At 47.2% G+C, this 72,089-nt stretch overlaps 3 protein-coding genes across 3 annotated transcripts in view; all 3 read right to left on the reverse strand.

Moving 5' to 3' along the window:
- SERPINA10 (serpin family A member 10) overlaps positions 1–4,729 on the reverse strand; it is a 6,403-nt gene extending 1,674 nt beyond the window's left edge. Inside the window, exons 1-5 of the mRNA XM_073638314.1 lie at positions 4,475–4,729; positions 3,018–4,172; positions 2,002–2,275; positions 1,410–1,557; positions 1–981 (exon numbers count right to left, since the gene is read on the reverse strand). The exon at positions 1–981 is cut by the window's left edge and continues 1,674 nt beyond it. Of these exons, the coding sequence (XP_073494415.1) occupies positions 790–981; positions 1,410–1,557; positions 2,002–2,275; positions 3,018–4,172; positions 4,475–4,691 (1,986 nt within the window). The 5' untranslated portion in view covers positions 4,692–4,729 and the 3' untranslated portion in view covers positions 1–789. The remainder of the gene's footprint in view (positions 982–1,409; positions 1,558–2,001; positions 2,276–3,017; positions 4,173–4,474) is intronic.
- Positions 4,730–23,524: 18,795 nt separating this feature from the next.
- Positions 23,525–41,663, reverse strand: LOC141153484 (alpha-1-antiproteinase F-like). The gene is made up of 5 exons (XM_073638315.1): positions 41,558–41,663; positions 38,443–39,032; positions 29,106–29,376; positions 28,861–29,008; positions 23,525–23,733 (listed from the first exon to the last, which is right to left on the reverse strand). The coding sequence occupies exons 2-5, from the start codon at positions 39,023–39,025 to the stop codon at positions 23,530–23,532; spliced, it is 1,206 nt and encodes a 401-aa protein (XP_073494416.1). The 5' UTR covers positions 39,026–39,032; positions 41,558–41,663; the 3' UTR covers positions 23,525–23,529.
- Positions 41,664–58,051: 16,388 nt separating this feature from the next.
- On the reverse strand, positions 58,052–71,118 carry LOC141152837 (serine protease inhibitor A3L-like). The gene is made up of 5 exons (XM_073637490.1): positions 70,966–71,118; positions 59,481–60,144; positions 59,114–59,384; positions 58,885–59,032; positions 58,052–58,307 (listed from the first exon to the last, which is right to left on the reverse strand). Exons 2-5 carry the CDS (start codon positions 60,121–60,123, stop codon positions 58,104–58,106), a joined length of 1,266 nt encoding a protein of 421 aa, XP_073493591.1. The 5' UTR covers positions 60,124–60,144; positions 70,966–71,118; the 3' UTR covers positions 58,052–58,103.
- Between the last annotated feature and the right edge of the window lie 971 nt (positions 71,119–72,089).

Consider the following 72,089-nt stretch of genomic DNA (forward strand, 5'->3'; position numbering starts at 1 on the left):
ATTGGCCCAGCACATACAAAATAAAGCAACTTTGCTAAAAAAAAAAAAAACAACTAACAAACCCCCGATTAAAGATCTATACAAATTTAAAAAGTCTTTCATTGTTTCCTCTTAAAGAGTGTGTGCAGTTTTGCAGCCAACTTTTCTTTTTTGCTCCAAAAATACTAAAGTGCAACAACTTTGCAAACCGTTATAATTGCAAACGTTCCTCCATTTTGAGTACACAGATCCTATGCGCCCCAATGGTTACAGACTACAAACCCGCCCCGTGTAGTCTGATCCTGAAGTCATGTGTTAGGGAAGAGTCAGATGCCGCATGACTTGGATGGGGGATCGTAGCGCAATGCTCGGGGACTGGCCGTCGGGCCCTCCTGACCCGAGCGTGACGGCTGCATAGAAATACATGCTCGGGTCGAGAGACGCCGGTCGGTGCATTGCGTTGCGATCCCCGTCCGAGTTATACGGCCGTGTGACTCTTCCCTTACACTCCTTCACTGTTTATAGGTTATTATGTGGAGTCGCCCCCTCTGCCTCCTCTACTTAGCTGCAGGATCAGACTACACAAGGCTTGTTTGTTGTCTGTTACCATGGATACACATAATTTTGCATAGGAGCCATAGAGAAAAAAAAAAAAAAAGAGATTTTTAATTTAACCTATTTGCTAAGTTGTTAACGTCTGTATATTAGATGCGGAAAAAAAAGTTGGATGCAAAAGTATTCATACCCTTTAAAAGGAAGCGTTAAGAAGAGGTAAGGCTTCTCTTTCTTTGGGCGGAGTCCTTCCATATGTTAGGATTCGGAGGGGTTGTTCACTCTTCCGATGAACAGCAGGGATTTGTAGTTTTCGTTGAAGATCATGAACATGAAGGGATGGTTGACGCGGATTGTGTAGGGAAAGCAGTAGGCCACCATTTCCGTCTCGGTGACGGCCACAGATTCAGTCCCAATCTCGTCTACGTCCATCACTGCTCTCTGGGTGATCTAGAAATCACGTGAATGGAAATCAGTCACACTGCTGTTCGTGTTTGGCGGATGACTATGGGCGAGGCCAACTGTTCCCACAGCCTGAAGCTGTCCACGTCACTGGACAGCTGTGGTGATCTCTGTCGCGTCTCGGTTCATAGGGCTCTTAGTGGGAACCTTTATGGACCCTGCCTGAGACCTTACCAAGGGAGCATAAGCGTCCACATGGCACCTTGTTTATGGGTCAGTGGAAAGGGCATGGGGGGGCTATAAAAATATTAAAAAGCAGGTCCAGCAATGTTGGGGGCTTCTACCAAAGAGGGTGGAACATGGATGACATCACAATATGAGTAGTGGGGTCCAATACTATCCCTACAGACAGGTAAGTGGTACCCAGTGAGGTCTGTGGCAGTTTTAGGTAGATTCGGATGATGCATGGTACGTACCTTGGAAAGCATCAGGTTCCTCTCGTCGGTCATGCCGGTGAAATTCGCCTTCCCAGTAAAGACGTCCCTGATGCCCATCTCCTCCAGGGTGGACTTCAGCTTGTACTTCTGGTCCAGTCGGAATTTTGGAAAGAAAACATCGGTTTTCCTGGTGGCGAATAAGAAATATTATAATCTGGCGGATGATCAGCTACGATGCGCTGTATGGCACATCACTAAAAGTGGAAGACTGCAGGAAGTCGTGGTGGAGGCAGCAGAGATATAGGCTGCTGTAGGCAGAGTCTTCACGCTGAACAGCAAGGGTTGCACCATCGGTGATCGGCGAGATTAAAGGAGAAGGATGTGCACCTTTTGGGGCCCCCTTATAACCAGAAAATAGGGACCCCAAAGTCATCAATACCAGCTGGAGAGATAGCAATGGTCTCAAAAGTATATGACTGGGTCTTGGAGACCACCAAAAGCCCACATCAATGGCTTAGGGACCCTACCTCCTAGTAATGGTGGTTGCACCAGATGACTTGGGAAAATCCCTTTAATCATACAGCATCCTAGATCTCTGCTTCCTGGACACAATTGAGGGTGCACTCTATACCTGGTCTTCATTTTCTTCAGCCAGGTCGTAACAATCTCCATTGATAACTTGTCTTCTAATACGTCAAAGTCTCCTCCCTTTACCGGCATGACGACCAGCATGTGAGCGCCCCCTCTGTACGGGAGGTTTAGCACCATACAGGACAGCGAATTGTCCGTCATGGAGGCCACTTCATCCGTCTTGTACATCATCGGCACCTTCACCGAATTGTACTTGTTCACAAAGAAGGAATCGGTCGTGGTCAAGTCTGGATTAAAGGGAACCTGCCATTTACCTGGGGAAAAAAAGAAAAGCCGATGTTAAGAGCAGGAATGAAAAAAAAACAGTTAAATAAATAAAAATAGAAGGGGTTGTCGAAAATTAAAAAAATATCTGCCTTCCTATAAATAAGACACAACAAAGGATCAGGGCTGGCGATGTTTTTTTTTTTAAATTGTGGACTATCTCTTTAAGAAAAGTGAACAACTAATATGTGACTGTAATCAGGACAGATCTATTGGGGACTTAAGGGGCCATCTCAGAACTACCCTACTCCATATTTTTTGGGGGGTCTCAATAATATAGTGGAGGGAGTACAGAGAGGAAAACCTCTAGGCGAGTGGTAACGGGCCCCGTGATCGGCTGGTCACTAGTCACACTAGTGTGAAACTCTGTGATCAGTTTATTTTTAAAGGTTCCTTAAGGCTGAAGAGACTTTAATATGCCCCATCCGTCACTGTTAAGTCATAATGACATGTATATAAGATTCTCTACATGAGATCCTATGACCACACGTCTGGCCCCGAAGTCCCTAGCTTATTGTTATCATAGGAACCCGATCTCATCTTGGCTTGAACGAGCGTCCTCCAAATTACACCGCCTCCAAGGAACATGGAGAAGATGCTCTACTCGGAGGCTGCCATTATTATTGGGGATAGGAACAAAAAAGTTTGAAAGAGTTTCAGACTGGGTATTATAGGGGTCCGGCGGACTACCTGTGAGACAGCAGACCCCGGTCTTAAATAATCGGTCAATACCTTTAAATGAGATGAAGTCGAGAAGTATCATCTTGGTCTGCGGGTCGATCTCGTCCATGAGTTCGGTCACTTTCCCCTTTGACTTTTTGATTATGAAGTCTTTGATGATGTTTTTGGCCTCCCGGTTGTGGAAGTCGAGGCTCCTGTACTCCATGTCGAAATAATCCCTGGTCTCATTGACGAACTCATCGTGGAGGGGGAAGAGATGATGGACGAAGGAGAGACTTCCCAGCTCCAGGTCGTAGCCATCACTTCTCCTGATTCCATCTCTGAGCTCCTTCAGTAGGTTCGGTAACTGGTCGAGGCGTTTACTGCTCTTCAGGGCTTCCAAGTTCAGACCAGTCAGGAGCTCGTTGTAGCTATCTCCTCGGCTCCCAACCATTAATGACGCGAGATTGAAGGAGACACTGAGCGGTGAGAAGATGATGTTGTGGTCGTGCTTGTTGGCCATTCTTCTGTATAGGTTGAATCCAAAGTTACTGTTCATTTGTGAGATCTGTATTGCGGAAAAATCACTTGTGCCATTGGAGGAGTCCAGAAGATGAGCTCTATCTAGATAATCCGGAGGAGATCTATCCAGATGATCCGTGCGTCTCTGAGATCTGTCCAGATGATCTAAGCGTCTGTGAGATCCTTCGAAATGATCCGTGCGTCTTTGAGATCCAACAAGATGATCTGTGCGTCTCTGAGATCCTTCGAGATGATCTGTGCGTCTCTGAGATCCATCAAGATGATCCGTGCGTCTCTGAGATCCTTCGAGATGATCTGTGCGTCTCTGAGATCTGTCCAGATGATCCGTGCGGCTCTGAGAGCCATGGAGATGATCCAAGAGTCTCTGAGATCTGTCCAGATGATCCGTGTGGCTCTGAGAGCCATTGAGATGATCCAAGCGTCTCTGAGATCTATCCAGATGATACATGCGTCTCTGAGATCCCTTGAGACGATCCGTGTGGCCCTGAGATCTATCTAGATCATCTGAGTGATTTTGAGATCTATCTAGATGATCCGAGTGCTGAGGAAATCGGTCTTGAAGATGATCTGCAACCCGGAGTGATCTGTCATCATCCTCTATGTCCTTCTGGGACTTGTGATCCCGATGAGCCAGACAAACCCCAACAAGAACGAAGACCAGTGCCCGTCTCATGGCGGAGTGTCCTAAATCCAGATACAAGAAATGCATTTTATTTTCATCATGTTCAGTGATCAGTCATGCTGGGAGTTGTAGTGCTCTACATATAATACGATTGGGTCACGCTGGGAGTTGTAGTGCTCATGATGGCTGCAGATGATGATTTACATAGAATACATGGAGTTCTATTCACATCAGTTACATCTCATTATAAGCAGCAGATACAAGTTGTGGATGTAGCTGGATATAAAATAACTAATGTCAATGATATTTTTAGATATTCAGTCCCAAGAAAGAGAAGTTTATACTGTATAAATGTAAATCTCACCTGTCGTCTGAATCGTCGGATCCCAAATCCCCCAGAATCTGAGACTAATGAGACCAACGTCCTGTGTCCGAGTCAATATTTGACAATCCAAAGTGTAGGCCGTCCTGGCTCCGCTCCTGTACTTATTAACTGATGCCCACACATCCATGTCATCGGCCTCCCGTAATGGTGGATCCAGCCCCCGGTTGTGGGAAGGATAACGCAATATCACTCCCATGTTATAGAACCGCTACAATGTGTCCACATCCAGGAAGTGACATCAGAACATGCTGACAACGTACTGATAACAGGGAGACTCTGAAAAGGGGCATATAAAAAAGTGCATGATTTGTTGTCATGTGCCCGTCCCTTTAATTTAGGTCACAGCCGCAACTTACAGAATAATGAAATAATACTGAAGCAACAGAGCAGACCCTAAATATATACTGAACCGAGCCCAAACCCCCTATCCATAAAGACCCCAAACCAGACTTCAGTCTATGCATAATCTCATTTATGCAAACTGCAGATCCCCATCTATACAGACCCCTTACCGTGTACAGATATTTGCTTCTCCTCATTCCTGCACTCCTCCTTACACTAAGTGCTGCCTGTAACAAGATCCAGATGCTGGGGTCCAAGAGTAAATTAGAGACCCCCTAACGATAAAGACCCCAAACCAGACTTCAGTCTATGCATAATCTCATTTATGCAAACTGCAGATCCCCATCTATACAGACCCCTTACCGTGTACAGATATTTGCTTCTCCTCATTCCTGCACTCCTCCTTACACTAAGTGCTGCCTGTAACAAGATCCAGATGCTGGGGTCCAAGAGTAAATTAGAGACCCCCCTAACGATAAAGACCCCAAACCAGACTTCAGTCTATGCATAATCTCATTTATGCAAACTGCAGATCCCCATCTATACAGACCCCTTACCGTGTACAGATATTTGCTTCTCCTCATTCCTGCACTCCTCCTTACACTAAGTGCTGCCTGTAACAAGATCCGGATGCTGGGGCCCAAGAGTAAATTAGAGTACAGGAACAAGATCTGGTCCCTGGCAGAGAGATCCCTTTTTTTCCTGGCAACTTTTGGACTTTCTGGGGAGGTTTTCTCATATGATAGAACACCAACAATCACTTAACAATGGAGAATGTCTCCAAAATAATAATTCCCCCTGTTCTCACTTATCAGAAGATATTAAGAGTAACCCCCGGCAGTTTAAACTAGGTAGCCCTCCCCTCAACTGACAAGTCACATGAAAAGTGTGGAGAGTCTCGCGTTACATCACATCAGGGGGGGTCAGGTGATGAAAACACAGCCGCTCTGGTGGGAATTTAGTAATAAATGACAGGGAATAGAGAAAACGAGGCTCAAAAATCTTTCAATAAGGGGGGACACTATAAAGGGAAAGCGCTATGTAATGGGAGGATAGAACTATGCACAATACAAGAGGAAGGTGGCATACGGAATAAGGGATGACACAATGGCACTATACACAATAAGGGAGGACACTATAATGTGGATTGGATTACAGGAGACACTATGTAAAGAAGGATGGTGCTATACACAATAAAGGGGATACTATAATGTAGAATGGCACAATACAGGAGGACATTGTAATGAAGAATTCACTATAGATGATAACGGAGATCTCTATAATGTGGCTATACATAATAATGAAGGAGACATTATGTAATGAAGTATGGCGCTATACACAATAGGGGGATGTCACTATACAAAATAAAGGAGGACACTGTAATAAATCATGATGTTATATACAATAATGTGGATGGTGCAATATACCTGAAGGGCTCGCTCACACTGACGAGTAGCATTCGATGATTCTATCATGCGAGAGCATCGGCTGCTATATGCAAATGACCCTCGCCTTAAACTTTGCTGCGATCGTGATCTGAGTGTCATTTTACTCTGATCCAATTCTCTCACATGCGAAAATCGGATCACAGGTGCGGAGAAGATGGAGAACTTCATTTCCACATCTCCATTATGTGAATCGGCATATATTGAACTGCACTCAGATGACATCCGAGTGCAGTCTGATGTTTTACATGCATCCATACACTTGTATGGGTGCGCGGCGTCTGATATACGCTGCCTCTCGACTCAGCATGAGAAAATAGATGCTAGTCGGCACTGCTCCATTATATAACATTGGAGCGAGTGCGATCCCATGAAACATTGGACAGCACTTGTCTGACTTGTACGGTGAGGAGGACACTACAATTAAGGACGCCACTATATACAATAAGGAAGGATACTGTGTAATGGTGGACTGTGCTATGCACAATAAGGGAGGATGATGCTGTAAACAATAAGGGGGACACTATTTTATAAGAGGTGGTGCTCTACACAATAATAAATAATAATAATAGTCTTTATTTATATAGCGCCAACATATTCCGCAGCGCTTAACAATTCACAAGTTCATATACAGCAGTCATAAGTAACATAGCTAAAGATAATACAATAATTACAGCAAAAATAATGACAACCCTGCTCGTAAGAGCTTACAATCTACAATGAGGTGGGGGTGACACAAAGTACAATGGCTTATTTACAAGGATGGTCTGGCCATCTTGAGGGGATGAGGGATAGATAAAGGCTGCATGAGCTCATCACCAGCCAGTATCTGTAGTGCTTTTGGGTTCGGTGGAAACTTATGTTTGGAGAAATAAGGGATGGGCTATAAGATAAGGTGGGACTGCACTATACACAATAAGGGAGGACACTATAAAAGTGGATACTATACAAAAGGACACTATGTAATAATGTGTGGCGCAATATACAAGAGAGAACACTGTACAATAAGGGATGGCTTTGCACATGAGAGGACACTGTATAAATGGACAGTGCTCCACATATTGTAATAAGAGTAGACACTACATACTAATGGACGGTGCTATATATACATCATCTCTCATCAAGTCATACAGTCTTCCATCCATGACTTGGTCACTGCAGAGTTTGTAGCACTGATCACAGAGCCCCTGAAAATAACGAAACCACACATATTTGTGACGCTCCCCCTGGGCCGTGGGGATACCCGGAGCCGGGCCTGTAGATGTTGGGGGTTGCAGTCACCGTGGCGGTGACCCGGTCCGTGACCCAGGGCGGTCAAACCAGGGTAGTTTATGTGAATCTGTTTGTATAGTCCGACTACGCCACCTGTGGAATGCGGTTATTGGTAACCGCCGCTGCGGAGCAGTCTGCTGAAGCTGATGGTGTGTGCAGCAAGGTGATGTGACTCCCCACAGGAAGAGTGGAGCTTCAGGGCAGCGTGTATGGATGATGGTGGTGATAGTGTCGGGATTCAGTAATGATAACACGGAGCCTTTGTAGTGCAGTCCTAGGGTCTTTACTGGTGGCAATTACATAGGCCTCAACGGGAGTACTTGCTAGGGATGAGGGCCTGGTCAGTCTGGGAGCAATCCTAGCATCCCCCTGGCCAGGTGGAGTTGTAGGCCTGCCGTTCTGACTGTACTCTTTGGCTATCCCACTTATAGTCGTGTTGTAGCCCATGTCCCTGAGTGTGACATGCTGCTCACCCGTATGGCTGGCGACTCGGATCCCGTGTATTCCTCGCTCATCTGTGGCGGTACTGGTCCTTTCGTGTGGCTGAGCCTCCGGGCTTCCGTTGGGCCAGGAGACCTGCAATCCCCTGCCCTGTGGTATCTGCTGCTGGGCCTGAAGGGTCCCACAGCCTCGGACTCCGGTGTCCGGTCCTCTGTGTACACTGGCCAGGACGAGCTAACTCCAGCTCCAGTCCCTGGCTCCTTGCTCCTTGCTCCTTCGTGTCCTATCAGACTCCTGACACTCACTGAACTCTACACTAAACTAAACTGACTAACCCCGCCTCCAGATCCAGTTATATAGGGCAGGAGGTGTCGCATGTTATGTGTTCCTGACCAGGAAACTCCTGTTTTGCTCCCAGACATGGTATTGCTACCACTGTGGTAACCAGATCCTCTGGGGTGCCACATTCCCCCCTAGTGAATTTCAGTACTCCGGGACTGAGCATATTTTGCAAAAATAACAGGTAACAATAAACAAGGTACATTAGAATATTACAAACCACGTCTTCAGCCACCTCCACGGGTTTTTGTTCTGTGGTCTGGCACAAAAGGGGCACTTTACAGGTGCAACTATTTACAGGGTAAGTTTTTGGTTATTCATCGTCCATAACCTGAAAGTCTTTTTGGACCCTGTCGGGTAACTGGAAGAACATAATACACACATATACAACATTTGCAATAATACAGTTATACATTACACTTTAAATTCTCCAACGAGCAGGGATCTGACCTCTGGTGATTCTGGTAGACCTACGTAACACACTGTCTGTCTGTGTTCTACCTTGGTCCCCTGTATTTACCCCTGGTGTGGTGGGCTCAATGTTCACCTCACTACATGAGTTTGGAGGTGTCTCTGGTAGGTTGGGCAGCTTCCTACGGATCCTTTGGATTACCGTAGGTATGACAGGCTCGCTACTAGCAGAGGGTAGATTCTCCTGGTCTGCTGATGAGGAATCTTCTGTCTCCGGGGCAAATGGTTCTTCCAACTCTACTGAGACTTCCGTAGCTTCTTGAGGGGCTGGTTGGAGAAATGTAAGGACTGGCACAACTATTGCATTATTTACTTGTGTCCACGACCGTGGAAATTCTCCGAGTACCGTGCTGACCATTTCTTCCACTTCCTTGGCGGGTTGAGGGATATCTTGGTCTTCTTTAGCGTGTTGCAGCTGCTCGGGACATTTCTTCACGTGGTCTCTGGAAACTGTTGCTGTTGTCTCACCTCCGTCCTTACTTATGAGGCACACCTTGGTGTTTTCATGGTTTGAGGGTAGAACGGTGTACGGCTCTTCCTCCCACTGGTCATCCAACTTGTGGAGTCGCCTCTTCCTCTTTAGGACCTGCTCTCCAGGTGACAGGGGAACAGCAGGTGCATGTTGATTGTAAGTCTTCTCCTGCCTTTCTCTTGCTTGGGACAGACTTCTTTCAACACTTTCCTGTACCTTACGGTATTGCTGTTGCCGCTCAGTGTCCCAATCCGCATCCAGTGAGGCGTCCTCTGGTGTCAGAACTCCCATATCCAGATCGATGGGCAGCTTACCAGGTCTTGTTCTCATCAGGTAAGCTGGTGTGCAGTTGGTGGAATTCACTGGGATATGATTGTAGAGGTCCACCAGGTCTGGCAACTTTTCTGGCCACAGACTGCGTTCCTCCAGGGGCAATGTCTTCAGTAGGTCTATCACCACCTGGTTCATCTTTTCACACATCCCGTTGGTCTGGGGGTGATAAGGCGTTGTCCTGATCTTCTTGCAGCCGTACAGGTTGCAGAACTCCTGGAATACCTCCGCTTCGAAGGCCGGACCTTGGTCAGTTAGCACACGTTCTGGGTAACCATGCGGGTGGCAGAAGTGCTGTTGGAAAGCTCTGGCTGCTGTCTGAGCCATTTGGTCCTTGACTGGCACTACTACCAGGAACCGGGAGTAGTGGTCTACGATGGTGAGAGCGTAGACATAGCCTGACCTGCTCGGGGTTAGCTTCACATGGTCCAGGGCTACCAGTTCGAGTGGCTGCTTGGTGATGATGGGCTGCAGGGGAGCCCTCTGGCTGTCACGGTCTTTTCTTCTCAGGTTACATGGTCCGCATTCTCGACACCACCTCTCGACTGCTTTCTTCATGCCAACCCAATAGAACCGTTCATGTAGCAGGACTTCCAGATTCTTCCATCCAAAATGTCCCGCTCCATCGTGGTACGCTTCCAGGACCATAGACGCATCTCACCTCGGGACCACCACCTGCCAGACCAGCTCATGTGTCCGGGAGTTGATAGTTCTCCGACACAGCTTCCCTTCATAGATGAACAGCTTGCTCTTTTCCTTCCACAGCTGTTTGGTCTCTTCTGGAGCATCTGAATCAGGGTATGAGTCAGCTTGTGTCAGCAACTCTTTGACTAGGCGAACAGCCGGGTCACTGTCTTGTGTTTCTGCCCATCCATGGTGTGGCAATGGATTGAACGTGGCTTCTCTGTTGGCAGAGCACCTGTTCTTCACACAATGGGAGCACTGCTTTATCCCATGGCGGTGGAACGCGGGGATTTCTATCTCTTCCAGCTCCTCTGGGTCTTCTCCCCCGTCCGGCAAGTTAGGCATTCTGGACAGCGCATCTGCGTTTGCATTCTTATGCCCAGCCCGGTACTTGATGGTGAATTCGTAATTAGACAGTCGGGCCATCCATCTTTGTTCCAGGGCACCAAGTTTTGCAGTGTCCAGGTGTGTCAGCGGGTTATTAGCCGTGAAGACGGTGAATTTGGAGGAGGCAAGATAATGCTTGAAGTGTTCTGTCACGGCCCAGACGATGGCAAGGAACTCCAACTTGAAGGAGCTGTAGTTTTCTGGGTTTCTTTCTGTGGGCCGGAGCTTCCTGCTGGCGTAGGCTATTACCCTTTCTCTGCCTTGTTGGATCTGGGACAGCACCGCTCCCAGTCCCACGTTGCTCGCGTCCGTGTGAAGGATGAAGGGCTGTCCATAATCAGGGTAGGCCAGGACCTCGTCTCCTGTGAGAGCCATCTTCAGCCTAGTGAAGGACTCATCTTCCAGCTTGTCCCATTTGAATGGTGGTTTCTGGTTCTTGGCCTTTCTGGACTGGCCTATCAGGAGGTCCTGCATAGGTGCCGCCATCTTGGTGAAGCCTGGTATAAACCTTCGGTAGTAGCCTACCAACGCGAGGAACTGCCGCACTTCTTTGATGGTTGAAGGTCTCGGCCAGTCCTTGATTACGGTGATCTTGTCGGGGTCTGGTGCTACACCGTCAGCGCTTACCACATGTCCTAAGTACTGTACTTTGGGCTTCAGCAGGTGGCACTTTGATGGCTTCACCTTCAGGCCAAAGCCAGCCAGGGCTTCAAACACCTCTGCCAGGTGCTTCAGGTGATCTTTATAGGACTTGGAGTATACTATGACGTCATCCAGGTACAGCAGGACTGTCTCGAAGTTCTTATGTCCTAGACAGCACTCCATCAACCGCTGGAAGGTTCCTGGGGCGTTGTAGAGCCCGAATGGCATGCAGTTGAACTCGCTGAGGCCCATCGGGGTGGTGAATGCGGTCTTTTCTTTATCCGCCTCTGCTACAGGAACCTGCCAATACCCACTGGTGAGATCCAAAGTAGAGAAATAATTAGCAGATCGTAATGCAGCTAGTGACTCCTCTATCCTGGGTAGCGGGTACGCATCTTTATGTGTAATGCGGTTAATTTGCCTGTAGTCTACACACATTCTCATCGTGCCATCTTTTTTCCTTACGAGAACTAATGGAGCTGCCCAGGGGCTACAACTGTCTCTTATTACCCCAGCCTCCTTCATCTCCTGTAACATCCCTTTGGCATTTTGGTAGTGTGCAGGGGGTACAGGCCGGTACCGCTCTTTAATGGGTGGATGGTCTCCCGTGGGGATATGGTGTTGAACCCCTTTTACCTGCCCGAAGTCGAGCGGGTGTTTGCTGAGGACCCTTTCATACTCCTGGACCACCCGGTATACTCCATGTTTTTGGTGCTGAGGGGTGGAGTCAGTGCCCATGTGTAGCTTCTGACACCAGTCCTCCATCTGTCCCTTGGAGCCATTATCCTCCGTTTTTATAGAATTGTTGCTGACGGTGAATAATTTGGCAAGGGTAGCATACCGGGGCAAATGGACTTCTTTCTCCCCAATATTTAGGATGCGGACTGGCACTCTCCCATGGCGGACATTAACCACCCCCCTGGCTGTCAAGATGGTGGGCCTACTGTCAGAGTATACGGGCTCTACCAGGGCCTGGTAATCTCGACTGATTGCTGCCCGGCACCATATCAACATTTCACTTCTTGGGGGCATGGCAATAGGGAATGGGTCACTCATCCTGATACTGCCAATTTCTCCACCAGACAGCTCTACCTGTTGTCTTCTCATCAGGGCTCTGATCTCTCTCTGCAGAACCCGCTGCTGACTGGCACTGGCGGTCTCCGCAACCTGCTGTAACAAGACAATAATTTCTGAAAGACAATTTTCAATGACATTAGTGCCTAAGGTTATCATGGGATGACTTTCTCGGCGGTCAATGTCAACAATTATCATCCCTTGTGCCGGCAACTCTACTCTGCCGATTTTTATGGTCACTTCTTTATACCCCACGTGAGGTACAGGCTGACCATTGCTGGCATAAATGCTTAAATGTTCATCTGGACGGCGGGTAATGTCTGAGTCAGTCCAGTATCGTTTATAAAGAACATATGGCATAGTGGTCACATGGAATCCAGTGCCCAGCAACGCACTCATTGGGATGCCATCAAGCACGACAGGTAGGACCGGCCGTCCTCCCACGTACTTGCCTCGCCAGCTTTGTGGGCCTGGTGGTCTTACTCCTGGGGGTTGGCCCTCTGCCCCAGGTTTTGCTCGTTTAAATTACAGTACCTTGCATAGTGTCCTGCCTTGTGGCAGCGGCGGCAGATGGGTTGTCTGTCCTGGTCGTAGCGGTCGCTGTTCCTCCCTCTGATTGGTGGAATCCTCTGTCGTCGCCACGGGACATCCTCCGGACTGGAAGCCAGCTGGATCTTCTCCTTGGGGGACACTTGCATGGATTGCACCATTTTGGCTAGTGCAGCTGCACTTTTAGTCAGCTCCTGGACCTGAAGGTGCAGGTCTGTAGACGAATCATTGTCCAGAGTCTGTGCATCAGCTCCTACAGGCTCTGGGGAAAAGGGTGCCACCTCCTGGTGGTAGGTAATAGCTGGGCGCCGGTGGGATGTGGCGCCACCTGGTGTTGGTTCTCCTAGCACCCGGATGGCTCTGTCTTTAAATTGTGCAAAGTCCAGATCGGGATTTTGCAGAGCCATTATGCGCAGCTGTGTCCTGTGAGCGCTGGACAGTAAACCCTCAATAAACTGCTCAGTTAACAGTCTGTTCTCATCATGCACACTGTCGGGGTCTACCTGTTTGATGGCCCGCAGCGCCTCCTGCAGGTTTAAAGCATAGTCCCGTACTCTGTCCTGCACCCGTTGTTTGCACCCATAAAACTTAATTTTTATCTCAGCCGTAGTGTGGGTGTCAAAAGTGTCCTTTAGTCGGGCCAGTATCTCTTTCACAGTCCCTTTGTCTCTGGCTGACCAGTCTTTCACAGTCCCTTTGTCTCTGGCTGACCAGGACTTCACTTCTCTCTGGGCTGCTCCAATTAACTGGCCTATAAGGATGCTCACTTTCTGCTCCTCTTACAGGGAATACACTTTAAACAAGCTGCTCAGTCTTTCTTTAAAGTCACTCAGGATGTGTGACTCTCCTGAGTACTGGGGCAACCACGCCGCCCCCGGTATATATGGCATAGAGAATGGCATTACCACGGCAGCGCCCGCGCCTGCGGTTGAAGTTCCCTCCATATTGGGCGTCTCCCCCCCCCCTAGTGAACCGTGGCCTACCTTCTTTCACTTTGCTTCCGTAGGCCTCAGTTCCGCAGGCGATGGTCTCCTTTGAGGACCTGGCGTCGCTTGCTTCTGAGATCAGCGCTTGCTGGGGCTCCTTCCAGGACCTGGCGCTGCGTCGGTGTGTGGGGCGGAGCTTGGGCTTCGCGCGCCTCCAGCGGTTACACCCCTCTTCTTCCCGCGCAACGACCCGGAAATGGCGGCCAATGGCGGGAAAAAGCGGTAATTGGCGGGAAAACTTCACCACGGTATGCGACACAGTTTGTGAAGGCGCACAGTACCCGGTGGTAACGGGCACGTACTACTGCCGACTACGCCAAAGTTGACGCACCCCCTGGGCCGTGGGGTACCCGGAGCCGGGCCTGTAGATGCTGGGGGTTGTAGTTACCGTGGCGGTGACCTGGTCCGTGACCCAGGTGGTCAATCCAAGGGTAGTAGATGTATATAGGCTATATAATGTCCGACTACGCCACCTGTGGAGTGCGGTTAATAGAGACTGCCGCTGCGGAACAGTCCTCTGAAGCCGGTGGTATAGCAGCAAAGGTGGTATAACTCCCCACAAGAAGAGTTAGCTTCAGGGCAGTGCGTGTGGATGATGGTGGTTGTGCAGGGTGTCGCGGTGCAGAAATAACCACAGAGTCCGTGCAGTGCAGTCCCAGGGTCTTTACTGGTAGCAATTAGACAGGCCTGGACTGGAGTACTGGCTAGAGATAAGAGTCTGGTCTGTCTGGGAGCAAGCATAGAGTCTTCCTGGCCAGGTGGAGTTGTAGGCCTACCGTTCTCACTACTCTCTTTGGCTATTCTGCTTGTAGCTGTGATGTAGCCCACGTCCCTGAGTGTAACGTGCGGTGCTCACCCGTATGACTGGCAGCTCGGGCCTTGTGGATGCCTCGCTCCTCCGTAGTGGTACTGGTCCCTCGGTGCTGCTGAGCCTCCGGGCGTCTGATGGGGCCAGGAGACCTGCAATCTCCTGCCCTGCGGTATCTGCTGCTGGGTCTGGAATCCCCCACAGCCTCGGACTCCGGTGTCCGGTTCTCTGTGTGCTCCAGCTAGGACGAGCTATCTCCAACTCCAGTCCCTAGCTCCTCTCTCTTCAGTATCCTAAACTCGACTCCCTGACACTGAATAAACTAACCCCGCCTCCAGATCCAGTTGCCAAGGGGAGGAACTCCCCTTGCTGGCCTGGAGCCTGGAAGTGTTGCATGTATTATGTTCCTTACCAGGAAACCCCTGCTTGCCTTCAGACATGGCATTATTTCTTTTGAGGGAAGCAATACCACTGTGGCAACCAGACCCTTTTGGGTGCCACACATATAGCGGCATTCACAGTCTATACAGCTGCACCCATGACACCATGCATATAGCGGCATTCACTGTCTATACAGCTCCACCAATGACGTCATGCATATAGCGGCATTCACTGTCCATACAGCTGCACCAATGACATCATGCATATAGCGGCTTTCACTGTCCATACCGCTTCACCAATGACGCCGTGCATATAGCGGCATTCACTGTCCATGCAGATGCACCAATGACGCCGTGCATATAGCGGCATTCACTGTCCATACAGCTGCACCAATGACGCCGTGCATATAGCGGCATTCACTGTCTATACAGCTGCACCCATGACACCATGCATATAGTGGCATTCACTGTCTATACAGCTGCACCAATGACGCCATGCATATAGCGGCATTCACTGTCTATACAGCTGCACCAATGACGCCATGCATATAGCGGCATTCACTGTCCATACAGCTGCACCAATGACGCCATGCATATAGCGGCATTCACTGTCTATACAGCTGCACCAATGACGTCATGCATATAGCGGCATTCACTGTCCATACAGCTGCACCAATGACGCCATGCATATAGCGGCATTCACTGTCCATACAGCTGCACCAATGACGCCATACATATAGCGGCATTCACTGTCTACACAGCTGCACCAATGACGCCATGCATATAGCGGCATTCACTGTCTATACAGCTGCACCAATGATGCCATGCATATAGCGGCATTCACTGTCCATACAGCTGCACCAATGACATCATGCATATAGCGGCATTCACTATCTATACAGCTGCACCAATGACTTCGTGCATATAGCGCCATTCACTGTCCATACAGCTGCACCAATGACGTCATGCATATGTGGCGCCCCTGAGGGTTCGGTCGCCACAAGGGGGGATACTGCAGCCTGTCAGCAGGTGTAGTGTCTCCTCACCCAGGTAAGGAAGGTGCACTGGTCAGGACCCTGAATCTACATTCAACACTACACACTCCTGACCTATGGGAGGCAAGTATGCACCATAGTGCTGCCTCAGAAGGATCACAAGTGAGGGGAACCAAAAGTTAGGGGAACCATGTAGTGGGTGAAGGGTAGAACACACTTGTAGTTTGCACACATAGTTTCATACTTAATGGCCAGCCATCTTAAGCACAAGGTTCTTTGATTGTGGTCTTTGCAGCTGACAGTGGCCTTGTGTAGGAGCCTGCAGTGTGCTGAAGATGCACGGTCCTCGTGCTCTGACCTTGACACGAGGAGCGGGTATGAGTTAACAGTGTCTCTATCCCGGTCAAGTTCCCTTGCTTAAGAAGGTCGGGAGCTATAGTGAAACAGCTCCACAAGCAAAAGGATCCCAGGGAGCACGGACGGAGCGGTGTACGCCACCTGTACTCTCCATTCTGGCCCTGCCAGAGGGACTCCTGCTGCAAGAGGGGTACCGGCCCCCGACATCTGACTTTGCCACTTCACGTCTCTGTCAGAGAAGCCCGGTAGGCTACAGTGGATCCCATCGGGTGACGGGCGGAACGGAATTGCCACCTTACCCTATATCTGTGCATAGTCCAGAGGGAGACCCAGCCTTTCCACGCACACGGACAGGAGAGGTTCAAAGGGGACTGTTAGGAACACTCGGAGGGTCCTGATCGAATTAGCTGAATACGTTGGGTGCGCTGAGCCCTCATACCTGGTGGCCGCAGTGATCCGTGAGGAGCAGGGAGAAGCCTTGCCGCTGCTTAAAAGAACTGTGAGTAAAAGACCTGGAAGACTATCCCTATGGCCTCTGGTTCCTTCATTTCTGCACTGCACCACACAGCACCTGAGTGACACAGGACTACTCTCCCCATCCTCCTGTTACATCTGCCCTGAGGCCCTGCTCCGCCTGTGGGGAGTTATACCATCGCCTGCTGCCACAACATCCAGCCTCAGAGGACTGCTAGCAGCGCTGGTGGCCATCACCAGACACCACAGGTGGCGTAGTCGATAAATACCACTCAACCCTGAAAGGCCTTACATCCTTTTTAATGTGACGGCCCTGGGCACGGGACGGGTCCAGGCCACGGCTGCATCCCCTCAGCATGTGACCCGGCTCCGAGTATCCCCCATTTTCCCAGAGCAGGGCTGTGAGCGTCACATACTTGGCGTAGTTGGCAGGATTGCGTGCCCGCAGCAACGGAAGAAGATTGCCCATTGCTACCGGGTACTGCGCGCCTTTTTCAATAGACTGTCGCTTTTCACTTAAAATGGCGCCCGCCCAAGAAGAACGGACGCCATAATGTGCAGAAAGGACAGCGTCTTAGCACCTCCTATCGTGGGCCTGGCTCCACAATGGCGCCAAAAGGACAGACCGCCCCCTCCAGCAGAGACAGTCCGCGCAGGGATGTCCGTAAAAATAGATGGGATGTCGCTGGGAGGGTCCGTCAGCCAGCCGCCCTGGAGCCGCCCTAAATAGAGGTGGAGACGATTGAAACAACAAGGTGCGGCCATAACAGTCCGAGACTTACCACACCCTGCAGCAGTAATGGACGCCGCCGAGGAGAGTTCTTCTGAGTCCTCCAACGTTGGCCCACGAGCTGCTACCTCCCTCGGTATGGAGGGAATTCACCTGACCCCGGAGGAGGCCGAGTTCCTCCGCGGTGAAACGAAGGACCTGATACGGAGGGTCGAAGAGGCCGCAGCCCAGGCGTCATGCATATAGCGGCATTCACTGTCCATACAGCTGCACCAATGACGTCATGCATATAGCGGCATTCACTGTCCATACAGCTGCACCAATGACGCCGTGCATATAGCGGCATTCACTGTCCACACAGCTGCACCAATGACGCCATGCATATAGCGGCATTCACTGTCCATACAGCTGCACCAATGACGCCGTGCATATAGCGGCATTCACTGTCCATACAGCTGCACCAATGACATCATGCATATAGCGGCATTCACTGTCTATACAGCTGCACCAATGACGTCATGCATATAGCGGCATTCACTGTCCATACAGCTGCACCAATGACGTCATGCATATAGCGGCATTCACTGTCCATACAGCTTCACCAATAACGTCATGCATATAGCGGCATTCACAGTCCATACAGCTGCACCAATGACGTCATGCATATAGCGGCATTCACTGTCCATACAGCTGCACCAATGACGTCGTGCATATAGCGGCATTCACTGTCCATACAGCTTCACCAATAACGTCATGCATACAGCGGCATTCACAGTCCATACAGCTGCACCAATGACGTCATGCATATAGCGGCATTCACTGTCCATACAGCTGCACCAATGACGTCATGCATATAGCGGCATTCACTGTCCATACAGCTGCACCAATGACGTCATGCATATAGGTGCATTCACTGTCCATACAGCTGCACCAATGACACCATGCATATAGCGGCATTCACTGTCCATACAGCTGCACCAATGACGTCATGCATATAGGTGCATTCACTGTCCATACAGCTGCACCAATGACACCATGCATATAGCGGCATTCACTGTCCATACAGCTGCACCAATGACGTTGTGCATATAGCGGCATTCACTGTCCATACAGCTGCACCAATGACATCATGCATATAGCGGCATTCACTGTCCATACAGCTGCACCAATGACGTCATGCATATAGCGGCATTCACTGTCCATACAGCTGCACCAATGACGCCATGCATATAGCGGCATTCACTGTCTATACAGCTGCACCAATGATGCCATGCATATAGCGGCATTCACTGTCTATACAGCTGCACCAATGACATCGTACATATAGCGGCATTCACTTTCCATACAGCTGCACCAATGACATCATGCATATAGCGGCGTTCACTATCCATACAGCTGCACCAATGACATCATGCATATAGCGGCATTCACTGTCCATACAGCTGCACCAATGACGCCATGCATATAGCCGCATTCACTGTCCATACAGCTGCACCAATGACATCATGCATATAGCGGCATTCACTGTCCATACAGCTGCACCAATGACGTCATGCATATTGTGGCATTCACTATCCATACAGCTGCACCAATGACGTCATGCATATAGCGGCATTCACTGTCCATACAGCTGCACCAATGACGTCATGCATATTGTGGCATTCACTATCCATACAGCTGCACCAATGACATCATGCATATAGCGGCATTCACTGTCCATACAGCTGCACCAATGACGTCATGCATATAGTGGCATTCACTATCCATACAGCTGCACCAATGACATCATGCATATAGCGGCATTCACTGTCCATACAGCTGCACCAATGACGTCATGCATATTGTGGCATTCACTATCCATACAGCTGCACCAATGACGTCATGCATATAGCGGCATTCACTGTCCATACAGCTGCACCAATGACGTCATGCATATAGTGGCATTCACTATCCATACAGCTGCACCAATGACATCATGCATATAGCGGCATTCACTGTCCATACAGCTGCACCAATGACATCATGCATATAGCGGCATTCACTGTCCATACAGCTGCACCAATGACATCATGCATATAGCGGCATTCACTGTCCATACAGCTGCACCAATGACATCATGCATATAGCGGCATTCACTATCCATACAGCTGCACCAATGACATCATGCATATAGCGCCATTCACTGTCCATACAGCTGCACCAATGACGTCATGCATATAGCGGCATTCACTGTCCATACAGCTGCACCAATGACGCCATGCATATAGCGGCATTCACTGTCCTTACAGCTGCACCAATGACGCCATGCATATAGCTGCATTCACTGGCCATACAGCTGCACCAATGACGTCATGCATATAGCTGCATTCACTGTCCATACAGCTGCACCAATGATGTCATGCATATAGCGGCATTCACTGTCCATACAGCTGCACCAATGACATCATGCATATAGCGGCATTCACTGTCCATACAGCTGCACCAATGACATCATGCATATAGCTGCATTCACTATCCATACAGCTGCACCAATGACATCATGCATATAGCGGCATTCACTGTCCATACAGCTGCACCAATGACATCATGCATATAGCTGCATTCACTGTCCATACAGCTGCACCAATGACGCCGTGCATATAGCGGCATTCACTGTCTATACAGCTGCACCAATGACGCCGTGCATATAGCGGCATTCACTGTCTATACAGCTGCACCAATGACATCATGCATATAGCTGCATTCACTGTCCATACAGCTGCACCAATGACATCATGCATATAGCTGCATTCACTGTCCATACAGCTGCACCAATTACACCATGCATATAGCGGCATTCACTGTCCATACTGCTGCACCAATGACACCATGCATATAGCGGCATTCACTGTCCATACAGCTGCACCAATGACATTATGCATATAGCGGCATTCACTGTCCATACAGCTGCACCAATGATGCCGTGCATATAGCGACATTCACTGTCCATACTGCTGCACCAATGACACCATGCATATAGCGGCATTCACTGTCCATACAGCTGCACCAATGACATTATGCATATAGCTGCATTCACTATCCATACAGCTGCACCAATGACATCATGCATATAGCTGCATTCACTATCCATACAGCTGCACCAATGACATCATGCATATAGCTGCATTCACTGTCCATACAGCTGCACCAATGACATCATGCATATAGCTGCATTCACTGTCCATACAGCTGCACCAATTACACCATGCATATAGCGGCATTCACTGTCCATACTGCTGCACCAATGACACCATGCATATAGCGGCATTCACTGTCCATACAGCTGCACCAATGATGCCGTGCATATAGCGGCATTCACTGTCCATACAGCTGCACCAATGACGCCATGCATATAGCGGCATTCACTGTCTATACAGCTGCACCAGTGATGCCATGCATATAGCGGCATTCACTGTCCATACAGCTGCACCAATGACGCCATGCATATAGCGGCATTCACTGTCCATACAGCTGCACCAATGACATCATGCATATAGCGGCATTCACTGTCCATACAGCTGCACCAATAACGCCGTGCATATAGCTGCATTCACTGTCCATACAGCTGCACCAATGACACCATGCATATAGCGGCATTCACTGTCCATACAGCTGCACCAATGACGCCGTGCATATTGCGGCATTCACTGTCCATACAGCTGCACCAATGACACCATGCATATAGCGGCATTCACTGTCCATACAGCTTCACCAATGACACCATGCATATAGCGGCATTCACTGTCCATACTGCTGCACCAATGACACCATGCATATAGCGGCATTCACTGTCCATACAGCTGCACCAATGACACCATGCATATAGCGGCATTCACTGTCCATACAGCTGCACCAATGACATCATGCATATAGCGGCATTCACTGTCCATACAGCTGCACCAATGACATCATGCATATAGCGGCATTCACTGTCCATACAGCTGCACTTTTTTTGAATTTTTGTTTTTTTAGAAATACAATATTACAAGAATATTTGCTGATGTATGTGTGTGCATAAATACAGGAATATAGTTTTTGTTCCAATTTTAACCCATGGCACTGCAAGTCTGTTTGCTGTTTTTTTTTATATAAAAAGTTAGTTCTCTAAAGACCATCATACACATTAGATCAACATCAGCTGAACTTGCCAATATCAGCAGCTCAGCTGACAGTCTAATGTGTATGGGGGGCTTCTCACCTCTCCCCCAACCTATGATGGAGGGGAGATAATCATCTGGCATGTTGATTTCATACTCCTTTTGTTCTGTAGAGATAAGTCGACACCAAAGATGTCTGGCAGTGACTCTCTCTTATAGAGATCAGAGAGCAGCAGAGCTAGCGCTCTAGTGTATGGCGAGATGGCGGTCAGCTGAACGATTGGCCAGACCATTATTCAGCCGACAGCTATCTAAAGGGTATGGGGGTTCAATGGTCACAAAAAAAATATCTTGCTTCATTTTATCACGTTTGTCCTCAGATGTTTGCCTGACCCCATTGAGAGAGGATATCAAAGGGAACCTGTCAAGTGATTAATGCTGCATAACCCACGGGCAGCACGAATCACATCCTGACTGCACAATTACAGCCCGGTATATTATCCTCTGAACCATTTCAGAGAATAATATACTTTAAAGATCCCCTTTTCGAGAGACCTGTCAATCACCTGGTGCAGTGCTGGGAGACGCCAGCCCCCGTTAGCCCAATATTCTACTTATATTTTCTCTGAAACGCTGCAGTGTTAGAGAATTATACTCATAGCAACAATCATGGAGCCAGGATGCGAATCACTGGGGCCCTTAAGTTGAGTCTGTGATATTAAGGGGCTTCAATAGGGGCAAAATTACTTTGTAAGTGCTGCAATACATGGTAGGTATGCCCTTCCGGGTCGATGCCTATGCATTGTGTCCAAACCTTTTCCACCAAATTTTTTTTTTTGCCTGATGGGGGGCTCCATTAGGACTTTTTATATGAGGCCCCATAATTTCTATGTATTCCCCTATCGGCGGGGTCGAGGCGCAGTCACAGAATGCCGTATCTCCCAACTTTTAAAGACGGAGAGGGACACGTATTGTCATTTTTTCCATATTGAGCTCCCTTAGTGTCTTATTTGAAAACAGCGATTTGCATGTCGGCTGCTTTGGTTTGTGCCAGGGCTGATTTTCAGTCCCAGTCCGGCCCTGTCCACTCTGCACCCCCTGATGGAAAATCTCCCCCCTTATAATCCACCACGGTGTGAGAATATAACATTGTTTGTAATCCTGTATCTACTGTTAGGCTTATAGGCAAAGCATATTTCTATTGGGCCCCAATGCAAAATTAGAAACCAGGTCCCACCATGCTTGCTGGGAGGATGGGCTTTTCCTGCTGTGAGACTGGTGCTGAGCCAATCAGATCTTTCCACAATTCTGCAGAGAGAAAGAGAAGCTGCAGCTTCATCCCCCTCCTCCCCTCCTTGCACCTCTCTTGTTATTTTACTGTCACCTCTAGGAGAACTCGATCCTCAAAGCAACCGTCGAATGTTATAATACTTCTGTCTCCAGTAAACTTTGATGTTCCTCTATACTATACTCGTATACTATGGTGTATGGTTTCTACAATGTAGCAGCCGGGGTCATTATTTCTATGTCACATTGTACATGTTCCCTTAACACAAAAGTAATGATAAAAGTTCACTATGTGAAAACCAATGATGGTTCTGACCGGATACAGAAACTTTATAATCTGATCTCTAACAAATAAAGTCACAAAATACACAAAAATACCCGAAGGAGGCAACTTTATTTTTTCAGTAAATGACTCAGATCCTCTACGAAGGATTCAATGGAGAGAACTTTCCAGAGATGGATCCATAACTCTCCCCAATAATAGAACAGTCTTCATGCGCTTACAGTAAATCAAGGCGAAAAACGGACGATCAAATGTCAGCTCAAAATCTTTGGGAAGAGTAATTCCCTGTATGACATGAGCTCCACTGGATTCTGTCCCATTCTCAGCAATCTTAATGAGAGTTCGTTGGTACATCTAGATAAAAAGACAAGAGTCCAATTATTACCCTGTATACAAGAATATAACTACTATAATACTGCCCCCTATATGCAAGAATATCAATACTATAATACTGCCCCCTATATGCAAGAATATCAATACTATAATACTGCTCCTATGTACAAGAATATAACTACTATAATACTGCTCCTATGTACAATAATATAACTACTATAATACTGCTCCTATGTACAATAATATAACTACTATAATACTGCTCCTATGTACAATAATATAACTACTATAATACTGCTCCTATGTACAAGAATATAACTACTATAATACTGTCCCTATATACAAGAATATAACTACTATAATACTGCCCCTATGTACAAGAATATAACTACTATAATACTGCCCCTATGTACAAGAATATAACTACTATAATACTGCTCCTATGTACAAGAATATAACTACTATAATACTGCTCCTATATGCAAGAATATCAATACTATAATACTGCCCCCTATATGCAAGAATATCAATACTATAATACTGCTCCTATGTACAATAATATAACTACTATAATACTGCTCCTATGTACAAGAATATAACTGCTATAATACTGCCCCTATGTACAAGAATATAACTGCTATAATACTGCCCCCATTGTACAAGAATATAACTACTTTAATACTGCCCCTATTTACAAGAATATAACTACTATAATACTGCCCCTATTTAAAAGAATATAACTACTATAATACTGCCCCTATATACAAGAATATATCTACTATAATACTGCCCCTATGTACAAGAATATAACTACTATAATACTGCCCCTATTTACAAGAATATAACTACTATAATACTGCCCCTATCTACAAGAATATAACTACTATAATACTGCACCTTTGTGCAAGAATATAACTACTATAATACTGCTCCCTATGTACAAGAATATAACCACTATAATACCGCCCCCTATGTACAAAAATATAACTACTATCTTACTGTCCCTATGTACAAGAATATAACTGCTATAATACTGTCCCTATTTACAAGAATATAACTACTATAATACTGCCCCTATTTAGAAGAATATAACTACTATAATACTGCCCCCTATGTACAAGAATATAACTACTATAATACTGCCCCTATGTACAAGAATATAACTACTATAATACTGCTCCTATGTACAGGAATATAACTACTATAATACTGCTCCTATGTACAAGAATATAACTACTATAATACTGCCTCTATGTACAAGAATATAGCTACTATAATACTGCCCCTATGTACAAGAATATAACTACTATAATACTGCCCCTATGTACAAGAATATAACTACTATAATACTGCCCCGATGTACAAGAATATAACTACTATAATACTGCCCCCTATGTACATGAATATAACTACTATAATACTGCCCCTATGTACAAGAATATAACTACTATAATACTGCCCCTATTTACAAGAATATAACTACTATAATACTGCCCCTATGTACAAGAATATAACTACTATAATACTGCCCCTATGTACAAGAATATAACTACTATAATACTGCCCCCTATGTACATGAATATAACTACTATAATACTGCCCCTATGTACAAGAATATAACTACTATAATACTGCCCCTATTTACAAGAATATAACTACTATAATACTGCCCCCTATATGCAAGAATATAACTACTATAATACTGCTCCTATGTACAGGAATATAACTGCTATAATACTGCCCCCTATGTACAAGAATATAACTACTATAATACTGCCCCTATGTACAAGAATATAACTACTATAATACTGCCCCTATGTACAAGAATATAACCGCTATAATACTGCCCCTATGTACAAGAATATAACTACTATAATACTGCCCCCTGTGTACAAGAATATAACTACTATAATACTGCCCCATGTACAAGAATATAACTACTATAATACTGCCCCTATGTACAAGAATATAGCTACTATAATACTGCCCCTATGTACAAGAATATAACTACTATAATACTGCCCCTATGTACAAGAATATAGCTACTATAATACTGCCCCTATGTACAAGAATATAACTACTATAATACTGCTCCCTATATACAAGAATATAACTACTATAATACTGCCCCTATGTACAAGAATATAACTACCATAATACTGCCCCTATGTACAAGAATATAACTACTATAATACTGCCCCCTATGTACAAGAATATAACTACTATAATACTGCCCCCTATGTGCAAGAATATAACTACTATAATACTGCCCCCTATGTACAAGAATATAACTACTATAATACTGCCCCCTATGTACAAGAATATAACTACTATAATGCTGCCCCTATGTACAAGAATATAACTATTATAATACTGCCCCCTATGTACAAGAATATAACTACTATAATACTGCCCCTATGTACAAGAATATAACTACTATAATACTGCTCCTATGTACATGAATATAACTACTATAATACTGCCCCTATGTACAAGAATATAACTACTATAATACTGCCCCTATTTACAAGAATATAACTACTATAATACTGCCCCCTATATGCAAGAATATAACTACTATAATACTGCTCCTATGTACAGGAATATAACTACTATAATACTGCCCCCTATGTACTAGAATATAACTACTATAATACTGCTCCTATGTACAAGAATATAACTACTATAATACTGCTCCTATGTACAGGAATATAACTGCTATAATACTGCCCCCTATGTACAAGAATATAACTACTATAATACTGCCCCTATGTACAAGAATATAACTACTATAATACTGCTCTTATGTACAAGAATATAACTACTATAATACTGCCCCTATGTACAAGAATATAACTACTATAATACTGCCCCTATGTACAAGAATATAACTACTATAATACTGCTCCTATGTACAAGAATATAACTACTATAATACTGCCCCTATGTACAAGAATATAACTACTATAATACTGCTCCTATGTACAGGAATACAACTGCTATAATACTGCCCCCTATGTACAACAATATAAATACTATAATACTGCCCCCTATGTACAAGAATATAACTGCTATAATACTGCCCCCTATGTACAAGAATATAACTGCTATAATACTGCCCCCTATGTACAAGAATATAACTACTATAATACTGCCCCTATTTACAAGAATATAACTACTATAATACTGCCCCAATTTACAAGAATATAACTACTATAATACTGCCCCTATGTACAAGAACATAACTACTATAATACTGCTCCTATGTACAAGAATATAACTACTATAATACTGCCCCTATGTACAAGAATATAACTACTATAATACTGCTCCTATGTACAGGAATACAACTGCTATAATACTGCCCCCTATGTACAACAATATAACTACTATAATACTGCCCCCTATGTACAAGAATATAACTGCTATAATACTGCCCCCTATGTACAAGAATATAACTGCTATAATACTGCCCCCTATGTACAAGAATATAACTACTATAATACTGCCCCTATTTACAAGAATATAACTACTATAATACTGCCCCAATTTAAAAGAATATAACTACTATAATACTGCCCCTATGTACAAGAATATAACTACTATAATACTGCCCCTAAGTACAAGAATATAACTATTATAATACTGCCCCTATGTACAAGAATATAACTGCTATAATACTGCCCCCTATGTACAAGAATATAACTACTATAATACTGCCCCTATGTACAAGAATATAACTACTATAATACTGCCCCTATGTACAAGAATATAACTACTATAATACTGCCCCCTATGTACATGAATATAACTACTATAATACTGCCCCTATGTACAAGAATATAACTACTATAATACTGCCCCTATTTACAAGAATATAACTACTATAATACTGCCCCCTATATGCAAGAATATAACTACTATAATACTGCTCCTATGTACAGGAATATAACTGCTATAATACTGCCCCCTATGTACAAGAATATAACTACTATAATACTGCCCCTATGTACAAGAATATAACTACTATAATACTGCCCCTATGTACAAGAATATAACCGCTATAATACTGCCCCTATGTACAAGAATATAACTACTATAATACTGCCCCCTGTGTACAAGAATATAACTACTATAATACTGCCCCATGTACAAGAATATAACTACTATAATACTGCCCCTATGTACAAGAATATAGCTACTATAATACTGCCCCTATGTACAAGAATATAACTACTATAATACTGCTCCCTATATACAAGAATATAACTACTATAATACTGCCCCTATGTACAAGAATATAACTACCATAATACTGCCCCTATGTACAAGAATATAACTACTATAATACTGCCCCCTATGTACAAGAATATAACTACTATAATACTGCCCCCTATGTGCAAGAATATAACTACTATAATACTGCCCCCTATGTACAAGAATATAACTACTATAATACTGCCCCCTATGTACAAGAATATAACTACTATAATGCTGCCCCTATGTACAAGAATATAACTATTATAATACTGCCCCCTATGTACAAGAATATAACTACTATAATACTGCCCCTATGTATAAGAATATAACTACTATAATACTGCCCCCTATGTACAAGAATATAACTACTATAATACTGCCCCTATGTACAAGAATATAACTACTATAATACTGCCCCCTATGTACAAGAATATAACTACTATAATACTGCCCCCTATGTACAAGAATATAACTACTATAATACTGCCCCCTATGTACAAGAATATAACTATTATAATACTGCCCCCTATGTACAAGAATATAACTACTATAATACTGCCCCCTATGTACAAGAATATAACTACTATAATACTGCCCCTATGTACAAGAATATAACTACTATAATACTGCTCCCTATGTACAAGAATATAACTACTATAATACTGCCCCTATGTACAAGAATATAACTACTATAATACTGCCCCTATGTACAAGAATATAACTACTATAATACTGCTCCCTATGTACAAGAATATAACTACTATAATACTGCCCCCTATGTACAAGAATATAACTACTATAATACTGCCCCTATGTACACAATATATAAGAATCCATCTCCTATAATACTCGTGTCAATATAAACAATCTCTTGATTCTCCATCTTACTGTGGACACTTTCAATCCTGGTTTTTCTGAGATTCTGGAGAAATCTGCGGTGTCACTAAATGCTTGTGTTATTCCCATGTGGAGCAGCGCGAACCTCACATTGATTTGCTGTTCTATCGTTATCTCAGGGATGTAGAGATCCAGCAGACTGAGCATAAAACACAGAACATAGATGTATTATTACGGTTTTATTGGTCTTCTCTGAGGTTTGTAGGACGGCGCAGTCAGCTCGTGTCATCACTTACCTGGTCCGCGCCTCCGATATATAATATTCTAGGAGTTTTGGAGACAATTTAACTTGCAGCAAATCAAAATATCCTTTATTTGGCATAATGAGAAGCAGAACAAGGTGCTCGTTGTACGGGACCTCAACCATGACACAGCCCAGAGCCTTGTCCTTGAAAGTCCTGTATTGACCCACTCGATGCATCATTGGAACCTGGGGTGATTTTATTTGGTTCACCTGGAAACTTCTTCGCTTTGTCCCTTGGAAGGAGAATGGATTTTCCCATTTTGCTGGTGAAATAAGCGCAGAAGGACATCATTACCCATAAGATAGGGCTTGGATTAGATGCCCTCAAAGACTATGCAAGGACAAGCCAAGCTACTCCGCAGGATGAGGAGGACATGAATGGTTGTGACATCAGTAGTGTACATCCAGGGTCGGACTGGGGTGTCTGGGGCCCACAGGGGCAATTGACCCTAGGGGCCCACCCTACAGCTATATGCAAATACCTGTTAGCCTTTATCCCCGTTATAGTGGAGCTTCGACTGTAAAACACAGATGGTTCCTCCACATCTATGGTGCGCCACTATAACTGAGATGTACAATTACGGAAGTTTACATTACAGGGGTTCTTTGATGAAAACAATTTATCACCGATCCACAGGTTAGGTAGGTGATAACTTATTGATCAGTGGAATCTGAGCATTGGAAACCGCACCGATCGGAAGAATGGGGAACTTTTATCCCTGACCAGACACTTTTATCCCCATATTAATATAAAGCAGCAGGTGGGACTTCTGACCGCAGCTACATTCCCCCATGCTTTTTGGGTTTGGGCTTCCAGAAAAAGCCAAGTGCAGCCACTTAGATAATGAATGGATCAGTGGTCGAGTCGCACATGCCACTCCATACTAATGGGGATAAAAGCTCCACATTCTGCAGATCGGTGCAGGTTCCAGCAGTTGTCCTCCACCAATAAATAACTTATCATTTATCCTTTGGCCACATTCACACATTGAGTATTTTACATAAGTATTTGGTTTAGTATTTTACATCAGTATTTGTAAGCCAAAAGCAGGAGAGGAACAATCAGAGGAAAAGTAGAATAGAAACATGTCACCACTTCTGTATTATCACCACTGCTGGTTGGATATGGCTTACAAATACTGATGTAAAAAACTGACCAAATACTGAACGTGTGAACGTGGCCTTAGAATGAGAGATTACTTGTTTTTAATGTTGAACTCCTGTAAGTGCATATTTGCTACTGTGTAGTAGTCACAGGACAGGGAGGGGTTAAATGTCCAAGTAATTAATCTCTATTGGAAATCAAGAATCTTTCCCTTATTGATATCACAGAGATCAAATTACCTCCATACACAACACAATCCACTATACCAAGACTAATAATACCACATTCAATGGACAAATACCGCCACAACATGACCAGACCACATAGTGATCGAATAATATCACATACAAGAGAGAAATACTGCCACACCATGACCAGACTACATATTACCACAACATAGTAACCGAATAATACCACATGCAGGAGATATTTACCACCACACCATGACCAGATCATATATTACCAACACACAGTGACCGAATACTACAATATTAACAACACTAATCTTACCACTAGTGACATTAAACACAGGAGATCTGTATATAGTGTCAGTGTACAGGTAATACAGTGATCCCTATATTACCTGTACACTATGTACAGAGCTCCTGTATATAATATCACTGGTGATCACTGTATTACCTGTACACTGACACTATATACAGAGCTCCTGTGTATATAGTATACATCGAATACAGTGATCACCAGTGGCATTATACACAGAAGCTCTGTATATAGTGTCAGTGTACAGGTAATACAGAGATCACCAATGACATTATACACAGGAGCTCTGAATATAATGTCAGTGTACAGGTAATACAGGGATCATCAGTGACATTATACACAGGAGTTCTGTATATAGTGTCAGTGTACAGGTAATACAGTGATCACAAGTGACAGTATACACAGGAGTTCTGGATATAGTGTCAATGTACAGGTAATACAGGGATCACCAGTGATATTATACACAGGAGCTCTGAATATAATGTCAGTGTACAGGTAATACAGGGATCATCAGTGACATTATACACAGGAGCTCTGTATGTAGTGTCAATGTACAGGTAATACAGGGATCACCAGTAACATTATACACCGAAGCTCTGTATATAGTGTCAGTGTATAGGTAATACAGGGATCACCAGTGACATTATACATAGGAGTTCTGTAAATAGTGTCAGTGTACAGGTAATACAGTGATCACCAGTGACATTATACACAGGAGTTCTGTATATAGTGTCAGTGTACAGGTAATACAGGGATCACCAGTGACATTATACACAGGTGTTCTATATATACTGTCAGTGTACAGGTAATACAGGGATCAACAGTGACAGTATACACAGGAGTTCTCTATATACTGTCAGTGTACAGGTAATACAGGGATCAACAGTGACAGTATACACAGGAGTTCTCTATATAGTGTCAGTGTACAGGTAATACAGGGATCACCAGTGACAGTATACACAGGAGTTCTGTATATAGTGTCAGTGTACAGGTAATACAGGGATCACCAGTGACAGTATACACAGGAGTTCTGTATATAGTGTCAGTGTACAGTTAATACAGGGATCACCAGTGACAGTATACACAGGAGTTCTGTATATAGTGTCAGTGTACAGGTAATACAGGGATCACCAGTGACAGTATACATAGGAGTTCTGTATATAGTGTACAGGTAATAGAGGGATCACCAGTGACAGTATACACAGGAGTTCTGTATATAGTATCAGTGTACAGGCAATACAAGGATCACCAGTGACAGTATACACAGGAGTTATGTATATAGTATCAGTGTACAGGCAATACAGGGATCACCAGTGACAGTATACACAGGAGTTCTGTATATAGTGTCAGTGTACAGGTAATACAGGGATCACCAGTGACAGCATACACAGGAGTTCTGTATATAGTGTCAGTGTACAGGTAATACATGGATCACCAGTGACAGTTTACACAGGAGTTCTGTATATAGTGTCAATATACAGGTAATACAGGGATCACCAGTGACAGTATACACAGGAGTTCTGTATATAGTGTCAGTGTACAGGTAATATAGTGATCACCAGTGACAGTACACAGCAGTTCTGTATATAGTGTCAGTGTACAGGTAATACAGTGATCACCAGTGACATTATACACAAGAACTCTGTATATAGTGTCAGTGTACAGGTAATAAAGGGATCACCAGTGATGATATACACAAGAGCTCTGTATATAATGTCAGTGTACAGTTAATACAGGGATCACCAGTGACAGTATACACAGGAGTTCTGTATATAGTGTCATTGTACAGGTAATACAGTGATCACCAGTGACATTATACACAGGAGCTCTGTATATAGTGTCAGTGTACAGGTAATACAGTGATCACCAGTGACATTATACACAGGAGCTCTGTATATCGTGTTAATGTACAGTTAATACAGGGATCACCAGTGACAGTATACACAGGAGTTCTGTATATAGTGTCAGTGTACAGGTAATACAGTGATCACCAGTGACAGTATACACAGGAGCTCTGTATATATTGTATAGTGTACAGGTGATACAGGGATCACCAGTGACATTATACATAGGAGTTCTGTATATAGTGTCAGTATACAGGTAATACAGTTATCACCAGTGACATTATACACAGGAGCTCTGTATATAGTGTCAATGTACAGTTAATACAGGGATCACCAGTGACAGTATACACAGGAGTTCTGTATATAATGTCAATGTACAGGTAATACAGGGATCACCAGTGATATTATACACAGGAGCTCTGTATATAATGTCAGTGTAGAGGTAATACAGGGATCACCAGTGACATTATACACAGGAGCTCTGTATATCGTGTTAATGTACAGTTAATACAGGGATCACCAGTGACAGTATACACAGGAGTTCTGTATATAGTGTCAGTGTACAGGTAATACAGTGATCACCAGTGACAGTATACACAGGAGCTCTGTATATATTGTATAGTGTACAGGTGATACAGGGATCACCAGTGACATTATACATAGGAGTTCTGTATATAGTGTCAGTATACAGGTAATACAGTTATCACCAGTGACATTATACACAGGAGCTCTGTATATAGTGTCAATGTACAGTTAATACAGGGATCACCAGTGACAGTATACACAGGAGTTCTGTATATAATGTCAATGTACAGGTAATACAGGGATCACCAGTGATATTATACACAGGAGCTCTGTATATAATGTCAGTGTAGAGGTAATACAGGGATCACCAGTGACATTATACACAGAAGCTCTGTATATAGTGTCAATGTACAGTTAATACAGGGATCACCAGTGACAGTATACACGGAGTTCTGTATATAGTGTCAGTGTACAGGTAATACAGGGATCACCAGTGACATTATACACAGGAGCTCTGTATATAGTGTCTATGTACAGGTAATACAGTGATCACCAGTGACATTATACAGAGGAGCTCTGTAAATAGTGTACAGGTAATACAGTGATCACCAGTGACATTAAACACTTGAGCTCTGTATATAGTGTCAGTGTACAGGTAATACAGGGATCACCAGTGACATTATACACAGGAGCTCTGTATATAGTGTGAGTGTACAGGTAATACAGTGATCACGAGTGACATTATACACAGGAGCTCTGTATATAGTGTCAATGTACAGGTAATACAGGGATCACCAGTGACATTATACACAGGAGCTCTGTATATAGTGTCAGTGTACAGGTAATACAGTGATCACCAGTGTCATTATACACAGGATCTCTGTATATGGTGTCAGTGTACAGGTAATACAGGGATCACCAGTGACATTATACACAGGAGCTCTGTATATAATGTAAATGTATAGTTAATACAAGGATCACCAGTGACATTATACACAGGAGCTCTGTATATAGTGTCAGTGTACAGGTAATACAGTGATCTCCAGTAACATTATACACAGGAGTTCTGTATATAGTGTCAGTGTATAGGTAATATAGGGATCACCAGTGACATTATACACAGGAGTTCTGTATATAGTGTCAATATACAGGTAATACACGGATCACCAGTGACATTATACACAGAAGCTCTGTATATAGTGTCAGTGTACAGGTAATACAGGGATCAACAGTGACATTATACACAGGATTTCTGTATATAGTGTTAGTGTACAGGTAATACAGGGATCACCAGTGACAGTATACACAGGAGTTCTGTATATAGTGTCAGTGTACAGGTAATACAGGGATCACCAGTGACAGTATACACAGGAGTTCTGTATATAGTGTCAGTGTACAGTTAATACATGGATCACCAGTGATAGTATACACAGGAGTTCTGTATATAGTGTCAGTGTACAGACAATACAGGGATCACCAGTGACAGTATACACAGGAGTTCTGTATATAGTGTCAGTGTACAGGTAATACAGGGATCACCAGTGACAGTATACACAGGAGTTCTGTATATAGTGTCAGTGTACAGTTAATACATGGATCACCAGTGACAGTTTACACAGGAGTTCTGTATATAGTGTCAATATACAGGTAATACAGGGATCACCAGTGACAGTATACACAGGAGTTCTGTATATAGTGTCAGTGTACAGGTAATATAGGGATCACCAGTGACAGTATACACAGGAGTTCTGTATATAGTGTCAGTGTACAGGTAATACAGGGATCACCGGTGACATTATACACAGGAGCTCTGTATATAGTGTCAGTGTACAGGTAATACAGTGATCACCAATGACATTATACACAGGAGTACTGTATATAGTGTCAGTGTACAGGTAATACAGGGATCACCAGTGACAGTATACACAGGAGTTCTGTATATAGTGTCAGTGCACAGGTAATACAGGGATCACCAGTGACAGTATACACAGGAGTTCTGTATATAGTGTCAATGTACAGTTAATACATGGATCACCAGTGACAGTAAACACAAGAGTTCTGTATATAGTGTCAATGTACAGGTAATACAGGGATCACCAGTGACAGTAAACACAGGAGTTCTGTATATAGTGTCAATGTACAGGTAATACAGGGATGACCAGTGACAGTATACACAGGAGTTCTGTATATAGTGTCAGTGTACAGGTAATACAGTGATCACCAGTGACATTATACACAGGAGCTCTGTATAGTGTACAGGTACACAGGTGCTCTGTATATAGTGTATAGTGTACAGGTAATACAGGGATCACCATTGACATTATACACAGGAGTTCTGTATATAGTGTCAGTGTACAGGTAATACAGGGATCACCAGTGACATTATACACAGAAGCTCTGTATATAGTGTCAGTGTACAGGTAATACAGGGATCACCAGTGACAGTATACACAGAAGTTCTGTATATAGTGTCAGTGTACAGGTAATACAGGGATCACCAGTGACAGTATACACAGAAGTTCTGTATATAGTGTCAGTGTACAGATAATATAGGGATCACCAGTGACATTATAGATAGGAGTTCTGTATATAGTGTCAGTGTACAGGTAATACAGTGATCACCAGTGACATTATACATAGGAGTTCTGTATATAGTGTCAGTGTACAGGTAATACAGGAATCACCAGTGATGATATACACAGGAGCTCTGCATATAGTGTCATTGTACAGGTAATACAGGGATCACCAGTGACATTATACACAGGAACTCTGTATATAGTGTCAGTGTACAGGTAATACAGTGATCACCAATGACATTATACACATGAGCTCTGCATATAGTGTCAGTGTACAGGTAATACAGGGATCACCAGTGACATTATACATAGGAGCTCTGTATATAGTGTATAGTGTACAGGTAATACAGGGATCACCAGTGACAGTATACACAGGAGTTCTGTATATAGTGTCAATGTACAGGTAATACAGTGATCACCAGTGACATTATACACAGGAGCTCTGTATATAGTGTCAGTGTACAGGTAATACAGGGATCACCAGTGACAGTATACACAGAAGCTCTGTATATAGTGTCAGTGTACAGGTAATACAGTGATCACCAGTGACATTATACACAGGAGTTCTGTATATAGTGTCAGTGTACAGGTAATAAAGTGATCACCAGTGACATTATACACAGGAGTTCTTTATATAGTGTCAGTGTACAGGTAATACAGGGATCACCAGTGACATTATACACAGGAGCTCTGTATATAGTGTCAGTGTACAGGTAATACAGTGATCACCAATGACATTATACACATGAGCTCTGCATATAGTGTCAGTGTACAGGTAATACAGGGATCACCAGTGACATTATACATAGGAGCTCTGTATATAGTGTATAGTGTACAGGTAATACAGGGATCACCAGTGACAGTATACACAGGAGTTCTGTATATAGTGTCAATGTACAGGTAATACAGTGATCACCAGTGACATTATACACAGGAGCTCTGTATATAGTGTCAGTGTACAGGTAATACAGGGATCACCAGTGACAGTATACACAGAAGCTCTGTATATAGTGTCAGTGTACAGGTAATACAGTGATCACCAGTGACATTATACACAGGAGTTCTGTATATAGTGTCAGTGTACAGGTAATAAAGTGATCACCAGTGACATTATACACAGGAGTTCTTTATATAGTGTCAGTGTACAGGTAATACAGGGATCACCAGTGATGATATACACAGGAGCTCTGTATATAGTGTCCGTGTACAGGTAATACAGGGATCATCAGTGACAGTATACACAGGAGCTCTGTATATAGTGTCAGTGTACAGGTAATACAGTGATCACCAGTGACATTATACACAGGAGCTCTGTATATAGTGTCAGTGTACAGGTAATACAGGGATCACCAGTGACAGTATACACAGGAGTTCTGTATATAGTGTCAGTGTACAGTTAATACAGTGATCACCAGTGACATTATACACAGGAGCTCTGTATACAGTGTCAGTGTACAGGTAATACAGTGATCACCAGTGACATTATACACAGGATCTCTGTATATAGTGTCAGTGTACAGGTAATACAGGGATCACCTGTGACAGTATACACAGGAGTTCAGTATATAGTGTCAGTGTACAGGTAATACAGTGATCACCAGTGACAGTATACACAGGAGCTCTGTATATAGTGTCAGTGTACAGGTAATACAGTGATCACCAGTGACATTATACACAGGAGCTCTGTATATAGTGTCAGTGTACAGGTAATACAGTGATCACCAGTGACATTATGCACAGGAGCTCTGTATATAGTGTCAGTGTACAGGTAATACAGGGATCACCAGTGACATTATACACAGGAGCTCTGTATATAGTGTATAGTGTGCAGGTAATACAGTGATCACCAGTGATGATATACACAGGAGCTCTGTATACAGTATACAGTGTATAAGTGTGGTGTCTCTAGATGAAGTCCTTCATCTTCGCTTTTCTTTTTCATCCAGTGTAGCCTGCCATCACTTCTTTCAGCCAGGACTCGTCTCTGCATAAAATAACACCCAGTCATCAATAGCTGATCACTTCTGGTGCTCATTCCACACTCCCCCGCCTCCTCCGACTCTGTTCCTCCCCATGGAAAACAATATCCTCAAAAGTAAATTAAATTACAGCAGTAATGTCCCTTGAGTAGTTGTGTCGCCCACTTGCCACCATAAACCAATAATGTATGATCCTCATCCTGATCCTCATAAAATAATTATGTTGCCCCTTTATTTAATAAGGTCTCAGATCCTGGGCCCCTTTATTTAATGCTCCCATCCTGGACCCTTATGTCCACTTTAATAAGATCCCTGTCCTATGCCCCTTTATTTAATAGTTTCCCCATCCTGGGCCCCTTTTATTTAAAGGGAACCCGTCATGTCAGTTGGAGCATGTAAACTGCCCACTGCAATGTGCATCACTAACACGCTTTTTACATGAATATCGGCGCTATAACCTTTAGTAAGAAAAGCACTTTATATACCTATATCTTACTTGCTCGTTTAGTCATAGGGGTTTTCCTTTCTTTATTCAGTCCGGCTTGTCGCCGTCCACTCAATTTGAATCGTCCCCGGTTTGCGCCGACGTCACATGATTAGGCTTGTTGTGGTCCCGCGCTTGCGCACAGTATGCTGTCACCGACGCTTGCGCAATGTGTATTGTAAAGCCGCGTGTCGCTGTGACAATGAGGTGAGCAGTTACACCTGACCCTGGTATCTAAAGGGCCACAAGAGCCCCCCGTACTACATATAAAGACCCCATTGTTATATATGGCATATGGTGCTTGGAGGGACTCACCTTCAAAGCTTGCATAGTCCAGCAGAACCATCACTGTCCGTCTGTCCAGGTCACCGACCAGATCTTCTATTTTGCCATCTGTCCGGCAGCTGACTTGCTCGTTGATACTTTGGGCCGCCTTCTCTGGGTCTTTAAAGTCGACGCTTTGGACGGTGGCGTTGTAGTACTTGGCCAAGTCCTGCTGGTATTGGATCTGAGGGGTTTTGGAATTATCTAGGAAGAGCCAGTTGGACAATCTGAACTCCGCACCTTCTTTTTCTAATCTAATTTTTGCAAGAAAGTTCTTAAAGTCGTCTTTCAGGGTTTTGTCGGTTTGGGTGGAATTTAAAAACATGGCGTCCAGAATCTGCTGGCGAGTTGAGGATCTCGCCCCAAGAGCCAACAAGGCAGTGCTGGTGTAGATGCTCGGGGGGCAGATGAAGATGTTGGCGGGGGCTTTAGCCGTCTTGGAAGACACAAGTTTGAAAACTGTGATGGCGAACTGCATACTGGCCTTGGATAAGCTGTCGTCTTCCGCCTGCCTGCCATGCTGGGAAGAGATGCTCATGGGGACGGAAAACAAGAGGAGCAGAAGCAGCTGCATCTTCAGTCTGAAACACACAACGGTGATGACGGCAAGATTAGGTGCCTGGATTTAGGTCTTTCTCTTGCTGCCATTTCCACATTTCTTGCCCAGTCCTGACCATTGATGGATAGCTCCACAACCTTTTAATAATAGTAATGTTTCAGTTTAATACCCCTGCTTGCAGTCAGGGAATCGAAACGTTTGTTTGACCATCAAAAACTGAAAACCTATCCTGCTCACACAGCTGCTGGCTTTGTTACAATGTATTAATGTCGGTAAGGGTACGTTCCCTATGTATACCTCTGATACATACAGTGACTTGCGAAAGTATTCACCCCCTTGGCTTTCTACCTCTTTTGTTACATTACAACCTGTGTGTAAATATTTCTGTAATCCAATTTGTGTGTGATGCATCAGCACTAAATAGTCTAAGTTGGTAAAGTGAATTGAGAAAAATAAAGGCATAAATTCAATTTATGGGATCAAATAACTAAAAATTGGCATGTGCATAGGTATTCATCCCTTTTGCTATGAAGCCCCTAAAAATGTCTGGTGCAAGCAATTCCCTTCATAAGTCCCATGCTTAATGACAGAGGACGTCGTCCTGTGTGCAATCTAATGTCACATGTCTGTCAGTATATACACTTTACCTGTTCTGAAAAGCCACAGAGGCTGCAACACCATTAACAAGAGGCGCCACGAACCAAACACCATGAAGACCAAGGAGTTCTTCAAACATCACCATGAAGACCAAGGAGTTCTCCAAACATCACCATGAAGACCAAGAAGATCTCCAAACAACACTGTGAAGACCAAGGAGATCTCCAAACAACACCATGAAGACCAAGGAGATCTCCAAACAACACCATGAAGACCAAGGAGATCTCCAAACAAGTCAACGACACAGTTGTTGAGAAGTACAAGTCAGGGTTGGGTCATAAAAAAATATCCCAATCTCTGATGATTCCCCGGAGCACCATTAAATCCATTATCATCAAATGGAAAGAACATGGTACCACAACAAACCTGCCAAAAGAGGGCGCCCACCAAAACTCTCAGCCCAGGCTAGGAGGGTGTTAATCAGAGAGGCAGCACAGAGACCAAAGGTAACCCTGAAGGAGCTGCAGAGTTCCCAAGCAAAGAGTGGAGTATCAGTCCATAAGGCCACAATAAGCCGTACACTCCATAGAGGTGACCTCTATGGAAGAGTGGGCAGAAAAAAGCCTTTACTTACACACAACAATTGTAAGGTTTGTTTTGAGTTCGCCAAAAGACATGTAGGAGACTCCCCAACTTTATGGAGGAAGGTGCTGTGGTCAAATGAGACCAAAATTGAACTTTTTGGCCACCAAGGTAAACGCTATGTCTGGCACCAAACTAACACAGCTCATCACCCCAAGAACACCATCCCCACAGTGAAACATCGTGGTGGCAGCATCGTGCTATGGGGATGTTTTTCAGCAGAAGGGACAGGGAAAATGATCAGAGACAAGGGGAAGATGAATGTTACGAAATACAGGGATATTGTTGAGCAAAACCTGTTTCAGTCTGTCAGTGATTTGAGAATGGGACGGAGGTTCATCTTCCAACAAGACAATGACCCAACACATACTGCTAAAGCAACACTCGAGTGGTGTAAGGGGAAACATAGAAATGTTCTGGAGTAGCCGAGTCACAGCCCAGACCTTAATCCAAGGGAGAATTTGTGTTCAGACGTGAAGATTGCTGTTCACCAGAGGAAACCATCTAACCTGAAGGAGCTGGAGCAGTTTTGCCTTGTGGAACGGGCAAAAATCCCAGTGGCCAGATGTGGAAAGTTCATAGATACTTATCCAAAGCGATTTTCAGCTGCAATTGCCACAAAAGGAGGCTCTACAAAGTACTGACTTTAGGGGGGTGAATAGTTATGCACACTGAAGTTTTCAGTTATTTTGTCCTATTTGTTGTTTGCTTCACAGTAAAAACAAAACCAAATGTTCACAGTTGTAGGCATGTTCTTTACAAGAACTGATGCAAACCCTCAAAAAAAAAAAAAAACAGTGAAATTCCAGGTTGTGAGGTAGCAAAACACGAAAAATGCCAAGGGGGTGAATACTTTCGCAAGTCACTGTACATATATCCAAACAATGTGAAATCACCCTAAGAATCGTCAGTCTGAAATCCAGGACATATACAAGATATATTGTATCAAGCTGTGTGATCCAGACCAGTTCCATTCCCTGACAGCCAGCAGAGATTTTGACAAGTCAGGTGCTTTGAATACATTATTGGAGTGTTTAAGCCTTAAAGGATCAGCATACTAATTAATTGTGCAGTAATTGCATTTATTCCTCACGATCTGGCGCCATTTTAGTAAAGTCCCTCAGATTTATCGTCACCTGCTCAAAAGTAAATGAGGCCGGACACGTCCAGGACCCGGTAACACAAGTATGAGATCCCTATGGATAGAGCGCCCCTCTAATGAATTATTCTTTTTTTTATAAGACTAATGATCGTTTGGTCAAAAAATAATTAAAAAGTAAAAGTTACAAAACCCCAGAAATCTCTCACCGTTGTCTCCGCGCCGCCGACCTCAGTCGTACAGGGAACCTCGGTGACTGACGTTTATATCACCGGACACTTCCCTGCCCTATCTGATCCGTGAAGAAGTCATGATGACCTGACCCTCGTAATAAAGCGCTAGGACAGCCGAGGGGTTAATGAGTAACACAGTATCACCCTGTTACAATTAAAGGGATGTTCTAGAAGAAGTTGTATCAAATTCTACAAATAATAAACTACTGAGGAAAGTTATCAAATCAGTCCAAAACAGGAGTCTCCAGAGCTGCACGGACCCAGAGCAGACCTGCGGTGCCACGGGGCCCCGGCCTGTCTGCTGCTGGTGGAGGATAGTGAGGTGGACAGCCACTCAGGGGCGGACATAGCCGGTGCACATAAGATAGGAGAGGGCCCTCTCAACTAGAAAATGGCCATGAACTCTGTATTAAATATTGTATACAGTGGAGAAAAAAAGTATTTAGTCGGCCACCAATTGTGCAAGTTCTCCCACTTAAAAAAGATGAGAGAGGCCTGTAATTGACATCAGGGCCGGCTCCAGGTTTTCATGGGTCCCGGGCGAAAGAGTCTCAGTGGCCCCTTTAACACATACCACAAGTCATGATGCACAGATAAAGTAGAGAAATATATATTTAGTACAATGCTGAAGATTTCACTTCTTACATTACATGAGTGATATCTATTGTAAATTCTACAAAAGCTCAGAAACCGGCGAATTTCTCCACACAGTATACTAGTCCCCATAAAATGCTCCATACAGGATACTGGCCCCCTATAACGCTCCATACAGGATACTGGCCCCCATATAACGCTCCATACAGGATACTGGCCCCCACATAACGCTCCATATGGGATACTGGCCCCCATATAACACTCCATACAGGATACTGGCCCCCATATAACGCTCCATACAGGATACTGGCCCCCATATAATGCTCCATACAGGATACTGGCCCCCATATAAATCTCCATACAGGATATAGCCCCCACATAACGCTCCATACAGGATACTGGCCCCCACATAACGCTCCATACAGGATACTGGCCCCTATATAACGCTCCATACAGGATACTGGCCCCCATATAACGCTCCATAAAGAATACTGGCCCCCATATAACGCTCCATGCAGGCTGTTCCCCCCACATAATGCTCCATGCAGGCTGCTCCCCCAACATAATGCCTAATGCACGCTGTTCCCCCCACATAATGCCCCACACAGGCTGCTCCCCCCACATAATGCCCCATGCAGGCTGTTCCCCCCATATAATGCCCCATGCAGGATGTCACCGCCCTTATAATGCCCCATGCATTATGTCACCCCCCCAATAATGCCCCATGCAGGATGTCACCCCCGCATATAATGCCCCATGCAGGATGTCACTCCCCATATAATGCCCCATGCAGGATGTCACTTCCCCCCCTTTTAATGCCCCATACAGGATGTCAGTTACCTCTCACCACAATATAATGCCCCATGCAGGATGTCACTTCCCCCCCAATAATGCCCCATGCAGGATGTCACCCCCCATATAATGCCCCATGCAGGATGTCACTTCCCCCCCATATAATGCTCTATGCAGGATGTCACTTCCCCCCCTTTTAATGCCCCATGCAGGGTGTCACCCCCCCTCCCTTATAATGCCCCATGCAGGATGTCACCCCCCCATATAATGCCCCATGCAGGATGTCACACACCCCCTCCCTTATAATGCCCCATGCAGGATGTCACCCTCCCTCCCTTATAATGCCCCATGCAGGATGTCACAACCCCCTCCCTTATAATGCCCCATGCAGGATGTCACTCCCCCTTCCAATTAATGCCCCATGCAAGATGTCACTTCCCCCCATATAATGCCCCATGCAGGATGTCACTTCCCCCCTTATAATTCCACATGCAGGATGTCACTCCCCCTTCCACATAATGCCCCATGCAAGATGTCACTTCCCCCCCATATAATGCCCCATGCAGGATGTCACTTACCCCCCATATAATGCCCCATGCAGGATGTCACTTCCCCCCATATAATGTCCCATGCAGGATGTCACTTACCCCCCATATAATGCCCCATGCAGGATGTCACTTCCCCCCATATAATGCCCAATGCATGAGGTCACTTCCCACCATATAATGCCCCATGCAGGATGTCACCTCCCCATATAATGCCCCATGCAGGATGTCACACACCCCCTCCCTTATAATGCCCCATGCAGGATGTCACCCTCCCTCCCTTATAATGCCCCATGCAGGATGTCACACCCCCCTCCCTTATAATGCCCCATGCAGGATGTCACTCCCCCTTCCACATAATGCCCCATGCAAGATGTCACTTCCCCCCATATAATGCCCCATGCAGGATGTCACTCCCCCCCATATAATGCCCCATGCAGGATGACACTTCCCCCCCATATAATGCCCCATGCAGGATGTCACTTACCCCCCATATAATGCCCCATGCAGGATGTCACTCCCCCCATATAATGCCCCATGCAGGATGTCACTTCCCCCCATATAATGCCCCATGCAGGATGTCACTTCCCCCCATATAATGCCCGATGCAGGATGTCACCTCTCACCCCCATATAATGCCCCATGCAGAATGTCACTTCCCCCCATATAATGCCCCATGCAGGAAGTCACTTCCCCCCCATATAATGTCCTATGCAGGATGTCACTTCTCCCCCCATATAATGCCCCATGGAGTATGTCACTTCTCCCCCCCATATAATGCCCCATGCAGAATGTCACGTCTCACCCCCATATAATGCCCCATGCAGGATGTCACTTTGCCCCCCATATAATGCCCCATGCAGGATGTCACTCCCCCATATAATGCCCCATGCAGGATGTCACTTACCTCCCTTTTAATGCCCCATGCAGGATGTCACCTCTCACCCCCATATAATGCCCCATGCAGATGTCACTTCCCCCCAATAATGCCCCATGCAGAATGTCACCCCCCATATAATGCCCCATGCAGGATGTCACTTCCCTCCCCATATAATGCCCTATGCAGGATGTCACTTCCCCTCCTTTTAATGCCCCATGCAGGATGTCACCCCCCCTCCCTTATAATGCCCCATGCAGGATGTCACCCCCCCATATAATGCCCCATGCAGGATGTCACACACCCCCTCCCTTATAATGCCCCATGCAGGATGTCACCCCCCCTCCCTTATAATGCCCCATGCAGGAGGTCACACACCCCCTTCCTTATAATTCCACATGCAGGATGTCACTCCCCCTTCCACATAATGCCCCATGCAAGATGTCACTTCCCCCCCATATATTGCCCCATGCAGTATGTCACTTCCCCCCCATATAATGCCCCATGCAGGATGTCACTTACCCCCATATAATGCCCCATGCAGGATGTCACTTACCCCCCATATAATGCCCCATGCAGGATGTCACTCCCCCATATAATGCCCCATGCAGGATGTCACTTCCCCCCATATAATGCCCCATGCAGGATGTCACTTCCCCCCATATAATGCCCAATGCAGGAGGTCACTTACCCCCATATAATGCCCCATGCAGGATGTGACCTCTCACCCCCATATAATGCCCCATGCAGAATGTCACTTCCCCCCATATAATGCCCCATGCAGGAAGTCACTTCCCCCCCATATAATGCCCTATGCAGGATGTCACTTCTCCCCCCATATAATGCCCCATGCAGGATGTCACTTCTCCCCCCCATATAATGCCCCATGCAGGATGTCACTTCCCCCCATATAATGCCCCATGCAGGATGTCACTTCCCCCCATATAATGCCCCATGCAGGATGTCAATTACCCCCCATATAATGCCCCATGCAGGATGTCGCTCCCCCCATATAATGCCCCATGCAGGATGTCACTTCCCCCCATATAATGCCCCATGCAGGATGTCACTCCCCCCCATATAATGCCCAATGCAGGATGTCGCTTCCCCCCATATAATGCCCCATGCAGGATGTCACCTCTCACGCCCATATAATGCCCCATGCAGGATGTCACTTCCCCCCATATAATGCCCAATGCAGGATGTCACTTCCCCCCTTATAATTCCACATGCAGGATGTCACTCCCCCTTCCATATAATGCCCCATGCAAGATGTCACTTCCCCCCCATATAATGCCCCATGCAGGATGTCACTTACCCCCCATATAATGCCCCATGCAGGATGTCACTTCCCCCCATATAATGTCCCATGCAGGATGTCACTTACCCCCCATATAATGCCCCATGCAGGATGTCACTCCCCCCATATAATGCCCCATGCAGGATGTCACTTCCCCCCATATAATGCCCCATGCAGGATGCCACTTCCCCCCATATAATGCCCAATGCATGAGGTCACTTCCCACCATATAATGCCCCATGCAGGATGTCACCTCTCACCCCCATATAATGCCCCATGCAGAATGTCACTTCCCCTCATATAATGCCCCATGCAGGAAGTCACTTCCCCCCCATATAATGCCCTATGCAGGATGTCACTTCTCCCCCCATATAATGCCCCATGCAGGATGTCACTTCTCCCCCCCATATAATGCCCCATGCAGGATGTCACTTCCCCCCATATAATGCCCCATGCAGGATGTCACTTCCCCCATATAATGCCCCATGCAGGATGTCACTTACCCCCATATAATGCCCCATGCAGGATGTCACTCCCCCCATATAATGCCCCATGCAGGATGTCACTTCCCCCCATATAATGCCTCATGCAGGATGTCACTTCCCCCCATATAATGCCCAATGCAGGATGTCGCTTCCCCCCATATAATGCCCCATGCAGGATGTCACCTCTGACCCCCATATAATGCCCCATGCAGAATGTCACGTCCCCTCATATAATGCCCCATGCAGGAAGTCATTTCCCCCCATATAATGCCCTGTGCAGGATGTCACTTCTCCCCCCATATAATGCCCCATGCAGGATGTCACTTCTCCCCCCCATATAATGCCCCATGCAGGATGTCACCTCTCCCCCCCATATAATGCCCCATGCAGGATGTCACTTTGCCCCCCATATAATGCCCCATGCAGGATGTCACTCCCCCATATAATGCCCCATGCAGGATGTCACTTCCCCCCCTTTTAATGCCCCATGCAGGATGTTACCTCTCACCTCCATATAATGCCCCATGCAGGATGTCACTTCCCCCCATATAATGCCCCATGCAGGAAGTCACTTCCCCCCCATATAATGCCCTATGCAGGATGTCACTTCTCCCCCATATAATGCCCCATGCAGGATGTCACTTTCCCCCCCATATAATGCCCCATGCAGGATGTCACCTCTCACCCCCATATAATGCCCCATGCAGAAGGTCACTTCCCCCCATATAATGCCGCATGCAGGAAGTCACTTCCCCCCATATAATTCCCTATGCAGGATGTCACTTCTCCCCCCATATAATGCCCCATGCAGGATGTCACTTCTCCCCCCCATATAATGCCCCATGCAAGATGTCACCTCTCCCCCCCATATAATGCCCCATGCAGGATGTCACTTTGCCCCCCATATAATGCCCCATGCAGGATGTCACCCCCCATATAATGTCCCATGCAGGATGTCATTTCCCCCCCTTTTAATGCCCCATGCAGGATGTCACTTCCCCCCATATAATGCCCCATGCAGGATGTCACTCCCCCCATATAATTCCCCATGCAGGATGTCACTTCTCCCCCCATATAATGCCCCATGCAGGATGTCACTTCTCCCCCTCATATAATGCACCATGCAGGATGTCACTCCCCCCATATAAAGCCCCATGCAGGATGTCACTTCTCCCCCCATATAATGCCCCATGCAGGATGTCACTTCTCCTCCCCATATAATGCCCCATGCAGGATGTCACCCCCCCATATAATGCCCCATGCAGGATGTCACCCCCTCTCTTTATAATGCCCCATGCAGGAGGTCACCCCCCCTCCTTTATAATGCCCCATGCAGGATGTCACATCCCCCTCCCTTATAATGCACTATGCAGGATGTCACCCCCCGTCCCTTATAATGCCCCATGCAGGATGTCACCACCCGTCCCTTATAATGCCCTATACAGGATGTCACCCCCCTCCCTTATAATACCCCATGCAGGATGTCACCCCCCCTCCCTTACAATGCCCCAAGCAGGATGTCACCCCCCTTATAATTCCCTATGCAGGATGTGACCCCCCTTATAATGCCCCATGCAGGATGTCACCCCCCCTCCCTAATAATGCCCCATGCAGGATGTCACCCCTCCCTTATAATGCCCCATGCAGGATGTCACCCCCCTCCCTAATAATGCCCCATGAAGGATGTCAGACCCCCCACCCCACCATATAATGCCCCATGCAGGATGTCACCTCTCGCCCCCATATAATGCTCCATGCAGGATGTCACTTCACCCCCATATAATTCCCCATGCAGGATGTCACTTCCCCTCATATAATGCCCCATGCAGGATGTCACCTCTCACCCCCATATAATGCCCCATGCAGAATGTCACTTCCCCTCATATAATGCCCCATGCAGGAAGTCACTTCCCCCTCATATAATGCGCTGTGCAGGATGTCACTTCTCCCCCCATATAATGCCCCATGCAGGATGTCACTTCCCCCCCCCATATAATGCACCATGCAGGATGTCACCTCTCCCCCCCATATAATGCCCCATGCAGGATGTCACTTTGCCCCCCATATAATGCCCCATGCAGGATGTCACTCCCCCATATAATGCCCCATGCAGGATGTCACTTCCCCCCCTTTTAATGCCCCATGCAGGATGTCACCTCTCACCCCCATATAATGCCCCATGCAGGATGTCACTTCCCCCCATATAATGCCCCACGCAGGAAGTCACTTCCCCCCATATAATGCCCTATGCAGGATGTCACTTCTCCCCCATATCATGCCCCATTCAGGATGTCACTTCCCCCACCATATAATGCCCCATGTAGGATGGTTCCTCTCACCCCCATATAATGCCGCATGCAGGAAGTCACTTCCCCCCATATAATGCCCTATGCAGGATGTCACTTCTCCCCCCATATAATGCCCCATGCAGGATGTCACTTCTCCCCTCCATATAATGCCCCATGCAAGATGTCACCTCTCCCCCCCATATAATGCCCCATGCAGGATGTCACTTTGCCCCCCATATAATGCCCCATGCAGGATGTCACCCCCCATATAATGTCCCATGCAGGATGTCATTTCCCCCCCTTTTAATGCCCCATGCAGGATGTCACTTCCCCCCATATAATGCCCCATGCAGGATGTCACTCCCCCCATATAATTCCCCATGCAGGATGTCACTTCTCCCCCCATATAATGCCCCATGCAGGATGTCACTTCTCCCCCTCATATAATGCACCATGCAGGATGTCACTCCCCCCATATAAAGCCCCATGCAGGATGTCACTTCTCCCCCCATATAATGCCCCATGCAGGATGTCACTTCTCCTCCCCATATAATGCCCCATGCAGGATGTCACCCCCCCATATAATGCCCCATGCAGGATGTCACCCCCTCTCTTTATAATGCCCCATGCAGGAGGTCACCCCCCCTCCTTTATAATGCCCCATGCAGGATGTCACATCCCCCTCCCTTATAATGCACTATGCAGGATGTCACCCCCCGTCCCTTATAATGCCCCATGCAGGATGTCACCACCCGTCCCTTATAATGCCCTATACAGGATGTCACCCCCCTCCCTTATAATACCCCATGCAGGATGTCACCCCCCCTCCCTTACAATGCCCCAAGCAGGATGTCACCCCCCTTATAATTCCCTATGCAGGATGTGACCCCCCCTTATAATGCCCCATGCAGGATGTCACCCCCCCTCCCTAATAATGCCCCATGCAGGATGTCACCCCTCCCTTATAATGCCCCATGCAGGATGTCACCCCCCTCCCTAATAATGCCCCATGAAGGATGTCAGACCCCCCACCCCACCATATAATGCCCCATGCAGGATGTCACCTCTCGCCCCCATATAATGCTCCATGCAGGATGTCACTTCACCCCCATATAATTCCCCATGCAGGATGTCACTTCCCCTCATATAATGCCCCATGCAGGATGTCACCTCTCACCCCCATATAATGCCCCATGCAGAATGTCACTTCCCCTCATATAATGCCCCATGCAGGAAGTCACTTCCCCCTCATATAATGCGCTGTGCAGGATGTCACTTCTCCCCCCATATAATGCCCCATGCAGGATGTCACTTCCCCCCCCCATATAATGCCCCATGCAGGATGTCACCTCTCCCCCCCATATAATGCCCCATGCAGGATGTCACTTTGCCCCCCATATAATGCCCCATGCAGGATGTCACTCCCCCATATAATGCCCCATGCAGGATGTCACTTCCCCCCCTTTTAATGCCCCATGCAGGATGTCACCTCTCACCCCCATATAATGCCCCATGCAGGATGTCACTTCCCCCCATATAATGCCCCACGCAGGAAGTCACTTCCCCCCATATAATGCCCTATGCAGGATGTCACTTCTCCCCCATATCATGCCCCATTCAGGATGTCACTTCCCCCACCATATAATGCCCCATGTAGGATGTAACCTCTCACCCCCATATAATGCCGCATGCAGGAAGTCACTTCCCCCCATATAATGCCCTATGCAGGATGTCACTTCTCCCCCCATATAATGCCCCATGCAGGATGTCACTTCTCCCCCCATATAATGCCCCATGCAGGATGTCACTTCTCCCCCCCATATAATGCCCCATGCAAGATGTCACCTCTCCCCCCCATATAATGCCCCATGCAGGATGTCACTTTGCCCCCCATATAATGCCCCATGCAGGATGTCACCCCCCCATATAATGCCCCATGCAGGATGTCACTTCCCCCCCTTTTAATGCCCCATGCAGGATGTCACTTCCCCCCATATAATGCCCCATGCAGGATGTCACTCCCCCCCATATAATTCCCCATGCAGGATGTCACTTCTCCCCCCATATAATTCCCCATGCAGGATGTCACTTCTCCCCCCCATATGATGCACCATGCAGGATGTCACTCCCCCCATATAAAGCCCCATGCAGGATGTCACTTTTCCCCCCATATAATGCCCCATGCAGGATGTCACTTCTCCTCCCCATATAATGCCCATGCAGGATGTCACCCCCCCATATAATGCACCATGCAGGAGGTCACCCCCCCTCCCTTATAATGCCCAATGCAGGATGTCACCCCCCCCTCCCTTATAATGCACTATGCAGGATGTCACTCCCCATCCCTTATAATGCCCTATGCAGGATGTCACCACCCGTCCCTTATAATGCCCTATACAGGATGTCACCCCCTCCCTTATAATACCCCATGCAGGATGTCACCCCCCTCCCTTACAATGCCCCAAGCAGGATGTCACCCCCCTTATAATTCCCTATGCAGGATGTGACCCCCCCTTATAATGCCCCATGCAGGATGTCACCCCCCCTCCCTAATAATGCCCCATGCAGGATGTCACCCCTCCCTTATAATGCCCCATGCAGGATGTCACCCCCCTCCCTAATAATGCCCCATGAAGGATGTCAGACCCCCCACCCCACCATATAATGCCCCATGCAGGATGTCACCTCTCACCCCCATATAATGCCCCATGCAGGATGTCACTTCACCCCCATATAATTCCCCATGCAGCCATGCAGGATGTCACTTTCCCCCCCATATAATGCCCTATGCAGGATGTCACTTCTCCCCCCATATAATGCCCCATGCAGGATGTCACTTCTCCCCCCCATATAATGCCCCATGCAGGATGTCACCTCTCTCCCCCATATAATGCCCCATGCAGGATGTCACTTTGCCCCCCATATATTGTCCCATGCAGGATGTCACTTCTGCCCCCCATATAATGCCCCATGCAGGATGTCACTCCCCCCATATAATGCCCCATGCAGGATGTCACTTCTCCCCCCATATAATGCCCCATGCAGGATGTCACTTCTCCTCCCCATATAATGCCCCATGCAGGGTGTCACCCCCCCATATAATGCCCCATGCAGGATGTCACCCCCCCTCCCTTATAATGCCCCATGCAGGATGTCACACCCCCCCCTCCCTTATAATGCCCTATGCAGGATGTCACCCCTCATCCCTTATAATGCCCTATGCAGGATGTCACCACCCGTCCCTTATAATGCCCTATACAGGATGTCACCTCCCCTCCCTTATAATGCCCCATGCAGGATGTCACCCCCTCCCTTATAATTCCCCATGCAGGATGTCACCCACCCTCCCTTATAATTCCCCAAGCAGGATGTCACCCCCCCTTATAATGCCCCATGCAGGATGTCACCCCCCTCCCTAATAATGTCCCATGCAGGATGTCACCCCTCCCATATAATGCCCCATGCAGGATGTCACCCCCCTCCCTAATAATGCCCCATGAAGGATGTCACCCCCCCACCCCGCCATATAATGCCCCATGCAGGATGTCACCTCTCACCCCCATATAATGCCCCATGCAGGATGTCACTTCCCCCCCATACAATGCCCCATGCAGGATGTCACTTTCCCCCCCCATATAATGCCCTATGCAGCATGTCACTTCTCCTCCCCATATAATGCCCCATGCAGGATGTCACTTTGCCCCCCATATAATGCCCCATGCAGGATGTCACTCCCCCCATATAATGCCCCATGCAGGATGTCACTTCTCCCCCCATATAATGCCCCATGCAGGATGTCACTTCTCCCCCAATATAATGCCCCATGCAGGATGTCACCCCCCATATAATGCCACTTGCAGGATGTCACCCCCCCTCCCTTATAATGCCCCATGCAGGATGTCACCCACCGTCCCTTATAATGCCCTATGCAGGATGTCACCCCCCGTCCCTTATAATGCCCTATGCAGGATGTCACCCCCCCTCCCTTATAATGCCCCATGCAGGATGTCACCCCCCCTCCCATATAATGCCCTATGCAGGATGTCACCCCCCTTCCTTATAATGCCCCATGCAGGATCTCACACCCCCCCTCCCTTATAATGCCCTATGCAGGATGTCACCCCTCATCCCTTATAATGCCCTATGCAGGATGTCACCACCCGTCCCTTATAATGCCCTATACAGGATGTCACCTCCCCTCCCTTATAATGCCCCATGCAGGATGTCACCCCCTCCCTTATAATTCCCCATGCAGGATGTCACCCACCCTCCCTTATAATTCCCCAAGCAGGATGTCACCCCCCCTTATAATGTCCCATGCAGGATGTCACCTCCCTCCCTAATAATGTCCCATGCAGGATGTCACCCCTCCCATATAATGCCCCATGCAGGATGTCACCCCCCTCCCTAATAATGCCCCATGAAGGATGTCACCCCCCACCCCGCCATATAATGCCCCATGCAGGATGTCACCTCTCACCCCCATATAATGCCCCATGCAGGATGTCACTTCCCCCCCATACAATGCCCCATGCAGGATGTCACTTCCCCCCCCCCATATAATGCCCTATGCAGCATGTCACTTCTCCTCCCCATATAATGCCCCATGCAGGATGTCACTTTGCCCCCCATATAATGCCCCATGCAGGATGTCACTCCCCCCATATAATGCCCCATGCAGGATGTCACTTCTCCCCCCATATAATGCCCCATGCAGGATGTCACTTCTCCCCCAATATAATGCCCCATGCAGGATGTCACCCCCCATATAATGCCCCTTGCAGGATGTCACTCCCCCTCCCTTATAATGCCCCATGCAGGATGTCACCCACCGTCCCTTATAATGCCCTATGCAGGATGTCACCCCCCCTTCCCTTATAATGCCCTATGCAGGATGTCACCCCCCCTCCCTTATAATGCCCCATGCAGGATGTCACCCCCCCTCCCTTATAATGCCCCATGCAGGATGTCACCCCCCCTCCCATATAATGCCCCATGCAGGATGTCACCCCCCTTCCTTATAATGCCCCATGCAGGATGTCACCCCCCCTCCCATATAATGCCCCATGCAGGATGTCACCCCCCTTCCTTATAATGCCCCATGCAGGATGTCACACCCCCCCTCCCAATACTCTTCTGGATATCTAAATGCTCTCTACCTGACTTCAGACGGGCCCGGACATGTAATGGCTTAAGCTGGGGGACACTTCTGGCACTGCAGGATCTGAGTCCCTGGCGGCGTAGTTTGTTACTGATGGTAGCATGTGTATCGTTGGTCCCAGCTCTCTGCAGGTCATTCACTAGGTCCCCCGTGTGGTTCTGGGATTTTTGCTCACCGTTCTTGAGATCATTTTGACCCCACGGGGTGAGATCTTGTGTGGAGCCCCAGATCGAGGGAGCTTATCAGTGGTCTTGTAGGTCTTCCATCTTCTAATTATTGCTCCCACAGTTGATTTCTTCACACCAAGCTGCTTGCCTATTGCAGATTCAGTCTTCCCAGCCTGGTGCAGGGCTACAATTTTGTTTCTGGTGTCCTTTGACAGCTCTTTGGTCTTCACCATAGTGGAGTTTGGAGTGTGACTGTTTGAGGTTGCGGACAGGTGTCTTTTATATTGATAACAAGTTCAAACAGGAGCCAGTACTACAGGTAATGAGTGGAGGACAGAGGAGCCAGTACTACAGGTAATGAGTGGAGGACAGAGGAGCCAGTACTACAGGTAATGAGTGGAGGACAGAGGAGCCAGTACTACAGGTAATGAGTGGAGGACAGAGGAGCCAGTACTACAGGTAATGAGTGGAGGACAGAGGAGCCAGTACTACAGGTAATGAGTGGAGGACAGAGGAGCCAGTACTACAGGTAATGAGTGGAGGACAGAGGAGCCAGTACTACAGGTAATGAGCGGAGGACAGAGGAGCCAGTACTACAGGTAATGAGTGGAGGACAGAGGAGCCAGTACTACAGGTAATGAGTGGAGGACAGAGGAGCCAGTACTACAGGTAATGAGCGGAGGACAGAGGAGCCAGTACTACAGGTAATGAGTGGAGGACAGAGGAGCCAGTACTACAGGTAATGAGCGGAGGACAGAGGAGCCAGTACTACAGGTAATGAGCGGAGGACAGAGGAGCCAGTACTACAGGTAATGAGTGGAGGACAGAGGAGCCAGTACTACAGGTAATGAGTGGAGGACAGAGGAGCCAGTACTACAGGTAATGAGTGGAGGACAGAGGAGCCAGTACTACAGGTAATGAGCGGAGGAAAGAGGAGCCAGTACTACAGGTAATGAGCGGAGGAAAGAGGAGCCAGTACTACAGGTAATGAGTGGAGGACAGAGGAGCCAGTACTACAGGTAATGAGTGGAGGACAGAGGAGCCAGTACTACAGGTAATGAGTGGAGGACAGAGGAGCCAGTACTACAGGTAATGAGTGGAGGACAGAGGAGCCAGTACTACAGGTAATGAGTGGAGGACAGAGGAGCCAGTACTACTGGTAATGAGTGGAGGACAGAGGAGCCAGTACTACAGGTAATGAGCGGAGGACAGAGGAGCCAGTACTACAGGTAATGAGCGGAGGACAGAGGAGCCAGTACTACAGGTAATGAGCGGAGGACAGAGGAGCCAGTACTACAGGTAATGAGCGGAGGACAGAGGAGCCAGTACTACAGGTAATGAGCGGAGGACAGAGGAGCCAGTACTACAGGTAATGAGTGGAGGACAGAGGAGCCAGTACTACAGGTAATGAGTGGAGGACAGAGGAGCCAGTACTACAGGTAATGAGTGGAGGACAGAGGAGCCAGTACTACAGGTAATGAGTGGAGGACAGAGGAGCCAGTACTACAGGTAATGAGTGGAGGACAGAGGAGCCAGTACTACAGGTAATGAGTGGAGGACAGAGGAGCCAGTACTACAGGTAATGAGTCGAGGACAGAGGAGCCAGTACTACAGGTAATGAGCGGAGGACAGAGGAGCCAGTACTACAGGTAATGAGCGGAGGACAGAGGAGCCAGTACTACAGGTAATGAGTGGAGGACAGAGGAGCCAGTACTACAGGTAATGAGTGGAGGACAGAGGAGCCAGTACTACAGGTAATGAGCGGAGGACAGAGGAGCCAGTACTACAGGTAATGAGTGGAGGACAGAGGAGCCAGTACTACAGGTAATGAGTGGAGGACAGAGGAGCCAGTACTACAGGTAATGAGTGGAGGACAGAGGAGCCAGTACTACAGGTAATGAGCGGAGGACAGAGGAGCCAGTACTACAGGTAATGAGCGGAGGACAGAGGAGCCAGTACTACAGGTAATGAGTGGAGGAAAGAGGAGCCAGTACTACAGGTAATGAGTGGAGGACAGAGGAGCCAGTACTACAGGTAATGAGCGGAGGACAGAGGAGCCAGTACTACAGGTAATGAGTGGAGGAAAGAGGAGCCAGTACTACAGGTAATGAGTGGAGGACAGAGGAGCCAGTACTACAGGTAATGAGTGGAGGACAGAGGAGCCAGTACTACAGGTAATGAGTGGAGGACAGAGGAGCCAGTACTACAGGTAATGAGCGGAGGACAGAGGAGCCAGTACTACAGGTAATGAGCGGAGGACAGAGGAGCCAGTACTACAGGTAATGAGTGGAGGAAAGAGGAGCCAGTACTACAGGTAATGAGTGGAGGACAGAGGAGCCAGTACTACAGGTAATGAGTGGAGGACAGAGGAGCCAGTACTACAGGTAATGAGTGGAGGAAAGAGGAGCCAGTACTACAGGTAATGAGTGGAGGACAGAGGAGCCAGTACTACAGGTAATGAGTGGAGGACAGAGGAGCCAGTACTACAGGTAATGAGTGGAGGAAAGAGGAGCCAGTACTACAGGTAATGAGTGGAGGACAGAGGAGCCAGTACTACAGGTAATGAGTGGAGGACAGAGGAGCCTCTTAAAGAAGAAGTTACAGGTCTGTGAGAGACAGAAATCTTGCTGGTTTGTAATTGACCAAATACTTATTTTCCACCAAAATTTGAAAAAAATTCTTTCCAAATCAGACAATGTGATTTCCAGGATTTGAGACCTATGATGTCAATTACAGGCCTCGCTCATCTTTTTAAGTAGGAGAACTTGCACAATTGGTGGCCGACTAAATACTTTTTGTCCCCACTGTTTGTGTATATTCAGTATATGTGTCTATGTGTATGTAATAAATGTGCCTGTGTATGTATAGTATGTGTACCTGTGTATGTGCCTGAGTGTATATTTAGTGTATGTGCCTGTGTGTAGATATAGTATATGCACCTGTGTGTGTATATAGTATGTGTACCTGTGTATATATATATATGTGTGTGTATATAGTATATGTGTATGTATGCTTGTGTGATCTGTGCGCTGCATTCGTGAGATGTGTGCGCTGTGCTCATGTGATGTTTATGATATATGCACTTTATTTGTGTGATGTATGTGCTGCGCGTGTGTGATGTATGTGCTACGCGCGTGTGACGTATGTGCTGTGCGTGTGTGATGTATGTGCTGCATTCGTAAGATGTGTACGCTGCATTCATGTGATATGCACACTGTGTTTGTGTAACATACTGAATGTGTGCGCTGTACTGATGTGACGTATGTGCCGTGTACTTTGTACTTTTATAACATGAGATTTTTTGCTGTGTCAAATAATATTACATAAAGGGGTTTCCTGTTTTAATCCTTTTAATGCCCTTAGGCTTACGCTAGGGAAAAACAATAAGATCAGGGATACTAATCCATCCTCCTCGGGGCCAGCAATTCCTCTTTCCTTCTGCACTTGTCTTTGATTTCAGGCTGCAGCCGGGACGTCATGAGTAAACAAGTGACCAATCAGTGAGCTCAGCAGTGAGGTCAAGGTAGTGGCACAAGCTGCTGAGCCCTGTGCTTGGCTCTAGTGGTCACATGTGACATTATCACTGCAGCCTGTAAACATAGACAGAGCAGTAGCAGAGAGACATCACTGGACCAGGTGTTAATGAGTAGTGTTAATCCTATTATTTTTTTTTCCCTAGCGCAAGCCGATGAGCACAAAAAAATTAAAATGGAAGATCCCTTTAAGGGGCCATACACAGCTCTTGCACAGAAGCTCTTTGCTCTCAGTGTCCGTCCCCTGCAGCCACTAACACTGATAGGGGCAGCTAGCGACAGGTGGACAGTCGTTAAAGGGACGATGTCAGCACAGATTGACTGTTCAAACCAAGCACAAGGGCTCGGGGCATCATGGCGGCCAAACATATAAGTGCACCCGCCCACCTGCTGCCAGTGACAGGCGGACAGTCAGCGACAGACGTACAGTCATTAACACCTATACAGATAGTCAGTGACAGGTGTACAGAGACTAACAGTCATAGAGACAGTCAGCAGCTGGCGGAGAGTCACTAACACAGGGAAAGTCAGCAACAGGCGTGTAAGCTCGAATGGCACAATGTCCTCCCGACTGGAAGCTAAATATCCTCCTGTTATAGGCCTGGTAGAGCGCCACCTCCTGGACGATGCAGCCCAGTTGGACCGGAGGTGGACAGAGATTGGACTAAAAGTCATTTTTTTTGTTTAGCGGATTCAGGTAAAACTGTAGCAAGTAAAAGACGACAAACTGAGCTCTGCGTCATCTTTATTACTTTCACATCCCAGAATCGTAGACACCGGTCACACTTCCACGTTTTTCTTCAGTGGGTTGGTGATTCTTCCCATGAACAGAATTATATCAGTCTCATCATCAATGATGAGAACAAGAAATGGTTTGTTCACTTTTACATTGGGGGGAGCAGAAAAGAAAGTCATGCCATAGCCGGAAAAAGGACTCCCTTTCGTGCCTCTGTCATCAACGTTGAGGATGACCTTGTGGACCACCTGGAGCAAAAAAAAAACCAGAAGACCTCAAATACAGTGTCAGTACATTGCCATGGAGAAGTCAGGAAGGGTGTCGAACTGGGGAGATGACCACCCAGGTGCCCTTCCATTGAGTCACGGACCGAGAGCCCATCTTACCCTCTATCAGAACATGTAAGGAGCAGTGACCGCTCCACTGGTGGAAGCCTCAAGCATAGCCAAGCTGGCGATTGCCTTAGACTTGAATCTTGCAATCATGGCCACTTCTTCATGGTAGAAGCTGATGTGGTTTAGAGTTTCCTTAGGGATGGGAATTACTAACCTGGGATGGTGCTACAATCCTCTGAATGACACCCGGTGGTGCAGGTCACAGACCGGCGTGCATGATGATTAGTAGGGTGCAAGCTTGTAACAAGCCAAAGTGGGCGGCGGGTATTGGAAGCCTTATGGGGTGGCAAAGATGTAGGTAGGAGTATTTGCCCCAAGTGCTTGGTGCCAGAGACGGGCCGACAAGACCTTCTATCTTTGCCAGGGTAGGTAACTGGAAGTGCTCGTCCTTACACATACTGAAATGGTCACATGGGAAATAACCACCTACCTGTGACACCCGCAGTTGGACATCCTGGGAAATCCCCGAGAAGTTCGCTTGGACACTAAAAGCCGTCGCCATGCCCAGATCACTCAGCACTGTTTTTAAGTCCAGGGAGGAGGTGATGGAAAACTTTGGCAAGTGAAGGTTTATTTTACTGAGGAAAGAAAACCTTTAATGTTCAAACAAAGGAGACGGACACATTGCAACATCCGAAGAACCGACACATCGTTCTTACCATTTTCCCATTGATTTTCTCCATCCGCTGATCACGTCCACAGACAAAGCTTCTTCTACATCATTGATCTTTCCGTGCTCGGGGACAATGAGGAGCATAGAAGCTTCGCTTTTGTACGGGATCTCGATCACAGTGCACAGAAGCGTCTTGTCTTGGTGAATGTTGTACACACCTGGGTTACTCATCATAGGAACATTCACTGCCGTGTCCTTATCTACAATGAACTTGTCATTTGTGGTCAGCGGTGGGGCAAATGGAAGCTTCCATTCCCCTATAGATAGATGATAAATATAACATAAACTGATAGATGTTGATATATTAGATTATTATAGATGTGCTTTAGATCGATAAATATTTCATATCTTACCCTTAAACAAGACAAAATTGACCAGAACCATTAATGTGTCTGGATCCACGTTTTTGATAACCTCTGGGATTTTTCCATCAGTTTTGGTCTTCACGTGATCATTGATCTGTCCCTTGACCTGTGGTCCTTCTGTGAAGTCCGTCTTCACGATCTCCGCCTGGTAGTAATGCTTCGTTTCATTACGAAAACTTTCAAGGATTTCCATCTTTTTGTCCACAAATATGGCGTTTCCAATGTTGATCTGTAGGTCGTTCTGAGGTTGGCTCAGAATCTGCTGGAGATGGCCCAGTGCTCCGTGCACTTCTGCCTCCTGTGTGAGGTTCTGGTTCAGGACATCCAGGATCTCCTGGTGGGTTGTGGATCGAGCTCCCAGCACCAGTGTGGACAACGCGGTGGAAATACTCAGTGGAGAGAAGACAATATTTTGGATTTGAGATCCCTTCACCAGTGATGATTTGGAGGCTACGTGCTTAAAAAGCTTCAGTGCAAATTCAGTATTTGCTGTAATTATTGCACTTTGGGCCTCTTTGAGTTGTTCACCCTCTTCCGTCTTCTTGGGCTCCTCACGTGGAAAATTGCAAAAGCGCTGGTCCAAAGCGATCACCATGGGGATGAACCATATGAGATACTGGAGGACCTTCATGACTTCTTGGTAAATGCTGACCTGTAGAATGCAAAGTTGTACCCTTCATGCCATCAATATTAAAGTGCAGCAAAATTCTTGACATTCCTCATTCTCATTCCTGACAACCCCTTTAATAAAGAAAGAACAGCAGATGATCAACCACAGGTCAAGCTCTTGACAACCTCCACTTTGCGGGGCGGATGTTTCCATCGTATGCACATTTTCCACTACATGGAATAAGAGAAAGTTGATCAGGTCTTCCCTCCAACTCATAGTGTAGGGTCCAATGCAGGGAGCGTTGAGGTTCATGCGCCCTAGTAGGGTGGGATAACCCCATTAATCTAAGGGGAAATATTTCTCCTTGTGGAGAGTGACAAGCCAGACCTGGCCCCTTTAAATATTTCACTCTTTGTTTCATTGCAGCCATTTGGTAAATTCTAAAAAGTTCATTTTTTTCTCATTAAAGTCCACTCTGCACCCCATCTTGACTGAAAAAAACAGAAAAGTAGAAATTTTTGCAAATTTATTAAAAAAGAAAAACTGAAATATCACATGGTCATAAGTATTCAGACCCTTTGCTCAGACACTCATATTTAAGTCACATGCTATCCATTTCCTTTTGATCCTCCTTGAGATGGTTCTACTCCGTCATTGGAGTCCAGCTGTGTTTAATTAAACGGATAGGACTTGATTTGGAAAGGCACACACCTGTCTATATAAGACCACACAGCTCACAGCGCATGTCAGAGCAAATGAGACTCATGAGCTCAAAGGAACTGATCAAGGAGCTCAGAGACAGATTTGTGGTAAGGCACAGATCTGGCCAAGCTTACAAAAGAATTTCTGCATTACTCAAGGTTCCTAAGAGCACAGTGGCCTCCATAATCCTTAAATGGAAGAAGTTTGGGACCACCAGAAGTCTTCCTAGACCTGGCCGTCCAGCCAAACTGAGCAATAGTGGGAAAAGAGCCTTGGTGAGAGAAGTAAAGAAGGACCCCAAGATCACTGTGGCTGAGCTCCAGAGATGCAGTAGGTAGATGGGAAAAGTTCCACAAAGTCAACTATCACTACAGCCCTCCACCAGTCGGGCCTTTATGGCAGAGTGGCCCGATGGAAGCCTCTCCTCAGTGCAAGACATATGAAAGCCTGCATAGAGCTTGCTCAAAAACGCATGAAGGACTCCAAGACTATGAGAAATAAGATTCTCTGGTCTGATGAGACGAAGATAGAACTTTTTGGTGATAATTCTAAGCGTTGTGTGTGGAGAAAACCAGACACTGCTCATCACCTGCCCAATACAATCCCAACAGTGAAACATGGTGGAGGCAGCATCATGCTATGGGGTGTTTTTCAGCTGCAGGGACAAGATGACTGGTTACAATTGAAGGAAACATGAATGCGGCCAAGTACAGAGATATCCTGGATGAAAACCTCTTCCAGAGTGCTCTGGACCTCAGACTTGGCCAAAGGTTCACCTTCCAACAAGACAATGACCCTAAGCACACAGCTAAAATAACAAAGGAGTGGCTTCAGAAGAACTCTGTGACCATTCTTGACTGGCTCAGCCAGAGCCCTGAGCTAAACCCAATTGAGCATCTCTGGAGAGACCTGAAAATGTCTGTCCACCAACGTTCACCATCCAACCTGACGGAACTAGAGAGGATCTGCAAGGAAGAATGGCGGAGGATCCCCAAATCCAGGTGTGAAAAACTTGTTGCATCATTCCCAAGAAGACTCATGGCTGTACTAGCTCAAAAGGGGGCTTCTACTCAATACTGAGCAAAGGGTCTGAATTACTTATGACCATGTGATATTTCACTGCACTGTATAAGCCATGCATGTGTGGCACCCCAGGGGGTCTGGTCCGCCACAGTGGTAGATATACCATGTCTGAGAGCGAGCATGGGTTTTCCTGGTCAGGAGCACATTTGCTTGCAACGCCTCCTGCCCCAGTCCAGGGAGGGGAGGAACCTGCCCTTTATAAACTGGATCTGGGGCGGGGTTAGGAGGTCTAGTTCCAGAGGAAGGGACAGAGGAGCAGCAAGGAGCTCTGTAGGAGCCAGGAGCTGAAACCAGGGATTGGAGCTAGCAGAGCTCATCCTGGCAGAAGACGCAGAGGACCGGACACCGGAGTCCGAGGCTGTGAGGATATCCACATCCAGCAGCAGAAACCACCTGGCAGGGGATTTCAGGTCCTCTGGCCATAGAAAGCCCGGAGGCTCAGTCACACGCAAGGGACCGGCACCGCCATCGAGGAGCGGAAGGCACCAAAGGCCCCAAGTCACCAGCCATACGGGTGAGCACCACACGGTACACTCAGGGACGTGGGCTACTACACGACTACAGCAAGGTAGCCAGGAAGAGTGCAGTCAGACGGGAAGGCCTACACCTCCACCTGGCCAGGGGAACTCTTGTTCCCTCACAGACTGACCAGGCCTCTAATGTTAGCCAGTACTCCTGGCAGGGCCTTCTTCATTACCAACAGTAAAGACCCTGAACTGCACTGCACGGACTCTGAGTCATTTCTGCTGCGCCCATGCACCACAACCCTCACCATCTGCACTCACTGCCCTGAGGCTATACTCCTCCCGTGAGGAGTTATACTACCCTCCACTGCGCACACAACATCAGCCTCAGCGGTCTGCCCCGCAGCGGCGGTTCTCAGTGACCGCAATCCACGGGTGGCGTAGTTGGACACTTCAACATTAAAAACCAAGTAAACAGATCCGCCACTGGTTTGACCACCCTGAGCCATGGGACCGGGTCGCCGCCACGGAGACTACAACCCCTGACATTACACAGAGACCCGGCTCCGGGTATTCCCCCATACACGGCCCAGGGGGCGCGTCAACTTTGGCGTAGTCGGCAGGATTTCGTGCCCGCAACCACCGGGTGCTGCGTGCCTGAAGAAAGACTGTGATATTTACCGTGGTGAAGTTTCCCGCTATCTGCAGCCGTTTTCCCGCCTTCCGCCGCCATTTTCCCGCCATTGGGCGCCATTTCTGGGACACCGCGCGGGAAGAAGAGGGGCATGGATGCCAAAAGCGCGCGAGAGCTGAAGCCCCACCTTACGCACTGACGCTGCGCAAGGTCCTGGAAGGAGCCCAGCGGACGCAGACGTCACAAGCACACGACGCAAGGTCCTCGACCCCGACGATCGCCTGCGGAGCCGCGGCCTATGGAGAAGAAGCAACGGAAGGTAGTCCACGGTTAACTAGGGGGGAGGAAGACACCAGAAATGGAGGGAGCTCCCACCGCCAGCGTGGCTGCTGCCGCAGTGATGCCGTTCACGATGCCGTATATCCCCAGAGCGGCATGGTTACCCCAGTACTCAGGGGAGTCGCATACCCTGAGCGACTTTAAAGAAAGACTGAATAGCCTATTTAAAGTATACCCCCTGTCCGAGGAACAAAAAGTGAGCATCCTGACAGGCCAGTTAATCGGAGCAGCCCAAAGAGAAGTTAAGTTCTGGTCAGCCAGCGAAAAGGGGACTGTAAAGGAAATACTAGCCCGTCTAAAGGACACTTTTGATACCCGCACCTCAGCAGAGATTAAACTAAAATTTTATGGATGCAAGCAGCGGGCGCAAGACAGTATACGGGACTATGCTTTGAATTTGCAGGAGGCCCTGAGAGCCATTAAGCAGGCAGACCCCAACAGCGTGCGGAATGAGGATAAGCTGTTGACTGAACAGATCATTGAGGGTCTACAGTCCAGCGCCCACCTAACCCAGTTTCGTGTAATGGCCTTGCAGAACCCTGATTTGGACTTTGTGCAGTTTAAAGACAGGGCCATCCGGGTGCTCCGAGAACCGGCACCAGGTGGCGCTGTAACCCACAGGCGCCCTGCTATCACTTATCACCAGGAGGCGGCGCCCTTGTCTGCAGAGCCTGTGGGAGCTGATGCACAGGCTTTGGACAAAGCCCCGGCTGCAGACCTGCACCATCAGGTCCAAGAGCTGACCAAAAGCGTTGCCACGCTAACCAGAACTGTGCAGTCTTTACAGGTGTTCCCCCCAGGAAAGATCCAGCTGGCTTCCAGTCCGGAGGACGTTCCTCGACAGAGGAGGATCCCATCGTCCAGAGGAAGACCCAGCGACCGCTACGACCAGGACGGACAACCCATCTGCCGCCGCTGCAACCAACCAGGACATATGGAAAGGTACTGTTATTTAAACGGGCCCAACCTGGGGCAGAGGGCCGACCCCCAGGCATAAGATCATCAGGCCCATCGAGCTGGCGTGATAAGTATGTAGGGGGATGACCGGTCTTGCCTGTGGTGCTGGATGGCATTCCTATGAGTGCACTACTGGACACCGGGTCACAGGTAACCACCATCCCCTATGTGCTTTTTAAGCAGTACTGGAATGACTCAGATATTACCTGCTACCCAGATGACGATTTGAGCATCATCGACAGCAATGGTCAGCCCGTACCGCAGGTGGGATTCAAAGAGGTGACCATCAAAATTGGTAAAGTTGAACTGCCAGCGCAAGGACTGATTATTTTGGACATTGACCATCGTGAAAGCCACCCTAAGATAACCTTGGGTACTATTGTTATTGAAAATTGTCTTGCAGAGATAATTGTTATATTACAGCAGGTTGTGGTGAACGCCAGCTCCAGCCAGCAGCGTGTCCTACAAAAAGAGATCAGAGCCCTGATGAAAAGGCAACAGGTAGAACTGTCTGGTGGTGAGATTGGTAGTGTAAGGATGAGTAACCCGATCCCCATCGCCATGCCCTGAAAGAGTGAGATGATGATCTGGTGCCGGACTGCAATCGGTTTAAGAGGAAGGGAATACCAAGCTATGGTAGAACCCATCTACTCAGACAGTAGGCCCACCATTTTGACAGCACGGGGGGTGGTCGATGTACGCCATGGGAGGGTACCCGTCCGCATCCTAAACATTGGGGAAAGAGAAGTATACTTGCCCCGGTATGCCACTCTAGCCAAATTGTTCACCGTTAACCAAAACTCTGAAAAGTCCGTGGAACCCTTGCCTCCATCTCAACCAGAGGAGAGTAACGGCTCCAAGAAACAAATGGAGGACTGGTGTCAGAAGCTGCATGTGGGCACCGACTCCACTCCCTCACACCAAAAACAGGGAGTCTACCGGGTGGTGCAGGAGTACGAAAGAGTCTTTAGCAAACACCCGCTAGACTTTGGGCAAGTAAAGGGGGTAGAACACCACATCCCCACAGGAGACCATCCACCCATAAAGGAAAGATACCGACCTGTACCCCCTGCACACTATCAGAATGCCAAGGGAATGTTGCGAGAAATGAAGGAGGCTGGGGTAATCACGGACAGCTGTAGCCCCTAGGCAGCTCCAATAGTTCTTGTGAAAAAGAAAGACGGCACCATGAGAATGTGTGTAGATTACAGAAAGGTCAACAGTATCACACACAAAGATGCGTACCCGTTACCTAGGATAGAGGAATCTTTAGCTGCATTAAAGTCTGCTAATTTCTTCTCCACTTTGGATCTTACTAGCGTTCACCACCCCGATGGGTCTCAGCGAATCTAACTGTATGCCGTTCGGGCGGTTGATGGAGTGCTGCCTGGGGCACCGGAATTTCGAGACGGTCCTGCTATACCTGGACGATGTCATTGTGTATTCCAAAACATATGAGGACCATCTGAAACACCTGGCAGAGGTGTTTGACGCCCTGGCAAGCTACGGCCTAAAGGTGAAACCCTTCAAGTGTCATCTACTGAAACCAAAGGTACAGTACCTGGGACACGTGGTGAGTGCTGACGGAGTAGCTCCAGACCCTGATAAGATCACAGTGATTAAGGACTGGCCAAGACCCTCCAGCATAAAGGAAGTGTGGCAGTTCCTCGGGTTGGTAGGCTACTATCGAAAGATTCATCTCCGGGTTCACCAAAATGGCAGCCCCTATGCAAGATCTCCTGTTGGGTCAGTCAAAGACCAAGAATCAGAAGCCGCCCTTCAGGTGGGACAAGCTGGAAGAGGAGTCTTTCCCCCAGCTGAAGATGGCCCTCACGGGGGATGAGGTCCTGGCTTACCCTGATTACGGCCAGCCTTTCATCCTGCACACAGACGCCAGTAATGTGGGGCTAGGAGCCGTACTATCCCAGATTCAGCAGGGCAGAGAGCGGGTAATTGCTTATGCCAGCCGAAAACTACGGCCCACAGAGAGAAACCCTGAGAATTATAGCTCCTTTAAGCTAGAGTTCCTGGCACTGGTGTGGGCAGTGACTGAACGTTTCAAACATTACCTTGCCTCTGCCAAGTTCACTGTGTACACGGACAACAACCCGTTGACACACCTGGACACTGCAGGACTTGGTGCCCTGGAGCAAAGATGGATGGCCCGGCTGTCCAACTATGAGTTTACCATCAAATACCGGGCGGGACGCACAAATGCCAACGCAGAAGCCATGTCCAGGATGCCGAACTTGCCGGACGGAGGGGAAGATCCAGAAGAACTGGAAGAGATTGAACTCCCTGCGTTCCACCGTCATGGGATTACCCAGTCTTCCCACCGTGTAAGGGACAAGCACTCTGCCACGTTCAATCCCCTACCCCACCACAGCTGGGCGGAGACGCAAGACAGTGACTCAGCCATCCGCCTGGTAAAAGATATGCTGACACAGGCTGATGCCCGCCTTGACCCAGACGCTCCGGAAGAAACTAAACAGCTCTGGAAGGAGAAGAGTAAACTGTTTCTCTACAAGGGGAAGCTGTGCCGGAGAATTGTCAACTCCCGGACACATGAGCTGACCTGGCAGGTAGTGGTCCCGAGACAAGACGCGGCTACGGTCCAGGAGGCATACCACGACGGAGCAGTGCACTTTGGATGGAAGAAGTTGGAGTTCCTGTTGCGTGAACGGTTCTTCTGGGTAGGCATGAGAGAGGCCATTGAGAGATGGTGCAGAGACTGTGGCCCGTGCAACCTGAGAAGGAAGGACCGTGCCAGCCAGAAGACTCCCCTGCAGCCCATCATCACCAAGCAGCCACTAGAACTGGTAGCCCTGGACCATGTGAAGCTGGCTCCAAGTAGGTCCGGGTACGTCTACGCCCTCACCATCGTAGACCACTAATCCCGGTTCCTGGTGGTGGTCCCTGTCAAGGACTTAACAGCTCAGACAGCCGCTCGAGCCTTCCAGCAGCACTTCTGCCATCCACACGGGTATCCGGAGCAAGTGTTGACTGACCAAGGTCCAGCCTTCGAAGCGGAGGTCTTCCAGGAGTTCTGCAACCTGTATGGCTGCAAGAAGATAAGGACAACACCCTATCACCCCCAAACCAACGGATTGTGCGCGAAGATGAACCAGGTGGTGATAGACTTGCTGAAAACGTTGCCCCTGGAAGAACGCAGTCTGTGGCCTGAAAAACTGCCCGATCTTGTGGACTTGTATAATCACATCCTAGTAAATTCCACCAACTGCACACCGGCTTACCTAATGAGAGCAAGACCTGGTAAGCTGCCTATTGACCTGGATATGGGAGTCCTGACACCCGAGGACACCTCGGCAGAGGCAGACTGGGATACAGAACGGCAGCAGCAGAACCGGAAAGTGCAGGAGAGTGTTGAGAGAAGTCTGTCTCAAGCAAGAGAAAGGCAAGAGAGGACTTACAACCAGCATGCTCCCGCTGTTCCCCTGGCACCTGGAGAGCAGGTCTTGAAGAGGAAGAGGCAGCTCCATAAGTTGGATGACCAGTGGGAGAAATACCCGTACACAGTACTGCCCTCAAGTCATGAAAATCCGAAAGTGTACATTATCAGTAAGGATGGAGGAGAGACCACAGCCACTATCTCCAGAGACCACCTGAAGAAGTGTCCAAAGAAGTGTCCATCAGCTGCAAAGCACTGATGAAGACCAAGATAGCCCTCAACCCACAGAGGAAAGGGAAGAAATGGTCAGTACAGTACTCTGAGAATTTCCCCGGTCCTGGACACAAATTAACAACGCTATTGTGGTACCCGTCCTTACCTTTCTCCAGCCAGCCCCTCAAGGGCTTACAGATGAGTAAGTAGTGTTGGGAGAGCAACCGGCCCCGGAGGCAGAAGATTCCATACCAGCAGCCCAGGAGAATCAACCCTCTGCTAGTAGTGAGCCTGCCGTGCCCGTGGTAAGCCAGAGAGTACGCAGAAAGCTGCCCAACCTACCCGTAACATCACCAAACACCTGTAGTGCAGACACTAGCGAGCCCACTACACAAGGGGTAGAAACAGGGGAACCAGAAAGAACACCACCAGATAGTGTGTTACGTAGGTCAACCAGGAGCACTAGAGGTCAGAAGCCCGCTCGCTGGAGAATCTAGAAAAAAATGATATATACCTGCATATTGCAAATGTTGAAATGTTTTATGTTTGTTGCATGAATAATAATTATGTTTTTCAAGTTACCCGACAGGGTCTATGGACGGACAGGTTATGGACAATGAATAACCGGAACTGTACCTTGTGAATAGTTGCACCTGGTAAGTGCCCCTTTCGTGCCAGACCACAGAACAAAAACCCATGGAGGTGGCTGAAGACGTGGTCCAACGCCGGATCATCTATGCCCTGTAGCCACCCCAGGGCCTACGTGGAGGGTTTGGGACGGGTCCCTCAAAATACATCTTGGGTGACATGGACACCTGGTTGCGGAAGCGCCGTGATCTATAAAGACTGAACTCCTTGTACATATGTTGTTGTATTATTGCTTATGCCCTGTTATGTGTGTTTTAATAAAATGTGTTTAGTCCCGGAGTACTAAAATTTACTAGGGGGGAATGTGGCACCCCAGGGGGTCTGGTCGCCACAGTGGTAGAAATACCATGTCTGAGAGCGAGCATGGGTTTTCCTGGTCAGGAGCACATTTGCATGCAACGCCTCCTGCCCCAGTCCAGGGAGGGGAGGAACCTGCCCTTTATAAACTGGATCTGGGGCGGGGTTAGCCAGTTAGTTCCAGAGGAAGGGACAGAGGAGCAGCAAGGAGCTCTGTAGGAGCCAGGAGCTGAAAGTCAGGGATTGGAGCTGATAGAGCTCATCCTGGCAGAAGACGCAGAGAACCGGACACCGGAGTCCGAGGCTGTGAGGATATCCACATCCAGCAGCAGAAACCACCTGGCAGGGGATTTCAGGTCCTCTGGCCATAGAAAGCCCGGAGGCTCAGTCACACGCAAGGGACCGGCACCGCCATCGAGGAGCGGAAGGCACCAAAGGCCCCAAGTCACCAGCCATACGGGTGAGCACCACACGGTACACTCAGGGACGTGGGCTACTACACGACTACAGCAGGATAGCCAGGAAGAGTGCAGTCAGACGGGAAGGCCTACACCTCCACCTGGCCAGGGGAACTCTTGTTCGCTCACAGACTGACCAGGCCTCTAATGTTACCCAATACTCCCAGCAGGGCCTTCTTCATTACTGCACGGACTCTGAGTCATTTCTGCTGCGCCCATGCACCACAACCCTCACCATCTGCACTCACTGCCCTGAGGCTATACTCCTCCCGTGGGGAGTTATACTACCCTCCGCTGCGCACACAACATCAGCCTCAGCGGTCTGCCCCGCAGCGGCGGTTCTCATTGACCGCAATCCACGGGTGGTGTAGTCGGACACTTCAACATTAAAAACCAAGTAAACAGATCCGCCACTGGTTTGACCACCCTGAGCCACGGGACCGGGTTGCCGCCACGGAGACTACAACCCCTGACATTACACAGAGACCCGGCTCCGGGTATTCCCCCATACACGGCCCAGGGGGCACGTCACATGCTCCTCTGGGAAATGTAATATCCAAATCGCCTCTTCATTGAGAAAGAGGACTTGAACTCTAGCGCCACCTATTGGAAGTAGCAATCCTACAAGTCACAATCACCCCTTTAAAGAGCCTTTTAATATGACCTAGGATAAAAGCCAAACCAGGAATCTCCATTTGCAGACATGGTGTTTCTGGGTATTGTCCCTCATCAGTGAAAAGTATGAGATCTGATTTGGGTAGGTGAGAGGCTTAAGACTGAGATACTTTGCACTGATGACGAGCAATATCCCGAAGCAATGTGTCTGCAAATTGATATTCTGGTTTGGCTTTTATCCATAAAGCCATGTGACAAGGCTCGTTAAAGGGTCAATATTGACTTTTAGGATTGCTACTTCCAATCCTCTTCCTCTCTGAAAAGACAATTTGCATATTAAAACCCCATTAATGTAATATTTTCAGGGAAGCCTCAGACTTTTCCAGTCTGGTTTGATATATTTTGTATCCATTTGGGTCCTCGGTTTGAAGAAGTTATACCAAAAGTTGGACTATTTTTTGGAATGTTGAATGTAACATAGTTTAAGGAAAAGACACGGTGACGGCACTCCTGGTAGGTGGTGCACATGTGGCATCCAATCCCATAAAAGTGTATGAAGAACTTGGCTCTCAGATGTAATCAATTGTGTTGAAATTTTATTATTAGCAAAATCCAGACATAGGGGAAAGACTTTTCGATCTACAATTTGACCTTCATTGGTCCGCTGGATAAGGCGATATTGCTTGAACAAGCGCAACGAAGGGAGATCTGCGGTATCCATCGCTGTGTGTTAGAGAAGCGCCGAGTTCTTCATACACGAATGTAACATTGTGACACAAAGGAAAGACATCTCATGAGGAGACTAAACATGTACATAGCATTCCATGTGCTCAGGGGTGACAACCCCTGCGGGACAAGTACTGGTGGCCCTAGTGGTTGTCACTCGGCTTGACAGAAAAGGAGAACTTAAGCCCTTGGTTTTTCAGGGGTGGAATTGGTGAGGATTTTTTGACTATATAGTAACGACGACTTCCTAACAAGATACTACTCTACTTACAGTCCTGTGTTGCTACATGAGACCCTTCCATCCTCCCCCCAACGCACCTGAAAGCGGCGAGGTGTCAGCCGGTAATCATCGGTATATCAGTATAATAAGAGGCTTTTATGCTGCAATCTCTGGAGGGTTCCTGGTAAATTGTTTTTGTAACTCCTAATACCCAGGACAGGAACAGAACAGCAGTTTATTTGCTCAGTAAATGATACTTTGTAACCTGTCAATAAAACATTGTAGAAAGTTTCTCCTCTTCCGTCCTCGGCTGCTTTTTATTTTGCTCATTTTGATGTTTTTAAACAAAGATTAAAAAAGTTAAATAAAAAAATGTCTAATTCTCCAATGGTTTTTCTTCCGTGGTTTTAGTATATTGCTAGTGAGTTAGAGGTGGGAGCAGGAGACCAAGGATTGGATGTCAGCGGGAGTTGGATTACATTGTAAAGTGCTGCTAATCATCTGTATAAACAATGTCAGATATTGGGGGCAACAATGAGGAAGAGAGCGGTGCGGAGATGGAGGGAAGAAAGAAGGAAACGAAGAAGAGGGAGCAAGAAAGGGATCTGCGAGGAAGATGGGAAGTGTGACATCTGTATCGGTGCCTCTGCTTCTGTCACCAGGTGGCGCTGCGCTCTCATTGCGGTTGACGCGGGGCAACAGTTTTAGTTTTGTGTTCTCTGGGACTTTTAGTCTCATCCATTCTGGGAGACAGAGTAAGGCCATGGACTCACTATCAGTATTCGGTCAGTATTGTTTCTCAGGAGTGGGAGACAAAACCAGGAGTGGGTGATAAATGCAGAATTGGTGACTTGTTTCTGACGCGCCCCCTGGGCCTGTGCTGGGGAACCCGGAGCCGGGCCTTCTGTAAGATGCTGGGGATTGTAGTCTCCGTGTGGCGGTGACCGGGTCAAACCAGTGGCAGTCTTAGGTAATAACAATGTCCGACTACGCCACCCGTGGATTGCGGTCAGTGGGGACCGCCGCTGCGCTGCAGACCGCTGAGGCTGATGTTGTTCGCGCAGCTGAGTATGGGATAACTCCCCACGGGAGAAGTATTGCCTCAGGGCAGCTAATGTGAGAGATGATGGGAGTGATGGTGTGAACGTCCCAGTGCTAATGGTGCTGGTGCGGCAAGGAATCACAGAGACGTGTGGTGCAGTTCAGGGTCTTTACTGATGGT

Source organism: Phyllobates terribilis, unplaced genomic scaffold (assembly GCF_046119375.1).
Source record: "Phyllobates terribilis strain yellow unplaced genomic scaffold, ASM4611937v1 Scaffold_7__3_contigs__length_470593459, whole genome shotgun sequence".
Classification (NCBI taxonomy): Eukaryota; Metazoa; Chordata; class Amphibia; order Anura; family Dendrobatidae; genus Phyllobates; species Phyllobates terribilis.

Coding starts and splice junctions, on each gene's coding strand:
- LOC141153484 (XM_073638315.1), bottom strand. CDS start 39,025: ATGCAGCTGCTTCTGCTCCTCTTGTTTTCCGTCCCCATGAGCATCTCT. Junction 29,377..38,442: donor GGACTATGCAAGCTTTGAAG/GTGAGTCCCTCC, acceptor TTATTTCACCAG/CAAAATGGGAAAATCCATTC. Junction 23,734..28,860: donor CAGGATTGAAAGTGTCCACA/GTAAGATGGAGA, acceptor CTTTTTATCTAG/ATGTACCAACGAACTCTCAT.
- LOC141152837 (XM_073637490.1), bottom strand. CDS start 60,123: ATGAAGGTCCTCCAGTATCTCATATGGTTCATCCCCATGGTGATCGCT. Junction 59,385..59,480: donor CAATTTTGTCTTGTTTAAGG/GTAAGATATGAA, acceptor ATCTATCTATAG/GGGAATGGAAGCTTCCATTT. Junction 59,033..59,113: donor AGAAAATCAATGGGAAAATG/GTAAGAACGATG, acceptor TTCTTTCCTCAG/TAAAATAAACCTTCACTTGC.